The 72,089-nt window shown below is 36.8% G+C and overlaps 5 protein-coding genes across 5 annotated transcripts; 4 read left to right on the forward strand and 1 right to left on the reverse strand.

The window, feature by feature from the left end:
* The first annotated feature begins 12,029 nt into the window (after positions 1 to 12,029).
* On the forward strand, positions 12,030 to 21,161 carry LOC110683039. The gene is made up of 4 exons (XM_021859376.1): positions 12,030 to 12,200; positions 12,363 to 12,426; positions 19,623 to 19,979; positions 20,078 to 21,161. Exons 3-4 carry the CDS (start codon positions 19,623 to 19,625, stop codon positions 20,795 to 20,797), a joined length of 1,077 nt encoding a protein of 358 aa, XP_021715068.1. The 5' UTR covers positions 12,030 to 12,200; positions 12,363 to 12,426; the 3' UTR covers positions 20,798 to 21,161.
* A 440-nt stretch (positions 21,162 to 21,601) lies between these two features.
* Positions 21,602 to 27,281, reverse strand: LOC110683038 (U-box domain-containing protein 34-like). Its single transcript, XM_021859375.1, has 9 exons — positions 26,868 to 27,281; positions 25,674 to 25,795; positions 25,315 to 25,436; positions 25,020 to 25,141; positions 24,667 to 24,929; positions 24,437 to 24,538; positions 23,420 to 23,848; positions 22,414 to 23,163; positions 21,602 to 22,103 (listed from the first exon to the last, which is right to left on the reverse strand). Exons 1-9 carry the CDS (start codon positions 27,022 to 27,024, stop codon positions 21,909 to 21,911), a joined length of 2,262 nt encoding a protein of 753 aa, XP_021715067.1. The 5' UTR covers positions 27,025 to 27,281; the 3' UTR covers positions 21,602 to 21,908.
* A 15,784-nt stretch (positions 27,282 to 43,065) lies between these two features.
* On the forward strand, positions 43,066 to 45,107 carry LOC110683139 (BTB/POZ domain-containing protein At5g17580-like). The gene is made up of 3 exons (XM_021859488.1): positions 43,066 to 43,103; positions 43,205 to 43,274; positions 43,381 to 45,107. Exons 1-3 carry the CDS (start codon positions 43,066 to 43,068, stop codon positions 44,920 to 44,922), a joined length of 1,650 nt encoding a protein of 549 aa, XP_021715180.1. The 3' UTR covers positions 44,923 to 45,107.
* A 15,990-nt stretch (positions 45,108 to 61,097) lies between these two features.
* Positions 61,098 to 62,006, forward strand: LOC110683140. The gene is made up of 3 exons (XM_021859489.1): positions 61,098 to 61,167; positions 61,275 to 61,341; positions 61,418 to 62,006. The coding sequence occupies exons 1-3, from the start codon at positions 61,098 to 61,100 to the stop codon at positions 62,004 to 62,006; spliced, it is 726 nt and encodes a 241-aa protein (XP_021715181.1).
* Positions 62,007 to 62,015: 9 nt separating this feature from the next.
* On the forward strand, positions 62,016 to 63,134 carry LOC110682908. The gene is made up of 2 exons (XM_021859259.1): positions 62,016 to 62,252; positions 62,346 to 63,134. Exons 1-2 carry the CDS (start codon positions 62,016 to 62,018, stop codon positions 63,132 to 63,134), a joined length of 1,026 nt encoding a protein of 341 aa, XP_021714951.1.
* Positions 63,135 to 72,089: the final 8,955 nt, after the last annotated feature.

Genomic DNA, 72,089 nt, shown 5'->3' on the forward strand with positions numbered 1-72,089 from the left:
AAACGAAGACTTGGTCTCTTGGGGCTATTGCTGGAATAGCGGAGCCCATTGTAAGGGTTCCTGACCCCTTTGCCGAGACTCAGAGGTTGCTAATGCTTGTAAGGTTCCTGATACTTAAGCCTTTTTTATTGAGTTTGTTATTTTTTTTTATTTTTTTTATTTTTTAACTCATTTGCTTCGGTTGCCCTATTTTCGACCTTTGTAGGCTTTCCAAAACCACACTTTAGCTGTGGAGATGAATGAGGAGCTGCGGTTCAAACAGGAGGATGCTGAGCTGAGGGCAAACATTGCTGAAGCCAAGGCCAAGGCTCGGGATGAAGAGGCCAAAGAGCTCAGGGCTGCTGCGGATAAGGCCAAAGATCAGTTGGAGCATGAGTTACTTCATCTCATGGACCAAGGAGCTGAGGAGCTGAGGAGGTATGAGGATGAGGTAATTCCCTCGTTGAAGAGCCAGGTCCAGCAGCTGCAGGAGAGTCCACTACTAGAAATAGGCCAATTTCCGATGGACACATATTTCGGTCGGAAAAATCAGAAATTCCGACGAATTTTTATTCCGTAGGAAATCCGTTGGAATATATGGGCTTTCCGACGGAATAAAAATTTCCGACGGAAAAATATTCAGTCGGAATTTTCCGTCTTCTTATAACTTATAAAAAACAAGAAAAAAAAATGAACTTTCTTTAACAAACCCCGGCCCAACCCTAACCCTTTTCTCTCTCCTGCGCCCCTTTTTTTCCCTCATTTCTCTCTCCTACCCTTCTTTCCTCTCTTGCTCCCCTCCTCTCTTCTCTTTCTCTCTCCTGCGCCCCTCCTTCTTTCCTCTCTTCCTCTGTTTTCTTCTCCTTCTGTCCGCCTCTTCTTCTCCTTTTTCCTCTATTTTCTTTTCCTTCTTTCTTCTCTTATCTTCTCTTCTCCTCCCTCCTCTTTCCCCTTTTCTCTCTCTTCTCGATCTCCTTCTCTACTCCTCTCTGCCATCACCGTACCGACATCAACAACAACACCACCATTGCTTCTCTGCTCCTCTCTTCCATCACCGACATCAACATCAACAACAATTTTAGACATCAACATCAACAACAATTTTCGCCCTTTCTCTCTGTTCTCTTGCTGAAAACAAAGGTTTTCAAGTCGAATTCGACCATGAAAACTCTAGATCTAGAGTTTTCATGGTTGAATTTGGCCTCATAAACCCAATTTCGAGGTTTTGTGTGGTCGAATTAAGGTATATATCTTTTTTTTTTAATTTTGTTGTTTAATCGGATTTTTTTTTTAATATATATGGTCGAATTATTGAGTCAGGGTTTAATTTTTTTTCTTAATTTTTTTTAATTTTTGGGCTGTGATGGTTTGTTTCGGCAGCGGCGACGGCGGTTTTAGGTGGGCGGTGGGGTGGTTTGCTTAGGATGGGTGGTTCGGCCGAATTTGTTAGGGTTAGGGTTGTAGATCTGGGTTCGTTTGGGTGGGGTTCATTTGGGTGGTAGATCTAGATTGGGTGGGTTTGGGTTGGGTGGGGAATCTGGTGGTGGGTTAGGGTTCAGTGGTGGTCGTGGTGGGTTAGGGGGTGGCTAATGGGATTACGGTGGTGGGGTGGGTTGGGGTTACAGTGGTACGTTCTGGTGGGTGGGGGTGGTGGGTTAGGGGGTGGCGGTGGGGTGGGTTGGGGTGGTGAGCAGGGGTGTGGGCAGTGGTGGATCTGGGTGGGGTAAGGGTTAGGGGTGGGGCTGTTTTTTTTTTTAATTTTTTTTATTGACTTTTCCGACGGAAATTTCCATCAGAATATACCTCTTCCGATGGAAATTTTGGTCGGAAACCTCTCCAACTCCGACGAAAATTTCCATCGAAAAATTGCGACGGAATTTCAATTAAAGTCAAAAAAGGCGCCGACAGAAATAAATCCGTCGGAAACTAGCCTTCCGACGGAAATTCAGTCGGAAAAGGTCGAATTTCCCACAAAGGGTTTTGCGACAGACTGATTCCGACGGAATTCCGTCGAAAGACCATTTTCGACGGAATTTCCAATGTTTGTGACGGGTTTTTTCCGTTGGATTCAAGCTGTTTTCTTGTAGTGGTCTAGAGATGCAGGGAAAGGACTTTCGGCGAAAGTCTGTTATTGCCGAAGAGAAGTCATCTGCTGCCAGGGCTGTGTTGGAAAATGAGCTTCAGCAGCTGCGAGAGAGCTTGAAGCAGGAGAAATCCCTTAGGGCTACTATTGAGGATGAGTCCCTCAAGATGAAGGTTGAGCTGGAAGCAGCCCATAATCTGCTCAAGGTTCGAGTTTACACCGAGGTTGAATATGATGAGGGTTATGAGAACGGATTTAATGTAGCTCGGCGGCTAGCCTTCTACGCAGATCCAAGCATCAACTGGGATCAAGTGGAGACTTAGGCTTCGGATGACCAAGATGCTCATCTGGTGAACCCTAGCCAAGCTGAAATTGACTTTCTTAACCCGTCAAGCTAAAGTTAAAGCCCGGGAAAAAGAGGCAGCTGAGAAGAAGAAGAGGGAAGATGTCCTGAAGCTGGAAGTCGAGAAGGCCTTAGCTCATCCTACTTCATCCTCGGCACCTGTGACCTCAAGCGGCAAAGGCGACGCTTCTCAGTCTGATCCAGAGAATGCTGAAGCATAGGAACTCGGACAGTCGTCTACAGAGTCTTGCGGATCATCCCAGTATTGAATTTAAATATGCCGCATTTGTTTTTGCCTTTTGATCTTTTGCTTCAGCTTGCCTTGACGTACAAACACTTTATTTTCTTTTGAGTTTTAAGTAGTTGTACTTAGCTCGGCAGCTGTGTTTTTCAGTCTTGTGGACGGCTGCCGATTTAGAATGTGTATTCCTTGATTTTATGAACTTGAATTTCTGTAGCTCAGTGATCTGAGCATATCTTGTTTGCTTTTAATGCACTACTTTCCTTTCCAATTGCCTTTCTCACTTACTTTAGTCATGCTACTTGTGCTTTTATTTGTTTTGCAAAAATTTTCTAAGTGTTGATCTTCGGCTTGAGCCTATTTGATCCCATTTCGCTGGAAGAGTAGGACTGAGTTGTCTGTTGGAGTGCTCCTTGCCCCCCAATAAATCTGAAGTGTCATTCTTCGGATTTCTAAGGTGTTTGCTTGAGTTTGCTTGTACAGGCGAAGTCTTGCTTCGTGTTGTCTTGTACCGTACCACTTAGCAAAATTTTTGAAGGTTTTTTTTTTTTTAAGAAACTATGAGTTCGCTGCTCAAAAGTTATGGACTCCAAGAGCAGTATTCTCTCGATTGTAAAGATTTTTTTCGGGGGAATGACTATCCGAAGCACAATGCAGTGATTGGCTATGCCTCGAATATGACTTTTCTGAAGCACGATGCCGGTGCTTGGCTATGCTTCAGATTTGTCCACGGCCCCTTTGCCCCAAGGAACTGATTTATCCGAAGTACCATGCCCTTAGTTGGCTATAATTCGGTTGTGAAATTATTGTTCCTTGTTAGGCGGGTTTTAAGGCAATCCAAAGTACAATGTCACTGTCGGGCTATACTTGGGACAGTGCCGAAGGAAACCCTTTTGAAAGACATAAGTAATGAAACGTAGAAAATTGTAAAATTAATCAAAATCCTGGCTCAAAGGCCTTTCATTAATTTCCAGAGATTCACTTACGTAGATTGTTCTCCTCGTAGGGCTCATACATGGAATTTTTCAGTACATCGGCGTTCCATTGGTTCTTCATCTTGGTTCCATCCAGCTGGCGAAGTCGGTAAGTTCCGGGTTGAAGCTCATCGTGAATTTTATAGGGTCCCTCCCAAGTGACCGAGAGTTTCCCATGAACGCGGCCTTTTTGTACTGCTGCAACATTTTGAAGAACCAAGTCCCCAATTTTTATTATAGAACTTGCTGATTCTTCGATTATAAAACTTGCTGATTCTTTGCTTGTATCCCGCCATTCTGTCTTGAGCCGAATCTCTGACCTCGTCTAGGAAATCGAGGGATTATTTCAGAAGCTGTTCATTTTCTTCAGCTGAGAAGTGGCGCACCCGCAGACTTTCAGTGCCTATTTCCACTAGAAGTATGGCTTCAGATCCATATCCAGTAGCCTCTTTTTCAGTTTGTCCGAAGTGATCAGAGGGTACCAGGGAGTTCCTCTATCCACTTGAACTTTTGATCCTCCACCCTTCTCTTGAGTGCGTTGAGAATATGCTTGTTTGCTGCTTCGGCTTGGCCATTACTCTGCGGATGGCACACCGCAGAATAAGCGAGTTTGATGCCGAACTGATCAGTATACCGCCTCAGCGGTAGATTGTCAAATTGTCTCCCATGATAAAAAACAATAACCTTCGGGATTCCGAAGCGAGTAATAATATTCTGCCAGTTGAACTTCCTGACAGTTTGCTCAGCGATGTTCAAGGCTGCCTCGGCCTCTATCCATTTGCTGAAATAATCAATGCCGACTATTAGCCATCTTTTTTGGTATGGAGCATCGGGAAACGACCCCAAGATGTCTAGCCCCCATTGAGCGAATGGAAGGGGGTTAAAAATCGGCTAGAGATCTTGGGCTAGTCGATGAATAACTAGTGCGAATTTTTGGCATTTTTTGCATTTTCTGACCAGTTCCTTTGCGTCCAAGACGACCATGGTGGGCCAGTAGTATCCTGCCTATAATGCCTTGTGGGACAAAGTTCTTCCCCCGATGTAGTTCCCGCAGATACCAAGGTGAATCACCCGAAGGATATAATCAACATCTGTGGTCCCACACATTTCAACAGTGGGGCTAAGAATTTTTTTTAACAACTCTCCTCTAAAGATGATGAATCTTGAGCTGATTCTCTTCAGCTTGGAGACTAAGTTTCTGTCTTCGGGAATTTTTCCTGGAAACTTGTCACCTAGAATGGGGTCCATCCAGCTCGGTTCATGTGCGATGCAACAGATCTCAAGCGCTTCATCCACACTTCTTTCTTGTCGGCTCGTCGCACCTCCACATAAACAGATCGGTTCAGTTCAGTTAGAGTTGAACTTGCAAGTTTAGAGAGTGCATCGACTTGTGTGTTTTGACCCCTTGGGATCAGCTCGACTTCAAAAGTTCTCAGCTTTGCAATTATCGTTTTGATTTTTGCAAAGTAAGCAATCATTGAGGGCACTTTTGCCTCGTACTCACCTTGGATCTGATTTGCGACGAACTGAGAATCTGTCTTCAAACAGACATGTTTAGCTTCCAATGATATGCACAATTCTAGGCCGGCAATTGCTGCTTCATATTATGTTTCGTTGTCCAAAGCTTGGAATGCAAATTTGAGTGCATACTCAAAGGACTTGCCTTCAGGTGAGGTAAGTACTACCCCCGCCCTTGAACCATTTACGGTGGAGGATCTATCCGTAAAAATGGTCCAGGCCTTTTTCTCTTCGTCTAGTGTTTCCTGGTACGAACCTTTGGCCAGGAAGTCCGCTAGAGCTTGTACCTTGATGGTTGTCCTCGACTGATAGCTTATGCTGAACTCGGTGAGCTCGAAGGCCCACTTTGCCAGCCTACCGGATATTTCCACTTTGCCGGAACTTTTTTCAGGGGTTGATCAATTAAGACCACTATTTGATGACAATCAAAATAGGGCCTCAGCTTCCGAGCAGCTACCATTACTGGGTATGCAACTTTTTCGAGTAGGGGGTAGTGGGTCTTGGCATCCGTCAGAGTGTGGCTGATGAAGTAGATCGGCTTCTGAAACTTGTCTTCTTCCTTTAGCGGAACCGCGCTTATAGTGGCAGGGCTAACCGCCACGTACAAGTATAAGGTTTCTCCTTCGGCTGGTCGTGCCAGCGCCCGGAGTTGAGCCAGGTGCTCACGGAGCTGCTTGAAGGCCTCTTTTTGCTCGTCTTCCCAAGTGAGCTCTTATGTTTTGGGGATTTTTAGGGCCTTGAAGAAGGGTAGTCCCTTGTCCGAAGTTCTGGAGATGAACCTGGACAGGGCTGCCATTCTCCCGGTCAGTCGTTACATATCTCTCTTTGTTTTCGGCTCGAAAAGATCGAGCGCTGCTTGTACTTTGGCGGGATTGGCATCAATCCCTCTCTTGCTGACCATGAAGCCTAGGAACTTGCCTGACTTCACACCGAAGACACACATCTTCGGATTCAGCTTCATTTGGTGTTTTCTTAAGGTGGCGAATGTCTTGGCCATGTCCGCAACGTGGTCTTTATCCTCTTTACTTTTGACGATGGAATCGTCCACATATACCTCCATGTTGCGCCCTTTTTGCTCGGCGAAGACTTGATCCACCAGGCTTTAGTATGTTGCCCCGACATTTTTCAATCCGAAGGGCATCATTTTGTAATTGTACACCCCGGCGTTCGTAACGAATGCCGTTTTTGCTCGATCGTTGGGATGCATGAAGATCTGATGATAACCCGAGAATGCGTCCATGAAACTAAGCAGAGCATGGCCACTTGTCGAACCGACTAGTTGATCGATCCTCAGCAAGGGATAAAAGTTCATCAGATAGGCTCTATTTAGGTCCGAAGTCGACGCACATTCTCCAGGTACCATTTTCCTTTTGAACCATTACAACATTAGCCAGCCATTCCGAATACATGCAGGGTTTGATGAAGCCCGCATCTAGAAGTTTTTTGACTTCGGCTACGATGTCGCGGTTCTTAATGGCGGAATAATTCCCTTTCTTTTGCTTGACAAGTCGACAGGTGGGGTCGACATTAAGCTTGTGAGATATGAGGTTCGGATCAATCCCAGGCATGTATGCGGCAGAGAATGCAAACACATCTCGATTGTCCGGAAGGAGTTAGATAAGCTCGACTCGGATACTCGGATCAAGTTCGAGCCCGATGCTAATACATTTTTCTTAATCTCCTTGGTCAACTAAATTAATCCAGTCTGCGGGTCCAGTTCCATTGCTTTGGAACCAGACTCTTCGTTCTCCGGCCTACCGTCGATGTCAGCAGGCTTTCCAGACTTCGGCCGGCTATCTGAATCTGTTGCTTCGGTTGAGGAGCCAGTTTTTCCCTTCCCCTTTGATTTTTCTTTGGATGGGGTCCCTTGGGCCGAAGCACTTAAGCCCTTCTGCTTCTTGGTGCTTTGGTCCTTCTCTCTTTCTTTTTCCTCATCATCCTCGTCTTCATGATGATCCTTGGATGGTTTGAGATAGTTGCATTTGCGGGCAGCTTCTTGGCTCCCTTGAGTTCTTTCAGAGTGGCCTTCGTCCGACACGTATATCATCATCTAATGGTACGTGGAGACCACTCCTTAGACCTGATGGATCAGGGGTCTCCCCATGATCACATTGTAGACAGATGGAACGTCCATGACAAGAAGTTCGACCATGACATTTCTGGCTGCTCTGTATTTGCCGATGGTGATGGGAAGGGTGATCTTCTTGTCTGGATATGTTGCGAAACCATTGAATCCAGTAACTCGATAGGGTACTGGACTGAGGTCCTTAGTTTGAAGCTTCAGAAGATTGTTAGCATCCCAAAATAGGATGTTTGTCGCACTGCCACCGTCGACGAGGGTTCTCCAGACGTTGTGGTTTGCAATCCCCATGATGATCACCAACGGGTCGTCGTGGGGGTATGCCACCCCCCGACAGTCTTCGACTGTGAACATATGTTCGGAACCGAAGATTCGGGACCTCGGATGGAGGCATGATTAACTTGATGGGTGAGACCCCTCAAGTGGCGCTTTCGAGCGTTGCGAGAGCTCGTCCTCCGGAAATGACAAGGATGTCAGGATTCTCCTTGTCCTGCGACTTGTGTTTCTTTCGGCTAAAGTCTATCTGCTGCCGAGATTCTTGCTCGGCTTTCTTCTCCTCGAGATGGTCTGCGAGGTATTTTTTCAGATATCACTTTTGGACCAGATCCTCAATCCGATCCTTCAGCTGGATACATTCCGCGTATGAATACACCACGTAGCAAGTTGATTGACAAATCAGGGAGAGAATAGAGCCCCAAGCGTAACTCCTCTATTTAGTCCTCGGAATTTGATCAAGCCGTCCACCAATGCTAGATTAGTCGAGTGAAGGGGAAAACCGCGATCACCACCTTTATGGACAACCAACCACCACCACTAACACCACCACCACCGTGTGCACACATACCGGCGCCGAGGAGGGGAGAAAGTCGTGAGAGAGAGAGGGTTGGTTTCGTGTTTGCTAATTCGAGTTTCAATTAATAGTAAAACTGTTCTTATGAAAACTTAGGCATCTAGTCTATTTATAATCCTATTATAATTAGACTAGGTTAGGAAGCCCAAAGCCTTCCAAAACCTTCCTCATGGCCGACCACCTAGAGTGATGAAGCCCATCATTGGCCTCTTCCTCTTATCCTCAATCTAGGCCCTTTATGTGACCTTATAGGATTCGTTTAATTGGGCTTTGACCTATTTTACTAGCCCAAAGATCGTTAGTACCTCTAGCTATGATATAACGACGACCCAAAAGAAAGAACTTAATTATCTCCATAATTTGATCCATTATATATCTAGTAATTGCACTTAATGAAGACATAAATCCTTCAGGTGGCGCCCGCGACTTCTTCCACTTCTCGTCATTCTTCGTTATGTTATAGATTTTAGCACGAGGAAGAGAGAGAGGAGTGTAGAATTCGTATTTCCCTACGAATGGGGTTTAATCTTTCTTCGGCTTAGTAGTCGAGGAAGGTTATGAGGCTTTCGCCTTTTCTTTCCTCTGGCTCTGGCCTTTGGACTGTTGTCCTTTTGCCTTACCAGTCCCTATTTGAGATTGGGACTTGGTTTTGTTCCATTCCTTGACTCAGATGTACTTATCCGAAGCGTCGAGGGCTTCCTCCAAGGTCTGCGGGGTGTGCATGACCATGAAGTCAAGGAATTTTCCGGCTCGCAGCCCGTTCCGCAGCACGAAAACGGCCAGCCTTGGTCCAGACTTGTAATTCTGGAGGACTCGTTGCTAAAGCAGATCAGATAGTCTTGGAGGCTTTCGTCCTCCCCTTGCTGCAGGCCCATGAGCTCTGCAGTTGTTATCTCTTGGCGGTTTGCCATAGAGAATTTGCTCGATCTTGAACTTGTTGGAGAGGTCCTTCCAACCGGTTATTGAGCCTTCCTTCACCCCTTTGGTGATCCACGCTTACGCAACACCTTTGAGGGTAGTAGGGAAATATTTGCACCAAGTCGCTTCGGACCTGGGGTTTAGATACATGTGCCCCTCGTATGAGGTAGTCCTTCGGATCCGAAGTTCCATCATACGTGATGTGTGCCGGGATTTTTACTGTTGGCGCTCGTTCTTCCAATCCATTTTTGGAATGGGTAATTGGAAAGAACCATAATGGCCTCCCCTTTGGTCTCCGCCGTTGGGACCTCGCTTCCTCCCCTGTGAGAGGCGGAAGTGACTTTCGTCCTCGGCTGGGACTGTGAAGGGTAGGGTTGAGTTCCATCATGGTAGGTGAGGCGGTTGTGAATGCTCACCTTCCTTGAGCCGATACGTTCGTGAACTTTTCGGCGGGTAGTTTTAGTCGTGTGGAAGCGATGTTGCTGCTTCCAAAGCTTTGGTCTTCGATTTCCTTGAAGAAATGGCGGTTTCTTTTTCTCTCTCGCTCAGTCCTCCAAGTATCCTCTTCCCAATGCTCCTTAAGCTTTTTATGAGATGGAATTCGTCCTCCATCCTTTTGACTTATCCTCCTTCTCTGGTTTCTCGGTTGCTCGATTGTATAAGTGCGCACCAAGGAGATAGGAGGTGGGAACTGTTGGTTTGCTTGGGCTTTCATGAAGTCCATGAAAACCGTTAGGGCATTAGCCACTTCTTCCGAAGTGGGACTCGTCTGGGTTGTCCTCCTCGGGTGAGATTGAGATTGCTGACTAGGAGTAAGACTCCTAGCCTTAGAATGGCTTGGCCAGCGTGAACTTGATGGTTCGTCAGTGTTATGAGGTGTTTTCTCCGGCGTGGCTCTCTTAGATGAGGCTTAAGGAGGTGAACCTTCTTCCTCCGAAGATGAAGATGAAAAAGGACCCTTCTTCGAGGAAGAAGGATTAGTTTTCTTCGCGTTTTTAGTCATGTTGCTAAGATGATTGATTTTTTTCTTGTTTTGATTGTCTTCCCCACAGGCGGCGTCAAATTGTTTCGGGTGAAAACAATGGGTCCTTCGGATGGACCTTTCTTGTGGGCTGAAGACTGGACTCGGCCCAAGTAATGATTGGGACGAGGATTTCCTGCACAGCAAACTCACGTAAACTGGCCTCGGGGGTTGTGCCGAGGAAGGCCCCTCCAATGCCGAAGTCAGTATAGTGTTTAGAGAGAGAAAGCTATGCAAGAGAATTGATTGCTTGAGACTTAATGTGAATGAATTGAGAGAGAGAGAGAGAAGTGAAGGCTTTTAAACCTTACTCAAATAGATTTAACGGGCCTCTTTGCCTTGTGGGCTTGCCACGTTGACTGGGCCTGCTTTGACTTACTTGGCATATATTTGGAGAGTTGAACCTTATTTGGGCTTTGATGTAGTTATTTGGTGACCGACCCAATTGGTAAATTGGATCCAAACAATAGTAAACAACAAATAACTTTCATTTATAAATAACTTTTATTTATAATAACTTTTTGTGAAAAAGATTTTATGCCAATGTTAAATGCACATGGTTATGCAATTCTTCAAAAATTTCCATTAACATCTAATTTCATTTTAGAGGTGCTAGTTTGGTAATGAAGGTTTGGGAACAAAAACACAAGTTTATTGGTGGACTTCCATAGACAATTTGACATGGTAATGATCATATATGATTTTCTTGCAATGTTACATATAAATCCATAATCATTCATGCAGTTTATGACTTCTTACCAAATGTATCGTCAAAACTTTGAGAATGAAATGAGTCACATGGGATTTGATGATTTTATTTCTCCAAACCAATAGCTAATATAACCTAATCTAACGTTAAATTGTACTCAATTTGACTCGATATGTAACCTAATCTAAGACCCTAGATTTGATCTACAACCCAAAGATAACTCGATATGTAATAGACTCGAATTATAAATGGCCCATCAGCTATCAACTAACCTAGCACTAATTCAACTCGAGAAATAATTGATGACTTGTCGTGGCTACTAATTGACCCAATTTCACCCAATTTGTTACAAGCTTTCAAGTTACAACTTGACTGTGTTACAAAACATGAACTAGATTTGATCTGACTTGTTTTTGATCCAACTGAATATGACCTAACCCAAATTGCCAAACTTAATTAATATAACTAGAAAAATAACCAACTTGACCAATGACCCAACGCATAAGACCAAATTGTCTCGTTTTAACCCAATTGTGGGCCAACTTGATAGTTGATACCAAGCAAGGATCCGATTTAATGCCACCTTTTTTTTCTTTTTTTTTTCCTTTTTCTTTTTGGGGATTTTCTATTTGGTACAATTGTATTTTAGACTTTTCATTTGGTACCCAATTTCATTTTGGATTCCATATGGTACCACTATATTTTTAATTTATTCTATACTGTAACATTCTATCAAACTTGTTTTGATTTTTCGATTTTGGTGCCATAAAAATTGATTGGTTTAGGTTTTAAGGGGATGTTTAAGCCCTTAAGTTTCAAATTTTAGGTCGAAATTAGCCAAAAACACTTAAAAATGCCTTGGTTAACGTGTAAGAAACATGTCTCAATTTGCATATTTTGATTTTTTTCACGCAAAAAAAATGTCCAATCAAAGTTTTGGATGTCATTATAACCTTTAAGGATCAAATTTTGAAGTCGAAATTGGGGAAAAAAAAAACCCACAAATGCCCTAAACAAATGTTTTATTTAACGGGATGTTATAGTGGTTAATAATTCGAAATTACAATCATACAATGGTATCATGTGGAATATAAAAATAAAAATTGGTACCAAATGGAAAATCTTTTTTTGTTTGAGAAAATTTATACCACTTCCAAAAATAGAACTCGAATTAAAAGTTTTTTTTGGTGCAAAACAAGAAGCTAGGCCTCGAGAAGAACTTGAATTAAAAGTGATTGAATAAATTAAAATACTCGTATAAAATAAAGAAAATTAAGTTAGAAAATAAACCACCTACGAACTTTTTTTTTTTTTTTTTTTTTTTTTTTTTTTTTTTTTTCTGAATAAATAAACCAGCTACGAACTAACAGAGTCAAAGTAGGCAAATCCCAAATTCAGAAATTCTCCATTTTACGTCTTTCTACGACCCAACTGCAAATTCGACTTTGCAAAATCGCTACAAAATTTGAATTTATCAACTATAGGTTAGATGATCTGATTTTTTCTGATTTCTGTTTCTTCAATTTCAATTTTTTGTTTGATTTTTTTTCCCTTTTTCCTGTAATTGTCCTTATATTTTTTTCGAAAATTTCCGGCAACCTCTGTTTCTGACAGCATTAAATCATCCTCTCTCTCTGTATTATTAGGTAAAAATGGTTCCTCCCCAGGAAAAAATTGCATGAAAAAAGGCCAAGAATTGCGCATTTTCAGGTCAGTTTTAAAATTCAATTGTTAATTAAATTAGAATTCTATTTTATTTTTATTATATTCATTTTTTTTAAATTCGCATGAAATTATTGTGTGATGGGTTGTGGAAATGATCAATGTTTTGTGATCATAATTAGAAGTATTACCCTGTTGGAGGTTTATTGAATTTACTTGGTAATTGGTGTAATTATTCAAGAAATTGTTCTGTTATCATAACTATGCTTTAGATTTTTAGTGAATTAGTGGGTGGATAATGTGGTAAAATAAGCTTGAACTTGGCTTCGACGAAATCGAAATTCAAGGGAAGTGTCTTAGTCTTAGCAATTTGGGTTAATATTAAGAATGTCTTACATAAACTTATTTTTATTTTATAAAATTGATAGGCTCTTTGTATTTGATGCTTTGTTGTTACTAGGAGAAAGTTATAAGATATGTGGTCATTCATTACGGTTGGTTGGTTGTGAATCCCTTGTTCCTTTCGATTTGATGCTTTATTGTTTACTAGTGCAAAATTAAAAGATATACGAAGTACTTAGTATTTCATTAAGGTTGGTTAGTTGCGAAATCCCCGGTTCTTTGAATTAGTATGTCATTAAGGTTAGTTAGTTACGAAGTACTTAGTATGTCATTAAGGTTGGTTCGGTTATTGCCTTCTATGTGAAGGTGCTATGGTGAGTTATTGTCATGTTTGGTTGGGTGCTTGGGTATGTGGTGCATTGGTGCAGCACTACGTAAAGTTATATTCTAAGGTTTGCTTTATTGTCTTGGGATTTTAATCTTGTTTAGCAAATTATTGCTGCTAAAAAGGACTTTACACTTGACTTGATTGATAGCTCTTTACGTGAGGCTTTTCTCAGTTTTTCTGTTTTCCCTTTCTGTTTTTTGTGTTTCCTCTGTGTTTCGTAACTTAGTTGGAAAGCAAGTGTTTCGCACTGAGGTGTGTGTACTTCTGTCTCCAATATCAGATGTAAGTTCAGAAAGGATTGCTATAATTTGGGTTTCTTATGAACTATGAAGGCACTGATTTAACCTAAAAAGAATGGCAGTTAAAGAAAACTATATGGAGTAGGATGTTGGAAGCAAGTTGTTAGTTCTCAATCAAACTTCATAGTCTTGATATTTTTTTATATTTTTTTTTAATATTCAACGGTCGCAAAGTCATTCCTAGTTTTTGATGACATGGCTTTAGATTGTTGAGATTTTCGTTTTTTAGTTGAGGACAAAATTAGTTGAAATTGAGTGTATTTGTTATATCAAGCTCACCATCTTAGTTTTGGTTTCTTCAAATATTGCCTTAGGTGGTGTTCTCTTCACCGAAATTCACTTATATAATCTTAGTGGCCTTGAACTTATCTTATTAGAACTTATTAGTCCTTGTTATTTGAACTTACTAATCCTTATTAGAACATATTTTAGGGGCCGTTTGGTTGAGGGTATTCATCAAAGGGAATGGGAATCAACTGCCCTCATTCCCTTTGTTGTTGTTTGTTAGGACTTTTTTCCCATTCCCTTTACCCTCTCCATTCCCCCAAATCCTTCCAAATTGATTCCCCACCCCCCCTAGGTATTTCCATTCCCATTCCTTAGCCACCACCACACCACCATACCACTACTGCCTTACCTACCCAAACCGCCGGAAAACACAGCCACCGCACCGTCACTGCTTCCCGCACCTTCACCGGCACTCCCCCGCCCCTTGCCGGCCCTCCCCGCCCCCCGCACATCTCTCCCCTCCCCCGAAAAACCTCCCTCAGCCTCGAAAAACCCTAGAAACCATTCTCTTTTCCTACCCTCGGGGTGGGGGAAGGGCGGCCGACGGGTTTTAAGGCAAGTGAGAATGGTTTCTAGGGTTTTTCGGGGGCTGAGGGAGGTTTTTCGAGGGAGGGGAAAGCTGTGCGGGGGGCAGGGAGGGCAGGGGAAGGCCGGCGAAGGGAGGCGAATGGTGAGGGAGGTGCTGCGAGTGGTTTGGTGGCTGGAAAAAGTGGAAAGTGAAGGTTTTAGGTGGTTGTATGGTGGTGGGACTGGTGGGATTGTTTTCCTTTGTTTTTTAAACAAACAACATAGAAAATTTAAGGTATTTTCGTTCCATTCCTTTTCTTTCCCTTTGTTCATTCCATTGCGATTACCACGTGTGAACCAAACGGCCCCTTAGTTTATATCATATTATTCTCTTATTGGACCTTATTAAACCTTATTTATTTATTTATTTATTTATTTTTTGATAGCATTATTAGACCTTATTGGACTTTATAATAATTTATAAAGGTCTTACATGACCTTATTGGAACATATTAGCCTTTACCTTATCTTATCTTACTTGTATCAACCTTATACTTCCTCTTCCCCCCCTAATATTGCAACAAGGGAGGTATGTACAAATTTTAAGATGAAGAGAGAGAGAGAGAGAGAACAAAGACATAGACCCATGTGATGAGGAAAGAGATAGAGAGAAAGTGTGTTAAAGTGTTGCAATATTTGCGGAACATCCTAAAATAGTAAATGTTGCAATATTAGGGAAATGGAGGAAGTATTATCTTGTCTAAAGTTGTTAGCCCTTATTTTATGCTGAAGTTATTAGCACTTATTTTATCTGAACTTAAGACACTTGAAATAAGTGAAATCAAGGTGAGGTGAACATAATCTTAATCCCTCTATTTTCTTTGTTCCCACAATTGAAATTTTCTTATAAGTGTTCAGAGTATCTTCTTATTGATTAGTAAAAAATTGGCACGTATGTGCTGCAAAACATTCTTGCCAAGTTTGCTTTTTTGAGAATTTGCGTAGAAGATTTAACCTGTAATGCTTGTCTGCTGAAGTAGTTTATAAGTTCTATTGCTAAATAAATGGTTAAGCTGTAATGCATGGAGTGATCAAATAGTCAATGCCTAAGCTACTAAATTTATGCTTTTATTGTTGGGGTATGATACTAAAAAGTACGGAATTCTCGAATCTTAATAGAAGTCTGATAAACCTCTGCGTGAATTCTTATTAGCAATACGCGTAATGATGGAGAGAAGAATCCTAAGTGTGATTTCTTTACTTGATCCACACTATATCAGATCACTTCAATTTTGTTAGATTGAATAATTGATAGAAAAGAAACATTCTCCTCACCCTCACTCAAACAGGTGACTGTGGCATGGTTTTAGGGATAGGGTTTTCTTTTGGTTATAATGATTTACGCAGTTTTTTTAAGCCTAGCCCAACTGTCCATTATAGATGTGCGACTGTAATGGTCCCAAACCCATTAGTCTATCTTGATTTGACCAAATACCCTGTGTGTGACCTTGTAGAGGCTCAATTATATTTAGAAGTAAGCCCAAAATCTTAATTGGTTTTAGCTGAAAATTGTAATCACCCAAAAAAACCAAGTAAATGATCTCCGTTACTTAACCTTAAATTTATTATATGAGTAGTTCATGCATGATTGTAAGACATCTCCAACTTTTATAGCAGGTGTGTTATATATATAGTGTCATCATGCACTGAGGTGGATCTTCTACTCCCGGCTTAAGTCTTTGGTATCATGCTTTAGAATTTTACAGACTTTTGACTAATTTCCTGCGAGGAATTAAGTAGCTAGGTTTAAGCAGTGGCTTCATCTTTTGTTTCTAGATAGCAGTCTTGGAATCAAGTATTGATAAGAAGCATCTATTCCAAAAAAAAAAAAAAAAAAAAAAAAAAAAAAAAAAACAGATAAAAAAAAGAACAAAAAAAAATTAAAGTGCATGGATGCTCCTTAGTTGAAATTATGTATTTATTGAGTTTCATTAGGTAAGACTCCCGCTGTTCCAAAATAAATGCAGTATTTGCTTTATTCGTCTGTTCGAAAATAAATGTGTTATTTCTAATTTGGGTAACTTCAACCATTTTTAATTTATTTATTTATTATTATTATTATTATTATTATTATTATTATTATTATTATTATTATTATTATTATTTCTCCCTCTTCCCATAATCCCAACTCAAAATATTGTATTATTTCTTTCTCAAAGTCCTCACTTGAATTATTATATAAAATAAATGACTCTATCACATTCTCTCTTTCACAATCATCATTGTCTTTTTATTAAAATAATTAAGCTCCACTTATACAATACATAACTCTCAGTGATGCATTTATTTTGGAACGGATATAGTATATCACTTTTCCCATCCCTATATTTGTTGGGGAATATGATTGAACAAGGGTCACAAAGATGATGGAATATGAACAACTATTGAAACCTTGGAGGCGTGAACGAAATCACTTTCCCAAAAGTGATATTTCGACCCTATAGTAACCTGGGTATCACGAAATTACTTAGAAGATACAACGAAGAACAATTGCAATTATGTGTAGTATAAAAGCAATTAAATGTAAACAAGTGTTTGTCTTATTTTGTGATGATAAAATATTATAATTATGAGCATGCAAAAATAGACAAATGAAGGAGATTACCCACTGATATCATACGCCACCTTCCTTCATATATTAGTGTATATATATCAAGAGCAAGAAAATGTTTGACACCAACCGTCATAATAATCAACACATATCCAAAATTGTAATGTTTGACTATAATTGTCATAATCAATACTTATCCAAGATTGTGTCCGATCGGGCTAGGCACCGTTTGACAATAACCGTCATTTATACTCAAGTCAAATTGTATCGTGCCCGATCGTAAGTATTTAACCTTTATTCTTGCTCTAGTCCTTTGTCTTTCTTAATTAGTCACACCTCAACCAATGCTTATTAAGAAAAATAAACATGAAATTAATCTCTAAAACTCTAAATTAATATACACCCCTGAATCCTCCCCCATTTAGAGTATTTAAACAGATTTATTGCACTAAACATCATCATCACAAAAAACAATCTTATGCATACATGAAAGTGTATAAAGACTTGAACTTTCACTTAGTATAATATACATTCCAAGAATCAATATCCAATTGGTATCGTTAACATTTGAACAAATAGCAATACGTATTAGAAACTTGAAGATATTACACACACAAGATTAAATAACTTGAATACATTATATACTTGATGTGTTTTGGCCATGTGTCCATATCTATTCATAAGTACATGAAAACTATGCCCAAATAACTTCTTGAAGCGACCAAACCTTTTACCTGTATAGGTAGATCCTTCATAAACATGCTCCTGTGACAAAGCACAATGTCAAAAGATCTATTAAGATAAACAATTTCTTTTCATCATAGAAAAACCGGACTTTACCTAGGATGAATACCAAGTTCCCAATCATCCAATAAGGAAATTAATCTTATTGAACTTAAGACCCAACGTCTTATTGGGCGCGAGTTAAGATTTCCTTATTCGTGATTATCATAGGGCTCCAATCCCAAATTGATTGCCATCCTCTTATTTACATCTCTTGCCAATGCTTTGTGAAGCAATCGACAAGATTGAAATTCGTTCGAACATAGTCAATAGTGATTACACTATCCTTGATAAGTTCTTGGATGTAACTATGCCTTACACCAATGTGCCTTGACTTACACTTGGTATATGCCTTAGCCAAGCCAAAGTTGCATTGTTATCACAATTGGTGATATTGGTTTTGGTAACAAAGGTATCTCAAATGTGAGATCCTTCAACCATTCAGCTTCTTTACCAGCCGAATGCAAAGCAATGAACTCCGATGTCATTGTGGAATCCGCAATGCAAGTTTGCTTCTTAGATGCCCATGAGATAGCATCTCCCCCATATAGGAAAACCCAACCACTTTTGGAGGAATGATCTTTGTTAGAGATCCAACTTGCATCCGAAAATCCTTCCACAACTAAGGGATATCCATTATAAGACAAACCATATTCTATGTTTTCTTCGAGTACTTTAACAAACGTCGAATTGCTTGCCAATGTAGCATACTTGGATTACTAGTATACCTACTTAGTTGACCAACTGCATAAGCATTATTCGGTCTAGTACTTGTCATGGCATACATGAAACAACCTATCACTCTTGCGTATTCAGTTGTGAAACTGCATTACCTTCATTTGGTAATAATTTTACGCTAGGATCCATAGGTGTTGAGTAAAGAGAAGTTGAATTATCATTAACATTGAACTTCTTGTGCACTTTCTCAATGTAATGAGATTGTGACAAAATCAACTTTCCTTTTTCTCTCTTTATTCTTGATGACATCCGCTTCTCCCATACCTTTCATAGAAAACTGAGAACTAAGGAAAGATTTTGTCATCTCAACTTGTGACAAATCCGTTCCAAAGATCAACATGTTATCTATGTATAGACAAATTATGACACCTTGACCGTTGTCATAAAATTTGTTATATATACACTTGTCTGAATTGTTTAACTTGAATCCATTAGACAACACAACCTCATCAAACTTTTGATGTCATTGCTTAGGTGCTTGCTTAAGCCCATACAAAGATTTAATCAACTTGCAAACTTTTCCTTTTTGGCCATCCACAACAAACCCTTTCGGTTGTCGCATGTAAACCTCTTCCTCTAGATCTATCAAGATTATGGGTAGCCGCAAGAGCTATCAACAACCTTATAGTTGAGATTTTAGCCACAGGTGCATATGTATCGAAATAATCCTCAATCTACAATATTGTTATTCATGTATTGTTGGTTAAAAAATGGGAATTTTTGTTCAATATGTAAAGTAGCTTGATTTGTTGTTTTAGGGCTTGTTTAGTAGGTGGTAATAAATGGGAAGAAAATGCTTTTGTATGTAAATTTGTAAGGAAAGTCCTATGTCGATGCCCATGTTAATGGTACTTACCCCAAAATATTTTAAATAGTAATGAAGATTTATGAAGAAGCATGTTTGGGATGAGGTTGCATTACCATAAATATTGACCTGATACTTTCTTGCATACTCACACACAAAGCCATTTCATTAATGCCATTATTGCCACCTACCAAACGGGTCATACGCCTATAAGGGTAATACTTCATTAGAATGGTGTGTTTTTAAGGAGGGCATGAATGGATTCCACCAAATATCTAGATTTTATTATTCATGTTTGCTTAGTGTTTTTACTTCATAATTGCATTCTTGTAGTATATCAGAGCTTTCCTTACTTCTATGGTTGCTTTAGTGACTTTTCTCATCCGACTTTTAAAGCTAGTAACTTATAACCATAAAAAAAAATTATGTGGACTTCATTAGAAAGGACATATTAAATGTGTTTTGTTTCTTATCTAAATTTAGATGGCACCAAAGAAGAAAAGAGACAATGAAGTTGGGGGAAAAGATTTGAGTCGGGCTAATTGGTCCAAAGAAAATTTACACCTATTTTGTGATTTGTGTATCAAATATGCTGAAAGAGGAAAGGGAAAACATGGTGCTATGATGTGTCGAAGAATGCCATGGAAAACACTCGAAGTAGAGTTTCGAAAAAGGACAAATTTAGCCTACGATAGGAACAAACTTAAAAACAAGTGGGATTGGATGAGAAGTAGATGGAGCCTTTGGAAAGCATTGAAAGGAGAAGAAATGGGTTTAGACTGGGATCATGAAAAAGGAACTATAACTGCTAGTGAGGATTGGTGGAAGAAAAAGATTGAGGTTAGTTCCTTTACCATTACTTGTTTAATTTAATCACTTCAATTTTTGAGAATTAGTGAAATAAGTTGAATTTTGATTCCATTAACCTTTCTTTAAAGGAAAATATGCATTTCAGAGCATTTAAAGATGAAGGGATTGAACCCGAACTTGAAAACAAGATGGAACAACTCTTTGGAGTTTCAGTTGATCAAGGAATGTATAGTCATACTCCGGTCATCGACTGTTCCCAAGGTGTTCAATGTGAAAAGGAAGCAGTTCCTATTACTTCACCCCCAAGTTTGAATGTCGGTGATGCACCATACAACTGTGATGATGAAATAAGTGAGAATAATGCTTTTAACTGCAGCCTAGATGATATGGAACAACAAGAACCTCATAATGACCATACCCCAATTCCTTCTCCAACTCCCCTTCAATGTAGAGGACAGGGAAGCGGAAGCGGTAGCAAAAGAGCTTTTGAGAATGGTGCTTCAGAAAGTCATAAGAGCTGTAGGACTGAACTTGCCACAGCAGTAGGTGCTAGAATGCTGATGGAGAAGCTTGATTCTATGGGGAAAGCTGCTACTGATAGGAATATTAAAGTTATGGAGTTAATGAGTCTTGAAGCACGTAAGTTGGTTGATTCTTCTCATACACTCGTTGAATCTCTAGCAAAGATAGTGTCTATGCCCGGCTTAGTCCCTGGTAGCCCTGAATTCTGCTTTGCATGCACCTTGATTGAGGATCCTCAAAAGAGGACAATTCTTCATGGCATACCGGATGACTACTCAAGACTTCAATGGATAAAGTTCTTGTACGAGGAGCATAGGAATAAATAAAAATCCAACCAAATTTATTTGACTTAATAGTTAGTTCTTTTCTTATACTTCATATAGTTAGTATAGTCAATTGTGAAACTGATTCATGAAGATTGAAGTCATAGATTCATTGTTTGCCGCTCACTTAAGCTGTGGTAATTTTGCTTACAATTAGCTTGTCCAAATTATAGATTGTAAATCAGATCTAGAAGATGACTACCAGTAGTGTTAATACAAGGACATTTTTTATTGTTGCTGAGTATATAGTATAGTTTGGTTGTCAAATGCAACCTTATGGATTTGCATTGTAAATTGTTCTCTTAAGATTCTGATATAGGTTAATTTCATGCATACTTTATTGTGTTTAATCATGTTTGAAGAGCAATGAAGTCCTTTGTAGGCACCGAGATGACAATGAATTTTCGAACTTGATCGTTTAAGCATTCAGTTATACATCTTATTTATTTGTCATTTTACACTAGAATAATTATAAGTAGTTATATTAGCTATGTTTTATCAAACTTAGTTTATAAATTATAAACTGATCAAATTGGTTAACTATACAACTAATGCAATCATGCCTTCTACTAGAAAGTTGAAAGGAAAGCACCATTTTTTTTTTTTTTTGTTATTTTTTTTTTCTTATATTCAACACCGTTTAAACGCAACTATTAGTGGTCAGGTAAACATAAACTCTACTTACAGTCTATGATAGTCTGAATTCTTAAACTGTTTGTAAGATAAAATAATGCAACTGTTGAAGTTAGACATAACTAGTTACTCTCTACAAATGCTTTCTTTTCATTGTGCAAGGACTTAGCGTCATGAAATAAAATCGAAGCATAAGTCAAGTGATTGCTTCAAACTCGTTCAATACTTGTAAATGTACAAAGTATACACTCATTAAAACTTCTGTAAGAAGAGCAGCTGGACATGGAGATTTTTCTCCGAATTATGTGATTCAACTACTATTGCGGTTCAACCAGCTACTCATATATACATTAAGGTATGTGTATAAATGAGGATGAAAGTAAAAAAAAAAAAAAAAAGTTGATGGTAGAAAAGGAAACCCAAAGAATAAAATTCAAATCTGTGTGAAGCTATACAGTGTTTGATGGGTTCACCTTCTTCATCAGGGATGTGTAGAAGCTAAACGAGATTTCCACTCTTGTATGGCGGTAAGCAAGGTCATGTTGGGAGTAAGATTAAAATGAGTCATTTTTTGCTTAGTCACAGGAGAAATGTCATGCCTTTCGAGCCATGCTTCTATTGCTCTACGCTCATATGTAAATCCATCTGCTGCAACATGTGGATCATCCATAATTTCCTGCAACATGACATAGAAGGCTCAATGATGATCTAATACGGAGTATATAGCTGTTTTGTTAGAGTGCTTGAGCTTGAAAATGTTGCTCTATTAGCTATCAGCTCGTTGCTCCTGTCAATGGATGCTGTTGAGAATTCAGAAGACTACTGTCTCAGACCATTTTATAGTTAGGGGTATCTGAGAAGGGACGCCCCACTTAAGTGTGCTTACAGTCAGAGTTTTCTAACAAAGTTCTGCTAAGTATCTAGCATTAATCAAAGCTTTTATATCAACCAGAAAATAAAAAGGAAATTCGGAAAATAAATCTTACATGAAGAATAGGGCAGAAGTAGTGACTGGGTGCAAAAATACTGTTTCGTTCAACTTTCATACTAGCATCGGCAACATCAGCAAGTTTCCTCAGAACCGGAAGGACAACTGTTTCAAGATCTGGTCTATCTCTGCATCTGAGCTTACAACACTCTAATGCAAGCTTAGTCAATTCCTCTACCTCTGCAAGTGGCCAGTCCTTGATGGAATCATCTAGTATGTATGGCAAAGAACCACTAGCAATCGCATTCTCCATGACCAATAAAAGCCCATTTGGACTTCGAGCTGTTAATAACTGGAGAAGTATTATCCCAAAAGAGTACAGGTCTGATTTTGGTCTGACAGTACCAGTTCTTTGATATTCTGGATCGATATAGTATAGGGTTCCGGCAAGCAAGGAGTTACCAAACATTGTAACTGAATCTGGAATGTTATCAGATACAAGTTTGGCTAACCCAACATCACTGATTTTAGTCACATAGTTTCTTCCTAACAAGATATTCCCTGGTTTAAGATCACGGTGCACAATAGGTTCAGGTTTTCTGCGGTGTAAGAATGCAAGACCACAAGCAATTTCAAAGGCTATACGGAATCTAGCAAACCAAGGAAGAGGTGCTCTTCCTTTTTGGCGGAAAATAAGCTCTTCTAAGCTTCCGTTTTCCATGTACTCATACACAAGACAACCCATTTCAGAACATACTCCAAGTAGTAACACAATGTTTGGATGGCATAGTTGGCTCAAAATTCTGATCTGCAGAAGATTATTCAGAACACCATGAGACTTTGCAGAGGTAACCGGTATATATAAAGGAGTTTATGCAAAAACATTCGAAAATTTAAAGGTGATGTAAAACTGAAGTTAAGTTTCTGAGAAGATATGAAAATAGGTAAGGGCAATCCATGAAGGTGGAAATTTTGACCTTTTACAAACCCAAAAGAAGTTTATATAAGGTGTTTATTTTCTCTCATCTTCTCTAATATGGTGCACAACAAAAGTGAAGACGTACCTCTCTGAGAAACTCTTCCTTCTTGTCAGTTGCATCATGCTCAAGCACCTTTATTGCAACCGGTGTGTGATCAAGCGTACCTCTGTAAACTTTACCATATCCACCTTCACCAATAATTTTCTTCTCCGAAAAGTCTTCTGTAGCCACTCTAATCTCATCTGGTGTGTACCTTCTAATTCTCCTTTCATTTGAAATGAGTGCATCAACGATTTTTTGTCTTTCTTTGAACTCTTTCAAAGCATTGAGTTCTGCTATCTGCCGTTCATAAGATTCTTTGGCTAGCAAGTTTTTAGCTGCTTGGGCATCTTTTTCAGCTCGCAAGAGCTTCATTTTTTCTTGCTCAGCAATTTTCTTCATAGTTTCTTCTCGTTCTGTAGCAGCATTTATCTTCTCTGCTTCCACAACACATTCTGAGGAGAGAATTCGTACCTGCAAATTTTAGCACATAATCAATTTCCCCTGATGAGTGCGGTACTAAGACTTACAGCTTTTTAACACGGCTTAGTCTCCGTATAAATTTAGAAGTGCAAAGTTAAATATCAGAGGCCAAATAAAAGGTTGCTCATCCAGCCCAGCGGATCCATTGTTTATGCGGCAGTGCGATGGAGCTGAAAAACGTAAGCCCCTTTTTTTGCGCAACGCAATAAAGAAGTCTAACAGTTTCTCTCGGCATCTGTCTTTTCTTTTTTATTTTTAGTCATTGACCTTATATCTAAAAGAAGGGGGGTCTGCGCCTCCTTCTCATGATGCAACTCACTGTCTGGTTGGGCTTGCACCCTAGGCACCCATTTCTCTTGTGCTTTCTTCTTTCTCTCAACTGGTTTACTCACACCACAGTCATGACCAGCCAGTGGTCGCTGTCGCTTGATTTTCATACTAGATTCCGTAACTGTAAATATAAGACTAGCCTAAGTTCACTCTCCTAGCCTTTAACCAACGATAGGCCGTAAGGAAGAGGATCGGAGGACTTACGATGGAAGAAGTATGTAACTGCTGTGTCAAAAATCAGACTCCTACCTTCTTTTGAGCATGGACTAGATCTTCACAAGCTCGATTATACAAAGCCAGGGTAGTCTGTAACTCTAATCGCAGTTGTTCTACATCATTATGCAAGTCAAACTGCAACAAATTGACAGTAAAAATATACAGTATGAGAGCAGTTCAGAAGAATCTTGAGAACAAAAGGCTGCAGAAGAAAGACACTAACAAGTAACAACTATCCCGAGAAGAATCACACAAAAACACACCTGCTCATAAGACACAAGAGTATCAGAAGTGGACATCTGTCCGACTGAGGAAGCATCCGTATAGGCAGAAGTCGTGGAGCTATGACTAGTATTGCTTCGAGCATTGATATCATTACTGTAAGACCCTTGACGTACATCTGTTAAAGAGATCGATTGACTAAATTCTGATTGTGAGAATCCTGTACTAGGCTCAACTGAAGAGGAAGAGTGTAGAGGTGTCTGCCCTGTCGTCACCACTATAGGTAATTTATTGCCACCAGTTTCTGTTGACACAGTCTGATTTCAGTTAAAATTACTGCTGGAGAATAACAGTCACCCTAGCATTTTCGTAATAAAAAGAAGTAAACATATACCGTTTGTGGTCATTGAACTAGCGACTTTAGTCTTCACTCTTCGTTTGGATACAACAAATATATCACAGGTATCAGGTGCATTTTTTAGCACAAGTTGTGGTATTCCATGGCCTTTTATTCTCCTGACAATCAAAATGTTCGAAATTGTTATCTTAAAGAACATACAGAAAGGAGCATTTTAATGCACAATGTAACTCAGATGTTGATGACAGCAAAATTGCATCGAAATGCTGTAACTCTGGACCTGAGTGTTATATGAGCTAAGATCACTAATTGATTCTGAAGCCATGTTTACCTCCAAAAGCGATTCAATGATTCAGATCCCAGAACTAAGCTTCTGACATTCGCCTCCATTATATAGTTGACAAGTCCAGCAGCAATATTGTCATACTCTATCAGCAAAGTCTCAAACTGCATCTGAAAGATATGAGTTTAACATTGTTATGCTAATGGATATGTCACAACTTAACATGTACTACATAATGGATTGTTTATTACTCCGTATATACTTCCTCCGTTTTGAATTAATACAGACATTGTCCTGTTGTTCAGGACATGCTTAGATCGAAGATAATGCATAATATTAATTAAGCGGGTTACAGGAGACAAAATAAAGAGTAGAGTGATAGAAGGAGACTAGGAAACACGTACTACCTCGCCTGGTTTATAGAGTCTTCTGTATTGTAGGAAAACTGCTTGAGATTTTTCTCTAACATCCTCCATGTATTTTGCCACAACTTTTGTGTCTAACTCTGTGATTGGGATACTATTTCCGGCTGAATATGAAGTAAAATAATCAGCAAGAAATTAAGAAATACTTCTAATTTTTGTTCAAGTGCAAGTGTTAGAATCTGGGACTCCAAATGCATTTTATAAGAATCCAATCAATCCATAGCTTTTCTAAAATTAGAATCTGGGACTCCAAATGCATTTTATAAGAATCCAATCAATCCATAGCTTTTCTAGAATTTTTGAGTACTCTGTCTGTCCCTTTTTATTTGCGACATATTTCTTTTGAGCCTTTTGGTTTTTTATTTGCCACATTTTCATATGAGTTATCATCTTTATTTTTTCTCTAAAACTTGAACTTACATTCACCCACTTGGCCACTTATTTCACTTGATGTGGGGGCTTAGTGGGGGCTTTTCTGTAATTTCACTTGATGTAGCATATAAATTGGGACATAGAGTTTTTTTAATAATACAAAAAAAGTTCGAAAATGTCAATTACAACAATGCCCCCTACAACATATCCATGTGAAATGCGTCATTGTATGTGATGCGGGAGAAAGAAAAATCTCACACAAAAAAAAAAAAAAAAAAAAAAAAAAAAAAAAAAAAATCATATCATCTAAAGAGGAAAAAAGCATTATTTTGGAAAAAAAAAAACAGAGGAAATGCTCTATAGTCTTCAACCAACTCTTCATACATATGAAAAGCTATGAGTAGAAATATAATTTATGTAAGAATTATAATGAAAATGTGTTGATCGCAAATATACAAATTACAATATTTAGTTTTACATATCAAAAGCCAAGTTTGAGAATTGCAACAAATGATAAGAAATAGTCAATAATAAAGGTTTTGACAATATAATATTTTGGTTTTGTATAGAAATTCTCAAATGATCTACAAAATTTGATGCACAGCTAAAAAAAAATTTGGTTAAATTTTGGTACAAAAATTAGTTTGGATCACGTTGACGTAAACCCATCAACCACATAAATCCAAAAAAAAAAAAAAAAAAATCTTCTAATTGATAATAAGTAATAAATAATGGTAGATTAAGATTAATTAAATTAATAAATACGTTCATTTCATATTTTGATGAGAGGGAGAGAGGCATTACATGGAGTTGGGATGTGGGTGATGGTAGGCATGACATGAACTAGAACAAAGTGATCAGCTTGAGACAAGAGATTTTCGACCGCCCATTTAACAGCGCGTTTGCTTCCATTGCCTCCACCGTGACCACCGATGTCTACAGCCACCGCGATGGTGGTCATGGGCGCTAGCTAGTTTATCTCTTTGCCTATAGAAGGATGGCTGCTATATACGGTGGCCGATTTTCTTCAGCCTTAAGGTGACCCTTGTAAGAGTTCACTCTTTTAATTACAAAATATGCAGTTTTGTTTAGAGACGAAATGAGGGATGAGAGGGGCACGTAATAATGCAATAGGGGTCGTTTGACTTTTATCAAATGGACATATATGATATTATATCACAAATATAAAGATTTGGGATTTTGGCTCTAGGATGTAAAGCCTTTATACATGGTCTTATTGGTCTTATGATTCGTTTCCTTTTATATATTAGTGCTTGAAAAACAGTTTTAATTAGGGAAGAAAGACTTGCAATAATTTATGTTAACCGATTTCAAAAATATAGAGAATCGCCTCTTAAGTTTAATAAATTGTATCAGTTTCACATAAAATGTAGTTGACTTCTAAAAATCTCACTTTAAAAGAATTTTAAGGGAATGGGGAAGAGGAAATGATCTTTTGATTTTCTAAGTGACCTAAAATTTGGGGGTCTTCAAAAAAAAAAAAAAAAAAAAAAAAAACCGGTCTGGACCTAATTAAACTGGATGACCCACCTCGGATTGAACTAATTATTTCGGCCTGGTCTTCAAGTCGAGAAATTTAAAAAAAAAAAAAAAAGGTCTTCGGTCTGATCCGGTCCAGAACTCCTTAAAAATCGGTCTTGGACCGAACATGTTTTATTATTTTTAATTTTGAATAAAAGCTATATAATGCTTAATTTATACCTTTAATATGATAGAAATATTATTATTTTATGTTAAACTTTCAAAATTGATAATAACTAATCATTTTTGTTATGTTAATGTTTTTCACTTTTTCATAATGCTATAAACATTGAAAATATTTGGTATTGAACAAGTGTGGGTAAATTAATGTCCTGCACAGATTTCCTCCTATGTACTATCAGACTCTTTGTCTCTTGATTAATATATTAGCTCGACTTTAAGCTAAAAAAAATAAAAAATAAATAAAAAAGGATTTTTTCACTAGGATAAGGCAGCATAATTCAATTAATAATAATAACTATATACTAAAGGGCGAAATCAAGAATGACACATGTCATTTTCTAGTTGAAAAATCTTCCCGCCTTTTTCGCTTCCTTTTTTTTTTTTTAATGCCAAATCTTCATATTTTTTTTTTGGTGATTATATATGAAATATATTCTCCTTCAAAAAAAAGTATATTCTATATTTTATTCAACAAAAAATATTTTAACATATTTTTCATATATTTTATATTAGGTATTTCTATAAAAATACAAATATATACTACGTAAGGTAATATATTAGAATATACTATCATTCAACTTTGTATATTTTCTTTGAAAGTTTTTTTTGCTCCAAATGGGGTTGACACTTAGCTTAGATAGTATATAGTTATTGATTTATTTATAATAATAATAACACTGTTATTCAATAACTATAAATAAAAATTGATCATTAACCATCACCATGAAAAAAGGAAAAAACGTTAATTAAATTTGTACTTGTATAAAACATTGTGCCAATCAAAGTATTCCAACAAAATAGGGACGGATGGGGTATATAAGTACATTGCACAGGTAGTAATTAACATAACTTAAATAAAAACCTATAATCATTAAATTTCTTACATTTTTTAAAACGTTTAACAATTATAAATAACTTTTGACATCAAAATACATATAGTATTCAAGGTTTTTTTTTTCCTTATTTTTCTTATTTTGTTTCAATTGAAAACATGGGTTTTTTTTTGGGGGGAGGGGGGGGGGGGGAAATTATTGTTAAATTAACACTGTAATTCTGATGAAAAAAAACATTGTACTTCATCTGTTTTTCATTTATTGCATCGTGGGTGATTTCACGCTTGCCAACGCATTACTTTGGCTATTTATATCTTTAATTATACTTTTGTAAAAATTATAAAAAGTTGATATTTGAAAATTATATTTCGAGACGAATTGAATATAATTAGATCCCACATGACTATATTTTTCCTTACGGATAAATCACAAAAGATGGTCAAAGAAGATTATGTGAATAGTGTAAAAGTCCTTATGGTGCAATAAAAGATAAACAGAGGAAGTATATAATTAATAATTAGGTTAAGTAAAAAAGCGCATTGCACGAGACTTAAGCTAGTATTCAATACGAGGAGATACCTTTTGTATCTAATTTAGTGCATCATACATCCCGCAATATTTGCAGAAGTATGATGTTAAGATAATTGTATTTGCCACAAATTAACACATATATTATGAGAAAGTAGTTTAGCAAATAACATCAACTTTAATGGAATTAACTTATATAGTTAAATGATTTTTTTTACTATTTAGTTATACTCTCAGTCTTACCTTGGATAATATGCAGTTTGCTAACAAGTAAAAAGATAGTACTCCCATTAGATAGTTTATTGGCATTATTAAACCTTCTTATGGTATTATTAAGCCTTCCAATGACACACATATATTGTTCTAAATTTCTAATAGTACAATTAAATATGTAAATAATACATACTACTCTATGGTCTAATAATGTCAACAATTTTTCAATGGTACTAAATATCTTCATTGTATCACAAAAAAAATACCATTAGAACCCCAATGACCTCTTTCGATCTCTCTCTTCTGCCAATTATTTCTTCAAAATATCGTGTAAAAAGACAACACTAACCGATATGTATGATGCTCACACAAATTGAGTATGTTACCAGAATTGCTCTAGATATAATTAACATGCATTGTGTTTTGCATAAAAAATAACATGTAAGTATGTAACAATAGTTAGTGTAAGACAACGATCGAGATAAAAATTATTCACCTAGTTAATTTCTTTGTTTTTTTGACGGGTAGTTAATTTCAATAAACTACTCTATCAAATTATCATTAATCGACAATTGATTTCGAGATGAAACATTAATAAATCTTGTAATTACGTAGTCCAACTTTTCTAGTTATAATTTTGCCATTAAATTAAATATGCATGCCTAAAGCATAAGACATTTTGAAACCATCTCACTTTTGAAAATTTCATGTAAATACTTAATAGCTAGTTAAATTTTTTGGCTTTATGTGAGATTATTACGCCGCATTGTATTGAGGTGGAAAATAAAATTATTATTTTTTATGCAAGAAAATAAAATTATTATTATTACTTAAATTTGTCCTACCATACTTATTTTAAGTGCCTTGTGTCACAAAAAATATATTAAGTACCTAATAATGTTATTATATTAAGTCATTTTTGTTTATTCCCCCTGAAAAGTGCTAGTATTGATTCAACATTAAACTTCCAAACATATAGAAAACTTTAGAAAATAAATATTAGGTAGGTCCAAGATTTTATTTAATTATAGGTTGATGCAATGGACCAAGAATATACGTATACTATAAGTATTATTTAATAGTTTAATACTCATAATTAATTGCGATTTTATTTAGGCAGCAGGCTTCATAGAATCCCGAATCGAGCATGAAGAATGCGGGGAATATGCTGTGGAGATTATCCTCGAAAGCTACCATCATTTTTAACTCATTTTTGGGTCTAATAATCATTTAGTTTGATTTTATTTATTTATTTATTGTGCTTATTGCTTACGGCATATGAGATTGACATTTACAATGCCTTTACCTTTTCGGCTGAAGGTTTTAATAGAGTATATAAATCAATTACGAGTTTCAATCATCAGCTTAAACTTTTTGGCTGAGATAGTCATTTAACATGGTATCAGAGCTAACGTGATACAAAGGTCGAGGGTTTGAATCCCATCCACCCCTCCTTTTAAGGTGGAATATTAAGCACTGGGTATCCTATGCTACATCCACACTTCACTTTTCAGACCACTTTATCTCAAATAAGGTAAAGAGAACATAGCCTGAGTCTACACTTTAGAATTTAATATTTATCACAGATTATTTTTATTTGAGGTTCTATATATAGTAGTTTTACCTTCTTAATCACATCCCTTTGATTGTTCTGTTCACCTCTATATGTTACTTATTTGAACTTGTTGATCATGACTTCTCAAAACTACTATAAATTTATTGGAATTAAAATTGAATTTATTATAATTGCAAATAAAGGTTGTTATATACACCCAGATAAGCTAAAATTGAATAGAATTTTTTGTTACAAAAATTGAACTTATTTACCGTAAACTTAACATACATATTTAAAGACTTATTATCGCATATTGAACTAAACTTCTCTAAACTCACTTTTCCCTAAGTATGAAAACAAACCTAAGACCAATTATCAAAATTCTTATTATTTTTGTTTGTAGTGTGCTTTTGACTACAAGTAAAGAATATTTTTAGGCCTTTACTCCCCCAACTAAATCTACACTTCAAGAAACTTTGTATAAGAATAATTTTTGCTAATAGAAAAGACTCAAAGGAGAAATAATTTTGGATTAATATGATGGCAATGATTAATAGTAGTATATGGGTAATGTCAACTACATAGAATCGTTGCACTACCAACCATAAAAAAATACAAAGTATTACAAGATATTGAATATTTATATGGTTTGACCAAGTCAATTAGGTTTACTACTTCCATTAATCTGAATGCATGTCTCCATTCTGTCAGACAGATACTATTGGTGAAGCAAGAAGATTACAAAATTTCAAAGATTATAACTTGTAACTGGCTAACTAGCAATATAGCTGGAAAAATATCCTTGAAAAAGAACTATCTTCCACATTCATGAATGTGATCATGATGCAGTCACAATTCACAAAATAATGTTTTTTTTATTCTGAAAGGAAACAAATTTAATTTATGGTCTTTTTCTCACAAAGATAGACCAAGTTTTGGCACAAATATTGATAATTTTTAGTATATATAATAGTTAAATTAGATTCATTTAAATCTTTGTACATGTTTAGCATAAAATATTTTGCAATGGTCGTACAATACATTAAAGTAATTGGTAATGTCCAACATAACGTATGGTCATAGACGTTTAATAATTAAGATGTTTTTAATAGGTAATGTCTTATTTGTATTTAGGTAAATTCCTTAAACACAAACAAGATTAAATGAACTTGGTCTATCTTTGTGCCAAAACTTGGTCTATCGTATTATATAAAAAATGAACTTGGTCTTCATCTTTCTATTTTGGTAAATTCCTTGTACATAAATAAGGTTTAAATTTCAATCTAAAGTATTGCTCTTATGTGAACTAATTTGTATTGCTTAGATTTGATATGAATACACTTATTGTTAGAATATGTTATATTTTGCCTTAAATAATATATTTTGAATATATATTCTATTTTATATTGTATCTTTGTATTTATAGCTAGTATATATTTAGGCTCCTTTTTGTAAGCTTTTAGTATCAATCTTTGTGTAGCTGATCTCCTAATTCTTAGCGGTCAGTAGTTACACTCACGCATATGATTAGCAAAATATTTGCCTAACTAATTGCTTGTATTTTGTTATGATAATAGACGGCAAGGTTTCATGAAAAGACTCGAAAAGTAAATTCCTTCACTTATACGCATATGTTATGATAATAAGATAATTGATTAGAATATATTTTGAATATATTTTATTATAGTGTATATATCATATTTGTTAAGCTACAAATATATACACCAAATAATACAAGAGTATAATAAGATAATTAATTAGCTTACAATTATGGAAACTACCTAGCTGATAGTAAGGAGATAAATACAAACTTAACAAATACGATATATATATATATATATATATATATATATATATATATATATATATATATATATATATATATATATATATATATATATATATATATATATATATATATATATATATATATATATATATATATATATATACTATAATAGAATATATTCAAAATATAGTCTAACAGACACCCTTCTTGGTCCTTACCATACAAAGATTTGACTAATCCAAGTTATAATAAGAAAGTAATTTAACATAAAGTAACAAAATTAGAGCGTGAATAAATTTGTAAATCCAAAATGACATACGGTCGTAAGCAATAATTAATAGAGATGTGCATCTCAGGTAATGTTCTATTATTATTTAGGTGAATACCTTATACAAAAACAGGATTTAAAATTTCATCTTCATATTTTTTAGATCAATTTTATCCATAAATGAAGAACCTTGAAGAACGTTAAAGTAGAATGAAGAACAATTTTTTGATTTTAGTTCACATAAGAGCAGTACTTTAGATTGTACATAAATAAGGTTTAAAATACAAATTAGTTTGGTAAATTCCTTGTACATAAATAAGGTTTAAATTTCAATCTTCGTTTTTTGGGATCAAACAAGGGAATACAAAAAAAAAATAATTTCTCTAAAAGTGAATGTTGTAGGTAGTTAATCTAATATTGAAGTATATGCATACAGAAATCAAACCACAATAGTAGATATATATTAGTTAACATTTATACCAAACCTAGTTAACATGAAGTGTGGTTTGTCCAGTGAAGACCACAATCATATGTACTATCAATTAAAAAGATAACAATATATAAATGAATTATAAATCATTAATTGGTAATGTCCAAAAAAAACGTAAGGTCATAGGTATTTAGTAATTAAAATGTTTCTAATAGTAATGTCCTATCCTTATTTGGGTAAATCCTCTTACACAAACAAGATTTATAATTCGATTTCTGTTTTTTTGGAATCAAACAAGGTTTCGAAGAAATAATGATACGATTTCTTTTTCAGATTTTCATTTCAAACCCAGATTATCGAAAAACTTAAAAAAATTTATTTCGATTATATAAAATTGTCGTTTTTGCAACCGTTAACTGATATTGTACAATCAAAACCTATTATTCAGGGATTTAACTCGCTGCCCAAATTCTCTAGGACCCCAAATTTTGGATATCTTAAAATTTCGCAAATGATTTATAAATCAGGTCATATTTTTAATCGCTTTCGATGCGCGAGTGAATTTAATGGACATAGATCATAAGTTGGTGTTTAATCTCATCAATGGATGAACAAACTTGAAGAACATTGATGGACTATGAAGAACATTGATGAACAATTTTTTGATTTGATTTTTTTAATTTAATCTTATTTTTTGATTTAATTAAAAACAGATTTTAAAAAAATAATTTTGAATTTCGAAAAATAAAAACTGATTTTTGGAAAATCAGTAATTAATTTTTGGAAAATCAAAAAAGAATTAAAAATGGAAAAAAATTAAAAATAAGAATTGACCAAGGATTAAAAATAAAGCAAAAATTAACCAATCATAATTAAGTATACTCATGGTCATAATGAAGATGATCATAGTAGAAATTTTCGATTGTCTTTAATATTATTGCGTATTGCTATCTATAATAAAGTTTCCGACTCAATTTGCTTCTCGATGTAAGTTTTGGATCAATGTTAAAACTCGCAATACTTTTTTTTTACGGGAAGAATAGTAAATGTCTTCAAGTTGATGGACCCCACTTGGATGGACGAAAGTTTGATCGGAATCCGTTATGCGGTGGTAAACATAAAACTTTTGGAAAGCAAAAGATGGTAAAAATTTTATATAAAAAAAACCCTAGAAGATGGTAAAATCAAAGGTGGTAAAATTAAAATAGTAGTTATAAACTTATAATTAAATCCAAGGACGTATACGGCAAAATATAGTTGTGAATGTAGCTGTAGTTGTTGTAATGACTGTTAGTTGCACAACTGTTAGCTGTTAACAAACTATTAGTTGTGAAGATAGATAATTAAAGTATAAGTGTTCGGTATAGTAGCGGTTGACTAAATGTTACATTTTAAAATCAATAATTTTTCCCTAATAGATTAAATTTTCAACAGCTACTGCTAATCTTTAAAAGCTAATATTTCAAACTTTCGATAAAAGCTACCTCCACCACTAAACAATACTCCAACCACTAAAAGCTACTATCCCTTGTGTAGAATTATCTTAGTTTGTGTTTTAAATCATAGTTAATTGGGCTTAATCAATTGGCTGTGGTGCAGTGGTGATTGAGATTACACTTAGTAGGGAGAACCGCGTGTTCGATCCCTTGCAACAACAATTCGAATTCGAATTCTAACCACCTAGAACTGAGCCCCGAATTCAAATTAGCCCAAAAGGTGAACCAGATGGAAAAAAAATAGTTAATTGGGTTATTCATACCAGGCTAGTGTTTTGGAATTTGACCCACATTTAGTGGATAGATAGATCCAAGTCAGTGTTGCAGCCGAACTTAGCCCCATTGTCCAATATTGAGGTTGGGCCTGAAATGGCCCCACTAACAAGGTGTTTGTTTGGTTATATTTTGACATTTTTGTATAGAATGTATACTTCATTCATCATCCTTTAATCTGTGAAATATGGAATCTGATGAACTATATAGATCATCATAAAATGTTCAGGTATTATAGGAACAAGTATTAGTAGGTTATTGACTTATTGGTACATTGGAGAGTAAGGAGAGGGCATTTTTGAGTTATTGATTGGTTATGCTTCTCCTTCATCGAGATGGTACTAGAATAAGTTAGCCTGAAGCATACATTGACCTATCCCCCCCCCCAGAAAAAAGGATGGCACAAACCAAGAGAGAGAGTCTACTTCACAAGTCCAACATGAGGTTCTATCTCAAACCATATGGCGATAAGAGGAGTAGCCCCTTAGCCTTATAAAGTGATAAACTCTCTTCAACAACCAATGTAAGGTAATCCTAGTAAGTAATAAGCTTTCTTTGTCCACTTTTTCTTTGGTTTGGGCACCATTTGACACGAAAATACTAGATGATACAGTTAAAGCTTAGTCAAGCCTTTGGCACTCCACAATGTCATCTTTACTTAAGTCCGATATTCCTCTCATAGATGACAAATTGACAGAACATTACCAAAAACAAGGCATTTCCACCAAGACCAGCATTGACTTCCTAATTTGTAACAATTGTATACTATATGATGCATGCTTTAAGCCCAAACTAAAACTAATAGGAAGGAAAATAAAAGGTCACTCAAACAACCATCGATGGCGGTCAATCTCAAAAACCCAAGAGACGGCGTCACGACGGCCGGCCACCATCAAAGCACCACCGGGAGAAGAAACATACAAATTAAAAGATGGAAAATAAAATAAGGGAAAAGAGTAAATTTTTTGTAACAAATTTGGTGTATAAAAGTTGCGTAAGCTGGCTTGGTCACACCACCCAAAACTATAGGAAAGTTTTGCGGAAATTTTTTTAAAAAAACGGTAGCAAGAAGTTACTTGAGACTGACTAAGCAGCATATTACCAAATATCTCGCTAATTTTCAAATTTTTAATTTTTCAACCTAGCATATCATTCAACTACTTGCTTCTTTCTACTTTAATTCCTTAAACTGGTTAATTAGGTAACAAAATACAGTTCAGCCTTCAATCAACAAGGTAAGATTTTGATGATTTATTTTTCTATTTTCAGTCCAAAAAATAATTCATTTTTTGTTTTATATTTGCCAAACTTCTGTTTTTATGGTGTATAGAGGAGCTTTAAAGAGTAATAATATACACGGGTCGATACCAGTCTTGAAACTGTAACCAACTAAGATAATTGTTGATAAGTATTAGGTGACTCGTACTTCGTTGCTTTGTCCGCCCGATCGGGCGGACATTGCCCGGTCTGACCGGGCGGAAGAAGAAGAGGTGCCTGGCAAATTCGTTGAAGAAGCTGCTCTCGCGCCCGACCGGGCGAGCCTTCGCCCGATCGGGCGGACATTGCCCGGTCTGACCGGGCGGTGGGGGTTAGATACGTTGAAGCATTCGTATGGAGTTTTCTTCTCGCGCCCGATCGGGCAGACCTTGCTCGGTCTGACCGGGCGGAGAAGGAAAAATACGGAACGCGGATTTTACGATTTAAAGTTATCTTTTATGTTATCTTTTTGCCCAAGTATCTTTTATGTTAGGGATTAATATAAAAACTCCCAAAATATCAGTATTAGGGTAAGAGAGAGAGAGTGAGAGCCGTTCTTGAGAAATACAAGAATCATCTTTGTAATCTTTGCAGTTTATAGTGAAATCATTCGATCTCGGTGCCCGTGGACGTAGCTATCACATCGATAGTGAACCACGTAAATTCTTGGTGTTGTTCTTATTGTTTGCATTGAATTTCTTTATTGTTTTCTTGTTTGTTTACGACCTTTGCTTCCGCTGTCGCACAACAATTGGTATCAAGAGCTCAGGTTCAATCCTTGGAGAGTTTCTTGAAGATAACAATGGCAGGAGATTCAACAATAAGAATTGAGAAGTTTACCGGGAAAAATAGTTTCGGGCTATGGCAAATTAAGATGAAGGCTCTGTTAAAACAACAGCAGATATGGCGTCCGTTGGCTCCAAAGAGTACTACTTCGGAGTCAGGAGACGGACCGACTGACTCGCAGTTAGAAGTTATGGAAGAGAAGGCACACTCTACCATATTACTTAGTCTTGATGATCAAATCATCACGGAGGTTGCTGATCAGGAAACGGCGGCTGGATTGTGGCTGAAGCTGGAGTCATTGTATATGACTAAGTCGTTGACCAACAAATTATTACTGAAACAGCGGTTGTTTAGCCTCCGGATGCAGTCAGGTACTTCCTTACGGGAACATCTAGAAAAACTTAACTCTATTTTGCTTGATTTACGTAATTTAGATGTTAAAATTGATGATGAGGATGCTGCGTTGATTTTACTTGTATCTCTACCGTCTAGCTTTGAGAATTTTGTAGAGTCTTTTGTTGTTGGTAAGGATTCTATAACCTTAGAAGAAGTGAAGGCAGCACTTCATACTAGGGAACTCAGAATGAAAGCTACGAGTGATAATGGGGATAATGGTAGTGGGTTATTTGTTAAGTCCGGAAAGTCTAAAAAGAATAAGGGGTTTAACAAGGGGAACAATGCTGGGTCGGGTGCTGGAAACGGCAAGGATGGATCTAGTAAAACTACTACTAAAACATGTTATTACTGTAAAGAACCGGGTCACTTTAGGAATAATTGTCCGGTGAGGAAAAACAAGTCCCAGGCTGCTGTAGTTGAAGAGAAACCGAATGAGAGCTATAATTCAGAGGAAGATTTAGCATTAGTCAGTTCTGCTAGGTCTGATGATTTATCTGATAACTGGGTTCTAGATTCGGGGTGTTCGTTCCATATGTGTCCACGTCGAGATTGGTTTGATACATATGAACCTCGCAATGGGGGTATGGTTATAGTCGGTAACAATGCTCCATGTAAGGTCACAGGTATTGGTTCCATGAGGTTGAGGACTGTTGATGGGCGGAGGTTAACTTTGACTAATGTACGGCATGTTCCTGCTTTAGGAAAGAATCTGATTTCATTGGGTACCCTGGATGACTTGGGGTACAATGGTGTGTTTTCAGATGGGGAGTTGTGTATTTTCAGAGGTTCTGAGTTGGTACTTAAGGGTATCAAAAGGAACACCCTCTATGTTTTTGAGGGTGTTACACTGCCTAGTTCTGCGGTTTGCGCATCTGTATCTCACCAGGAGATGACTAAGATTTGGCACATGAGGCTTGGTCATATGGGGGAGAAGGGGATGCAGCTATTGTCCAAGAGGGGTCTTCTATCCGGGGTCAAGGTTGCCAACCTTGAATTTTGTGAGCATTGTGTGTTTGGTAAGAAACACAGGTCAAAGTTCAGCAAGGGTGCTCACATTACTGATGCAGTGCTCGATTACATCCATTCAGATTGCTGGGGTCCATCTAGAGTTGAAGGTATGGGAGGTTACCACTATTTTGTGTCATTTGTTGATGACAAGTCCCGATACACATGGCTTAGGTTGCTTAAGTCAAAGGATGAGGCCTTCAAAGTTTTCAAGCAATGGAAAGCTTTGGTGGAAAATCGACAAGGAAGGAAGATCAAGAAGCTACGAACGGACAATGGGCTAGAGTTTTGCAAAGACGAGTTTAATCAGTTCTGTGCAGATGAGGGTATAGGTCGGCATCATACTGTCAGGAAGACACCACAGCAGAACGGTGTAGCAGAACGGGTTAATCAGACACTGCTAGAGAGAGTTCGATGCATGCTCTCTAATGCAGGGCTTGGGAGGAGGTACTGGAGTGAAGCTGTGTTAACAGCTTGTTATGTCATTAATAGGGGTCCTCATTCTGGAATTGATTCCAAAATTCCGTTTGAGATCTGGAGTGGTAAGTTGCCTAATTTTTCGAATTTGAAGATTTTTGGTTGTGTTGCTTATTATCATGTTATTGAGGGTAAGCTGGATCCACGAGCCAAGAAGGGGTGTTTTGTTGGGTACGGGGATGGTGTGAAGGGGTTTAGAATTTTTTCACCTTCGGAGGGTCGGGTCATTCTTAGTAGGGATGTTACTTTCGATGAAAACACCATGTATTCAATTAAAAATGCAGAGATTTCAGATTTGAGAAGGGAAGGAGACAATTTATTACAGACAGATGGGGTACTTGAGGTACATCAGTCTACCATTGCTGATTTACCTCGGGTACAATATATTGATGATGATGCTGATGTTCCAGTGCCGGGTACTCCTGAACCTGAGATTACTCCTACTCATTCTAACTCTGGGGATGAGGTGGAGCAATCTAATCAGGGGTCATCTAGTCAACCTGACACCATTCTTGAGATGCCTAAACGAGTTATCAAGAAGCCTGTTAGATTGATTGAAGAGATGGAGGGAAGAAATTGCTGTGTTGATGCGATGACAGGTTATGCATTGAGTGTAGCTGATGATGTAGAGTCATTTGAACCTGCCACATATAAACAAGCAATTAGTTGTAGTGAGTCTGCGCAATGGCTTGCCGCAATGGGTGAAGAGATGCAGTCTCTTTACAAGAACAGAGTGTGGGAACTGGTAAAGGTACCGGAAGGGAGGAAGCTTGTGGGTTGTAAATGGATTTACAAGAAGAAAGAAGGGTTGTCGGAAACTGAGCAAATACGTTTTAAGGCTAGGCTAGTTGCTAAGGGGTTCAGTCAGGTAGAAGGGGTTGATTTTGTTGAGATATTCTCACCTGTGGTTCGACATACTTCTATCCGTGTGTTATTGTCAATTGTAGCACATTTTGATCTTGAGCTGGAGCAGTTGGATGTTAAAACGGCTTTCCTTCATGGCGATTTGGAGGAGGAGATTCTGATGAAGCAGCCCGAAGGATTCGAAGTTCCTGGAAAGGAACACTATGCCTGCAGATTGCTAAAGTCATTGTATGGACTTAAGCAATCCCCCCGACAGTGGTACAAAAGGTTTGATTCTTTTATGGTTTCACAAGGTTTTGACAGGAATTCATATGATTGCTGTGTGTATCATAGTAAGCTGGATAATGGTTCCATGATTTATCTTTTGTTATATGTTGATGACATGTTGGTTGCCACAAAGAATAAATCTGATATTGCTAGATTAAAGGAGATGCTTAACTCGGAGTTTGACATGAAAGACTTGGGTGCAGCTAGGAAGATTTTGGGTATGGAGATCTACAGGGATCGGGCTAGAGGTAAGCTTTTCTTGACTCAGAAAAGCTACATTGAAAAGATTTTGTCTCGTTTTGGGATGGAAAAATCGAAGCCTATAAGTACGCCAACTACTGTTAGTTGTAAGTTGTCTTTGTCTATGTCACCTCAATCAGAGGAGGAGTTGTCTTATATGTCTAGAGTTCCATATGCAAACGCGGTTGGTTGTTTGATGTATGCTATGGTCTGTACTAGGCCGGATATTGCGCATGCTGTTAGTGTTGTAAGCAGGTTTATGGCTCGACCTGGGAGGGAACACTGGCAAGGGGTGAAAAGGATTTTTCGCTACCTGAGAGGGACAACTGATATTGGTCTTGTGTACGGGAATGGTAGGGAATGCTTGGTCACTGGGTACAGTGATTCTGATTATGCAGCTGATGTGGATACCAGGAGGTCTGTGACTGGTTATGTGTTCACTTTGGGTGGTTCTGTGGTTAGTTGGAAGTCTACATTGCAGTCATCAGTTACGTTGTCAACTACTGAAGCTGAGTATATGGCTCTAACTTCTGCAGCTAAGGAGTCTATTTGGCTCAAAGGCCTAGTAGGTGAACTGGGTATTGCACAGGATTTTGCTACAGTGTATTGTGATAGTCTAAGTGCGATTTGCTTAGCTAAAGATCAAGTACACCATGATCGGACGAAGCACATTGATGTCAGGTATCATTTCTTGCGTACTGACAAGAGGATTAAGGTGAAGAAGATTGGGACTGCTGACAACCCGGCTGATTTCTTCACTAAGCCTGTTCCGTTTAGCAAGTTTAAACATTGCTTAGACTTGCTAAATATTGATTACTACGTGATGTAGTAGGCCCTGAGGGGCGAAGTTGGGGAGCTCCTGGTGTAGGTGTGTTGGCCTTAAGGTGGAGCTTGCCCGGGGCTTGTGATGCAGGTGGAGCATTATGAGTTGTTATACTTGGAGACGAGTATGTGATGGGTCTTGGTTGAAGACTTATCGGGATGTATGGCTTATGCATGAGTCTTGCATCGGGTTTGGCTTGAGATGTTTTTTTCACTATGTCTTGATGGGGTCGTTTGCTGACTACGAGTTCTCGTCAAGGTGGAGATTGTTGATAAGTATTAGGTGACTCGTACTTCGTTGCTTTGTCCGCCCGATCGGGCGGACATTGCCCGGTCTGACCGGGCGGAAGAAGAAGAGGTGCCTGGCAAATTCGTTGAAGAAGCTGCTCTCGCGCCCGACCGGGCGAGCCTTCGCCCGATCGGGCGGACATTGCCCGGTCTGACCGGGCGGTGGGGGTTAGATACGTTGAAGCATTCGTATGGAGTTTTCTTCTCGCGCCCGATCGGGCAGACCTTGCCCGGTCTGACCGGGCGGAGAAGGAAAAATACGGAACGCGGATTTTACGATTTAAAGTTATCTTTTATGTTATCTTTTTGCCCAAGTATCTTTTATGTTAGGGATTAATATAAAAACTCCCAAAATATCAGTATTAGGGTAAGAGAGAGAGAGTGAGAGCCGTTCTTGAGAAATACAAGAATCATCTTTGTAATCTTTGCAGTTTATAGTGAAATCATTCGATCTCGGTGCCCGTGGACGTAGCTATCACATCGATAGTGAACCACGTAAATTCTTGGTGTTGTTCTTATTGTTTGCATTGAATTTCTTTATTGTTTTCTTGTTTGTTTTCGACCTTTGCTTCCGCTGTCGCACAACAATAATTGACATCCACGAGTTTGGTTTTTATTATGGCTGCAATTACCCTGTCATACTATATAGTTTACTTTCCTCCTTGATGATCAGGCTGTTTAAGTTCGGACTAGTGGTGCATGGCTTGTATTTTCTATGTGTTCGTCTTCTTCGGTTATTATCTGCTGTTGGGTATTGGCTCTGATTGTACATAGACGCACTCGTCTTACTATGAGAGATGAATGATTATATGTGTCTTACAACTATGAAGTAGTTAATTAATGATTACTGCAAGTAGTTCCATTATACTACTACTTGATTGCACACACTAGTTTATTTTGGTTGTTTATGTTACAACTTGTGATCTCGAAATAACCATTTGAAATGAAGTATTGAAGTTCAGCATAAGCATGCTTCTCTGTACGAAAATCAGGAGCTTGTTTTATAGATTTGTTTAAGGTTTTGACAAAGTGTATCATTGATGTGAAAAGGATATTGAGTGATCGACGTAGATTGATTGGTTAGACAGACCGAAAATATTAATTTACTACTTGTGACAGTGTATATACCTTCATTATTACAGGCAGCCTATAATTGATTCTGACAAAACTCGAGTTCATAGTACTAACTGAACTACTGAAGCAGTTGTTCTTGAATCGTAGCACATTTTGTTGCGACATAGCTTAATTACTCTTTCTTAATACTAGTAGAAACGAAGATAAGCATGTGTAAATGCTGTGCTCACTGCTCAGCATTAACACGACCTTGATTTATTTTCATCTAGATAGTTTTGGTCAATTCATATCTTTTGAAAACTACAATTTATTGCAGACACTAATTGTTTTTTTTCCGGTTTAACAGGTACTAATTTGGGACTTCTTTAACCAATTGATAACTCAAATTGCAGCACCAAAGGGTACATTGCTACAATATGGTTCCGGCAAGAACTAAAGACTTATCATCATCTTGGTAATATACTTACTTTCCTTTCACTTCCGAACCCACGCCATATATCTACCATAAGATTAAATTATAACCAATTTTCTCTTAAACTCATGCTCTTTTTTCAGGTGTTTGAAACACACAAATCCACCAAATAGTCACAGTTCAGTATGTGATGCCCCCATAAAATTAGACCAAGTAAGTATTCTTTTAGCAAAATCTTCCAAATTTTTTTCCTTCTTTACTGAAATTTTAAATTTACTCATTTGATTCATCACTTTTTGATCTATTGTGGACTATCTAGGGACTCTTGGCTAATAGATCAGCTACAATAGCCTCCTTACTAAGAAAAAACCCTTCGGAAAACCTCTCTGCCTTCATTAAGGAAATACCATTAGAACGCGAAGCCATAGAACTCATAGCAAGATTTTGCCAAGGATTGGATGTCAAGATGACAAGCGAAAACATAATTCCTCTCATCTGCCTTTCTCACTACCTCGAGATGACTGAAACTCACAGCCCGAATAACTTGCTCCACAATGCCATCATATTCTTAGAAGATAAAATCCTTCCTAGTTGGGGCCAGACTATAAAATCTCTTCGAGCATCAGGGTCTGCATTCCAGCAGGCTGCAGACAATGGGCTTTTGAAACTCTGTATTGAGGCTCTCACGGACCGTGCATTATCTGACCCTGCTCTCCTGGGACAACCCATCATGGTTGAGCGCGACAACAGTAGCAGCAAACACTTGTATTATAGAAATGCAACAAGGAGGAAGCTCTTTGCTGGTGCAGATTATTCAGATACATCATCTGAAGATCTAACCTCATTGCCGGTGAAAATGTATGAGCCAATCATCAAGGGGATGATACAAGGCCAGGTCCGACAAGAGAACATCATAGGATCCCTATACCAGTACTTCAAGAAACATGAAGCTGATGTCGAAACCATTGAAGCCATAGAGAGACTGTTGCCTGCTAGTACTTTTACCTTTAATAACAAATACCCTCTGTACCCTTACACCCTCCTGTTTGAGATGTATACCTCTGCAGTCTTCCATGGCGCGAGTGCAGAATGCATAGCTTCCTTAGAAAATCGAATTGGTAAGGAGCTATACCGCGCCACAGCTGAGGATCTCCTTAAACTAGACCTCGATGTTGAGAGCCTAAGGCAGATACTGAAGGCATACTACGCCAATTTCACTGAGGCTAACCCTGCAGGACTAGTTGCAGTGGCGGAACTCATGGAAAACTACTTAGTACAGGTAGCAAAAGAGAGGGAAATAGATGTCAGGAGCTTCACAGAACTGGCACAGATGGCAAGTTCGACATCCAATGTAGGGGATTACCGTTGCTCGGATGGGATATACAGGGCAGTGGATCTTTACTTGGATATGCACAAAGAGTTAATTGAATCAGAAAAGGAGGAAATATGCAGGGTTTTGGATTTTCAGAAGATGTCATCAGAGGCTTGTCAGCACGCGGCCTTAAATCAAAAGTTGCCGTTGAGGGTGGTGGTGCAAGTATTGTTTGTGTCGCAGTTGCAACTAAAAGATAACATCAGCAAAGCTGTTGTGGAGTATCCTAGTATTAGCAGTGTAAAACACGGACGACAACGAGGAAGCGAAGAGATTATAGTGGGGGATGATCAAGAGTTGGATGATGAAAAGGAAGAGATTCAAGGATGTCATGAAAAGAATTGTTGTGGGAAGAAGAATAAGAGGAAGGTGAGTTTGTGGAAGGGAATGAAGAGGAAGTTTGGGTGTATGGGAAGTAATGATTATGAAACTTTGCATGATTGTAGCTGCCAAACCACAAAGAAGAAGAACAAAAAGGAGCACTCTTGAAATATTTTGTTTAGTTTAATTACATAGATTAACCGAATTTTTAGGCCTTTTTCAATGAGTTTAATGAATGTTTGAATTAATTTGGATAATGCCTTTTTCATGAAATGATTTTGTGAGTAGTAGCTTTATTGAACTTTATCAGTTTCTTTTTTTGTTTGTCTCACTTATTTATAATACTAGGTTAGATCCCGTGTCATGCACGATACGTTATTTTAATTACTTTTGACAAATTAATTTATTTATAGCATAAAATATAAAAAAAATTTAATATTTTGAACAAAATTGAAGTAACATGAAATATTTGATCAAGATCATATTCTTAAAAAATATTCCATCAAAAATAAATATTCTAGAAAAAGATTATATATTCCCTTATTATTCCGTAATTAATTGAGTATCAACATAAAAATGGTAAATATTATTGCTCATTTATATAGTTGACAAAAAAACAAACTTTTTTTTTTCAAATAACTTCCTTAAATAATATTTAGTAATTAATTATTAAAAAAAAAATATACTAAGAACACATCAGAAATTGACATGTGTCATTGCTGGTGTGTCTTTTAGTATATAGTTATTGATTTCATGTGTAGATTTTTTATTTTTAATTTTTTTAAACGAGTAGTATTTGATTCATATAAGAAAAAACATATTCATAGGATCTTGTTAGATTTGTATCTCTTTATGGTTTCAAAATCTATACTTTTTCTTAACTTTTCTTCTAATATGTAATCAAAAATTTTAGGGCTTTTCCATTTGGTACCATTGTTGTTTTAGTTTTCCATTTGGTACCAATTTTTAGTTTTATTCTAAATGATACCACTATACTTTCAATTTATTCTCTATTGTAGCATTCCATCTGTAGACATCTAAAAATGTCTCCCCAAAACCAAACGCGATGATGAACAACCTTTCACCGCCATTATTGGTCGGGTCGAGTATTTAATCTCGGGAGTGCTTAAACCTATATTCAATCCAACACAGTCAACAAATCAGTCAACATTTTCAATCCAAGTATTTATTCAAACACAGTCCAATCTTCATTTCTGCCCAAACCTTTTTAATCCATTTCATTTATTTATTAATTAATTAAGCCCGATTAATAAATATTAAAAACCCTAAACCTAATTAAGCCCGGAACACTAAAACAACGCCTAAATTATTCCGTACTTAATGTGAAACAAAAAGATAAAAATGAATTTAGACGGAATTCCAGAAAAGGAATCTGCCGTGTCTTGGCAAAAATGCCGCGCCACGACAGGTTTTACAACGCCATGGAAGTCTGTGCCGTGTCACGGGTGTCACGGCAATCTGCGCCGTGACACGGAAAAATCTAGGTTAATTTTCTTCGCGGCGCTTCATTTATAAGGTTCCGGACCTCACCCCTCTCATTTCCTCTATAGATACGAGGTTGATTTTTCAGCTTCGGGGCACCAACACACATTCTAATCTCTCTCTCTCTCTCTCTCTCTCTCTCTCTCTCTCTCTCTCTCTCTTTCTCTCTCTCTCTCATTCTCTCTCTCATATATAAGCCTTAAACCCATTTTCCTAATTATACCATTCCTCCCTTAAGCACCCCTCGGAGTCCATACAACACCCCAAATTCCAAACTTAAACCAAGGCGTGAAAGGTATAACCGATTGAGGGTTTGGACCAAATCAACTCTATTTTCCTTCAATCTTATTTCCATATTATTATTGATTTTCCTTGAATTTACTAACCTGTTTATTGTTTTATAGTTGCAAGCAAAAGCAATCAAAGTAAGGAATAATTTTTCTTTTGTTCCTATTATATTTCTAACGATTTTGTTATGTTTTTCATATACTAATCGTTGTTTTTATGGTTAAATTGCTTCCAAGGTTAATTATGTTAATTCTATTGTTTTATTATTGTATTGATCACCAAATTGCATATGTTAAAGGGAGTACGTAATTGAATATAACGCCTAATAAGATAATTTGGACGCCCGGTTTAGGATCCTTTTTAACCTTGTTGTTTAATCGAAGTGATCACGATATTTAGAATTATATGTTGCATTAACATTCAACTAATTTAGCCTGATTTAGTTTGTAGCAAATTGAATATTTTTTTGCATGCCTATGAGATCGCAGGAATCACTTTTCACAATAAGAATTGAGTAGAGGCCAATACGGGCGAATGTGACTCCATAACTCACTTCGTACCATCATCTCGATCCACCTTTTGTGGTTCCGAACCATATGGAGTTACTAATCTCATGGATTATGAATGGGGTGTAACCTTTACGGGTCAATCGTTGTTGCCTTTCTTTGTCCCTTTATCGTGGTTGGCTTAAATGATCTGTGAACGGTTTACAAGTTCCTTAAAACTTGTTGGCGGCTCCCTACTTTCCTTGTCCCTAATCGTATAATGTCAATTCCCACTTCCTATTATTGCCAAGCATATTCACAACATGCTTAAGTAGACGCGCTTCGATTGACGCCTACAATTTGGCGACTCCACTGGGGAGGATTCTTGGTTATTTATCGATTTGAGTGATCGGTATTTAAATGAGATGAGTGGATGAGACTTGAAAGATTCTTGAATCGTATTTTGTGATTAATTTGGCATTGTTGCATATGCTTGGTGTTTTAACATTGTATTTAGCTCCGCCCCGTAGGAAAAATTGAATAACCTGATCGCGATCGAAAAACAAAGGCATTGTTTAATTTTTACCAGTACCGTGCAATGGCAGGTTTGCCGTGACACGGTATAGAATACAGTGACACGGTAATCTGTACCGTGGCACGGTACTTCTAAAAATTCAACAGTGGTTCTGCTTTTTCTCGTTGTTAGCTTCCTTCAATTTTTCTGAAAACCGTTGTGTTCTACATACGTTTTAACCCCGGAGGATTTAAGCTCTATCAACCCGAAAATATTCATGACAATAAGGGTTCATCCGAGTTATTAAATCCACCCAAACTATGGAGTCAAGTTCGATTTTATCACAAACTTGCGGAGCCGCCCGTTGGCATACACCCTTAAGGGAGGCTGCCTTGTTAACGCGTCCAAACTCTAAACCATGGTACCCTTTTGACACCCAAGTAAACTTGACCACAGTGGAACATATAACTTGACCTTAGGTTGTGAACTTCATTGCATCATTGTGACTACGTGCCCTATGTAGGCATATTTGATTGTTTTAATCCTAACCTTAACGATCGTTCTTTGTCTATGATGTTAGTTTACTTGTTTGATTTACGACTAACGAATGCCTAGGGACCTTACTCACTTAGTAATTAGCGCAAACTCTAAAATTGACAAAAAAAATGGTGAAAACGCACAAAAGAACCTAGAACTAATCACCGTGCCTCGGCAGTACTGCCGCGCCGTGTCACGGCAGCTCGTACCGCACCCGGTACAATTTGTCGTGTCATGACAGTAGAACCATGCCACGGTACACAGGTTTGACTCCAGTCAGTCCATATTTTGGTCTTTCGCGCTATTTTGGTCCACGCGTCAGTCGTTTTAATACTATTTACATGTCTAGCCATGTGATCATACCACGAGTCTTATAACATCAGTTAATCACTCACGAGTCAAGTATAGTCCACACACTTTATTTTTTCGACTCGAGTATTGCACCATGTCGTTTATGATCATATACTAGGTTCATGCATGTATTTTCTTTTTTCGTCACAATAAAAAATGAGTGAAGTTGTTCTCACCTGTTTTCAAAATCCTGTCCTTCACTTTTTGTTTCCTATTTTGACTAGTGAGTCAAACCATTAAGTGAGTTTTTTTTATTTCACAATACTTGGTCAAGGAGTAAGGGTCGATTAGTATGACTTGGGTCACAACCGCAACCGCCTCTTAAACCTAGGGGTGTTCGCGGTGCGGTTTGGAACCTAAGCCGCACCAAACCGCAGAATTGCGGTTTGTATTTTTTCAAACTGCACCAAATCGATCCGCAAAATGTGGTTTGGTGCGGTGCGGTTTGCGATTTAACCATCTTTATTTTAAAATTATAATTATTTTTTTTAAAACGAAACTTTAATTTTATTTTGAGATTATTAATTTATAATATAAATATTAAACTCTTTTTTTAACCTTTAATTAGCTAATAGTCAAAGATTAGCTCATATATTTTAGTTCTTTTATATTTTTTTAATAAAAATATATTATAAAATCGCAAACTGCATCAAAGTACGGTTTGTGGTGCAGTTTGGTCTAATTTTTTTGCAAACCGCGGTTAGATCATTTTTAAAAAGCGCACCGCAAAATTGCAGTTTGGTTAACGGTTTGGTGCGGTCTAAACCGCACTCTGTACAACCCTACTTAAACCTAAAAGGTGTCCAAAGAAAGTTCTGTCATCTCCACATCACTTATCACCTTCAAATTACTTTCAATTCATTCCAATGGCCACAAAAGAAGATGTTGAGAACATTCAAAAGTCCATCGAGGCACTTTCTGCCATGATGCAAACCCTTAATACTAAGGTCGCTACCATGGAACAAACCAATGTCACTATTGCTACAGTTAACAAGCTGAAAGAAAAAGTAAGCAAAATTTCTGAAGATTTCACCTACGTGGAACAACCTTCCATTGCTTTGGTTGTGAAGGACAAGCTCCCTGAAAAGTTCTCCACTACTGACATACCAAAGTTCAAGCCTACTGACAATCCAATGTTCCATTTGAAGGCTTTCTCTTTAACCATGGCTCTCAAAGGGCTAGATAGGGCACTCTTCCCAATGGTGTTCCCTATCTCTTTAGAGCATGCTTGCCAACAATGGTTCTATTCTCTAGATTCCAAGTATACTACAACTTGGGAAGATGTCATTGAAAGTTTCATGAATCCTTACAAGTGTAAAATTCAAGTCAAGACTTCCGAACATAAGCTTTCTATCCTTAAGCAGAAAGAAAATGAAGGGTTCACTGCCTATTTGAGTAGGTGGAGAGAAACAGCTGTGCAAATGGTGGAGCCACCAAAGGAAAAGGAGATGGTTCGTCTCTTTATCCCAAATCTGACCCACAAGTACAGGCAAAATCTCAAATTCTTGCCATTGAACACTTTTGAAGCTGTATACGATATTGGCATCAATATTGAGGATGAACTAATAATGATTGCTGGTAGTAATAATAATAATAATAACACTTTGGAAAACAAGAAGAACGACCTTCCTTCTTCTTCGTCTTCTAAGCTCGAAAATACTACCAACAATGTGAGCCAGGTTGATCTCAATGAAGTTTTAGCTCTTGATGCTCCATTACCCAAGAAAAGGAGAATTTACACTCCTTTAGGAATGACTTATAATGTTGACTTTGATCGCCTTTATGGTCAAGGCTTGATTACACTTATTGGGCCATTTCCAGAGCCGAAACCTGAAGAAAGAAGTGCCAAATGGAACCTTAATGCTCAGTGCAAGTTCCACCAAGGAAGAGGTCACTCTATTGAACAGTGCTGGAATTTGAAAGATGCCATTCAAAATTTGGCTGATGCAAACAAACTTCCTGTCCCTCCAGGCGGCAAGAAGTAATGAAGACAAGGAGAACGACGAATCCTTCGTGCAAGATATCATGATGTTTTTCTATTTTTCTCATTACTTCCCTTTCCCCCCATTCAAGTCTAGTATATGTTTTCCATTCTGAATTTGTTTGTGTTTCATATGTTTCGTTCACCTTTCCATTAATAAAATGAGCATATTTCCTTTTACATCTCGATCATGTCATTTTTATTTGAATGTGTTTCATGTCATTATTTGCATTAAAATATAAAAAAAAAATCAATTTCCGAACTAAACACAAGGTACACCAATGATTTGAGGCACCTTTGCAACCCATTATTCTCCTTTTACCATCCAAACACATATCCCACTTTTCATTAACCACTTTGAGCCTCGTCTAATGTTTGGCTTCATTTTTTCAACCCACATTCACCTAACCTCGGGATGGGAAGGTGTGTGATTTATGTAATTTTCAAAAACAAGGTAAAAAATTTAAAATAAAATAAAATAAAATAATTAAAAAATTAAAAAAAGAAAAAGAAGAAGAAGAAGAAGAAAAACAAAGCAATAATAAAACAACGTCTAAGGGCAAGTGTTCCAATGTCTTTGATATGAACACGTCTCGAATTGCGTCTCTCATCGCTCGAGTGCTTTGTACCGTGCCTGAGAAACATGAATGCTAAGTGAGTGATGGACCGCATGATCCGAGATTGCTCACATTGATTAAATATAATGCAAAGCAAAATGTGTGGAAAAAAAAAAAAAACTTGCAAAGTCCAAATTTCAAATACACAATTACACATCTTGGGGGCTTCTCTCGGGTCTAGAGCCTTTTACCTTTTTCTTCTTCAAATCATTAGTTTAACCACGTTACAACCCTCAATAGACCTCTTTGAGGCGTACATACACTTGTGTAAAGTTCGACTAGAGTTACGTTTGGCTTGATTCCTAACGGATACGTAGACAATCTCACATCGAGGTGCGGCCACATTCACATTCATATTCATATTCATACATGATCGAGCCAAAACATTTCCAATGCTTATCCCTACCCATATAAAGCTAGACTTGGGGTCTTGAACCCAAATCACTTAGCTTACGTAGCCTAAAGAGTCTCTATCTTTGACTCTTCCCACATCTCTTCCTATCGCCATAGCCTTTGCAGCCAAACCTCTAGAATCACTTTCACACACTTCATTCATACGTACATTGCCATATCATCCTTCCCCTTAGGAATCGTTAATCATGAAATCTTGTTCCCATACCGCGCATGCTTCACGATAACATCTAGCTAACATCATCATGGTTATATATCATTGTACACTTGCTTAGCTCCATGACCTAAGAAATACTCAGCAATCACCACTGTATACGTGCTTAGCTTCCAGACCTAAGCACCATCCAAGATTGTACATGATGCTTAGCTCCTTGACCTAAGTAACATACACCGACAATAAACTACGATGATACTATGCTTAGCTTCCTGACCTAAGTGCGTTCATTAATCGTGTCACATGATGTAATTTTCCTTAGTCTTTTGGTCTAAGAACATTCATCATGCATACATTATTCTCAAGATGAGCGATTCAAAACTTTTCTAAAGACAAGAATAAAACCCATGCGATTCACCTCGCCTCGCTCGATGAGAAGTTCAAGATTTCTTGCCATTTTTCATGATTTGTTCTTTTGGGGAAGTTCAAAACTTTTCTAAAAAATTTTCTTTAGGGGAAGTTCAAAAACTTTCCTAAAAGTTTTTCTTTTAGGGAAGTTCAAAAGCTTTTTCGAAATTATTGGAGGGTAGTTCAAAACTTTTTCCAAACCTTCATTTTTCACGTCTTTCTTTTTCGGGAGAAAGTCGGTACCCTCCACTTATGACAAAAAATGACGGAAATTTTTTGCTTTTGCATTTTCAGTTGCTTGTGTCTTCACAGACACTCAAATTATACACATACACACAACCACAAGTCATACACATGTCATGTCGTGTCAAGTCAAGTTTGGTCTCGAGTCAATCACTGTCTATGCGAGTCCTTTGGCAAATACTATTTTGCAGGTCTCAGGTACAACCTCTGTTCGGTGATAATCGAACAAATCATCATCTACAACCCATGTTCGGGGACAATCGAACCATCAACACCTACAACCCACGTTCGGGGACAATCGAACCATTATCATTTACAGCCCACGTTCGGGGACAATCGAACCATTATCATTTATCAAACACTCAGTGATCATCCCGAGGCGCGGACGATTCACGTTGCAAGTTTCTCGAGGCGTAGAGACTTGTAATTTTTTATCATCAGGCACGCTTTCCCGAGGGCCAGAAAATGGTCAATTGTTGCATACTTCTCGAGGCGTAGAGGTCTGCAATTGTGTCCCGAGGCGCGGACACCTAGTGTTATTCTCGGGGTATGGAATTTCCCTAGTGAGTTACTCAAGGCATTGGAGCTCACGATAGGATTCCCAAGGCACGGATACTATCATTCATCATTCTTCCCGAGACGCGGAAGATCATCATTCAATAGGCTGCTCGAGGCGTAGGAGTCAACGACATATTTTTCGAGGCGCGCAAACTTGTCACCTTTCATTCAGTGGATTACTCAAGGCGCAGTGGTTCACGGTAGAATTCCCGAGGCGCGGAAGACTATCGTCTGATAGATTTCTCGAAGTGAAGAAAGCTACCAAACATATTTGCTACCAACACAATGGTGTCAGATACACATTCTATCCCTTTACTTTTTTATCTGTGGAACTAACGCTTTTCTGCAGTTAACGGCGTATACGGAGTGGTTTAGGATCGCAGATTGTCTTAAATTATTCTCCGTCCCAATCGACTACTTTGACTATCGTTTTCAAAACTTACGTTTCTACAAACTCAGTCAAAGTAGGGGCTTCTGTAGACATCTAAAAATGTCTCCTCAAAACCAAACCCGATGATGAACATTATTTGTCGGGTCGGGTATTTAATCTTGGGAGTGCTTAAAACCTATATTCAATCCAACATAGTCAACAAATCAGTCAACATTTTCAGTCCAAGTATTTATTCGAACACAGTCCAATCTTCATTTCAGCCCAAACCTTTTTAATCCATTTCTTTTATTTATTAACTAAGTCCGATTAATAAATATTAAAAACCCTAAACCTAATTAAGCCCAAAACACTAAAACGGCGCCTAAATTATTCCATACTTAATGTAAAACAAAAAGATAAAAATGAATTTAGATATAATTCCAGAAAAGGAATCTGCCATGTCATGGCAGAAATGCCTCCCCACGACAGGTTTTGCCGAGCCACAGCAATTGTGCCGTGTCACGGCAATTTGCGCCATGACGCGGCAATTTCTAGGTTAATTTTCTTCGCGACACTTCATTTCTAGGGTTCCGGACCTCACCCCTTTCATTTCCTCTATAAATACGAGGTTGATTTCTCAGTTTCGGGGCACCAACACACATTCTAATCTTCCTTTCTCATATACTAAGCCTTAAACCTATTTTCCTAATTACACCATTCCTCTCTTAAGCACTCCCCGGAGTCCATACAACACCCGAAGTTCTAAACTTAAACCAAGGTGTGAAAGGTATAACCGATTGAGGGTTTGGACCAAATCAACTCTATTTTCCTTTAATCTTATTTCCATATCATTATTGATTTTCTTTGAAGTTACTAACGCATTTACTGTTTTAGAGTTGCAAGCAAAAGCAATCTAAGTAAGAAATTATGTTCCTTTTGGTCATGTTATTTTCTAACGATTTTTGTTTGTTTTTCATATACTAATCGTTGTTTTTATGGTTAAATTGCTTCCAATGTTAATTATGTTAATTCTATTGTTTTATTATTGTATTGATCACCATATTGCATGTTAAAGGGAATATGTAATTGAATATAACGCCTAATAAGATAATTTGGACGACTGGTTTAGGATCTTTTTTAATCGTGTTGTTTAATAGAAGTGATAACGATATTTAGAATTATATGTTGAATTCAACTAACTTAGCCTAATTTAGTTTGGAGCAAATTATATCTTTGTTTCTTTGCCTTTGAGATCGCTGGAATCACTTTTCACAATAAAAATCAAGTAGTAGAGGCAAATACGGGCGAATGTGATTCCATAACTCACTTCGTACCATCATCCCCGATCCTCCTTTCATGGTTCCGAACCATATGGAGTTACTAATCTCATGGATTATGAATGGGGTGTAACCTGCACGGGTCAATCGTTGTTGCCTTTTGTTGTCCCTTATCGTGGTTGCCTTAAATGATCCGTGAATAGTTTACAAGTTCCTTAAAATCTTGTTGGCGGCTCCCTACTTTCCTTGTCCCTAATCGTATAATGTCAATTCCCACTTCCTATGATTGCCAAGCATATTCACAACATGCTTAAGTAGGCGCGCTTCGATTGACGCCTACACCATCAAAAATAATATGTAATCTTTGATTTGAGTATAAAAAAAAATAGATCGGTTAAGGTTTTAATCGAATGTTTTAGCCCTTAGCGGCCTTAAGGTTCAAGTTTAAGGTTGAAATTAGTAAAAAAAAAAGCTTAAAAATTTCTCGATTTATGTGTAAAAAAAATCTCGATTTGTATATTTTTATTTTTTTCGCGCAAAAAAAATGTTCAGTAAAAGTTTTTGGGGTCATTATAACCTTAAAGGATCAAAAATTGCAGTCAAAGTTAGAAAATAAGGCCACAATCGCACAAAATTAATGTTTTATTTAACGGGATGCTATAGTAAAGAATAAATCAAAATTACAATTGTACCATGTGAAATAAAAATAAAAATTAGGTACCAAATGGAAAAACCAAAAAGTCAAAAACCATTTACCAGTTTACCAAACACGACCGATGTCTAGCATTCCTTGAATATAGTATATGAAGGGAAAAACTACCTTTAAACATTTCGATTTCTAGTGATTTTACTTGCTTTACATATCATATTTAAAGTAATGATTGTTGGGGATAATTAACCATGGTCACAAAGATAAAATGGAAATGAACTATATAAACCTTCGAGGCGTGAACGGGATCACTTTCTCAAAAGTATAATTTTGACCCTATACTACAACCGAGTATCACGAAAATCACTTAGGTGATACAATGAAGAACAATTACAATTACTTTTAGGATAATTGCAAAGTGTAACCAAGTGTTTGTAATTGTGATGATAAGAAATCCCTAACCTCTAAAAGCCCTAACTTACAAATAAGAAGTGCCACAAAAGGACAATGCTATCCACAAAAGCCCTAACTTACCCCCATAATTACACTTCACTTTGCTTATCTACAGTGGCTGCCCTCTTTTGCCCTCAAAACTATGCACTTGTTGTTTGCTAGCCACATTGTTGTTCTCCTTTTGTGCTGGCACTTTTATCTTTCTTTTGGAATGGTTTTTGGTTAAGGATTTGTTAATTTTTTTGTTTATGCTTTGGTTATAAATTATTATTAAGGATTTTCTTGGTTAATTATGTTTGTCAATTTTTAGGGCGGGCTAATTTGGTGGGAATGTTTGTTAATTCCCTTCGGTAGTTGATTATAGTTTCTTGTGTGCTTAATTCAACATGCTTTTTGTTATTTATTATGTATTCCTCAACATGTTTATTTTTTTTTTGAAGCCAGGCTAATTCAGTACCGCATTTGCGTTAGCTATTTTGTTAACTTGTTTGCCAATTTTACTAGTCGCCTAATTATGGTTAATTATTTTTGCCAATTTATTTATCAAACTACTTATGTGTTGAGGGATGTTTAAGATTTTTTTATCTGAGCCAAGCTAATTAAGTATATTTTAGTAATTGAGATGTGCAGCTTTTCGTGTAGGTTATGTAGAATGCTGTATTGAGAGTCAGGATATTGCTTAACTTTTTTTTATCAAGCACTCTATTACCCAGCGGTACATGGATTTGTATAATGGGTATGCTTCTTAATCCACCTTATAAAACACTGCTTAGGCTTAGGGAAATGGGAATGGTTTTTTTTCCCTGTTATGATCCTCTTTTAGCTTCGGATTAGATGATTTAAACAGCTAGCTTACAAAGATAATGGTGCATGCTGTTTCTTGAAGAGTGTTTTGATGCACTCTATTATCCACTGTGTTTAAGTCGTATGTCCTCTGTGTCATTATGTGTTTTTTTATTAGAAGGTGTTCTGATACTCTTTATTATCCATTGCTTTTACATGTCTAATGTACTTTCTTAGCATAAATACAGAGGGGTTGAGTTCTACTTTTCCCATATGCAAGCTTCAAACAACTGGGTTTAATGGAAATTATAGTTGAGGTAATTTAATTGTGGTGAGATGACTTCTATGGTAGCTTTGCTTCTATGTTAACTAACACCATAACACTACCACAATATCATGGCATTTATTAACTTATTTGGATAACTTGCTATAAACAACTATACTTAGGACAACTTACTGATATACACTCCCAATTTTTCTTAGACTTTTGAGTTTGAAACTTTGTGATCAGGACAATTTCTAAACATTACACCGACAACAACTTATTTGTTTAATTCCTGTTCAATTTAGTCATCACTATCAATTACACATGACTTAGTAAGAAATATATGCTAGCTACTGTTAATACAATAGATCTTATAGTTCTAACAAAGGATCTATGGAGATTGTATAGGCATGCTACATTACTGAAGCTTAATTGTGGTTGCATGTTCTGTGCCCTTTTGTTACGTTATTGCAAATTGCCTGCATAGAAGTTGCTTAGGGTTTTATGGCTTAAGATTACTGTTGTTGTTGAATCAATGAAACAATTGCTTAACAAGGAAGTTATTCACACACATTGGTTTGCATTTTTTGGCAGGTTGATTAGGTTTCGATGGGTGTAACCGCTAATTTTGTTGTAAGTTGTTTGCTGTCATGTTCTGTTACAAACTTATTTTGTATTAAAGGATGTTTAATAATGTTTGTTAATGTGTGTGGTATATGCTACATGGATTTGGAGCCTTGGTGTTTGGTGCATTGTGGGAGTTTGGTGCATGTGGTGTATTTATTAGTATGGTGCATATGGTGTGTTTATTAATAGCTATATATATAAGGTAGCCACTTTAAATGCTTATATGAGGTAGTATTCTTAGCACAACTATTGTTTATGGAACTAGATTACCTATTCTTGCATAGTACCATATTTGATCTAGAAATTGATTATGTTGGTAAGTTGTTTAATACCAAGAACGAAATATCTGTTTGACAGTGTACTCAGAACCTATGCTGTATTTCCAATGCTTTCTTATTCCTTGCATACCTAGCGTAGGTTAATAACTACCCTTTCACCAGTTTACAAGTTGCATGAGTTGCTGAGTTTTTATGATGGCCTTGCAAACAGGTGAATAGCACTAAAACTCGAAAAGTTTTAATTTCTTACAGCTGTCTTTTACAACAAGTGATTAAGTGCTTGCAATTCCCCTATCAGCTTTACTACTTGGTGGATGTAGGTGAAAATGCGGTGAACCTTGTACTGGAAACAGATAGTGGTTTGCTACCCTATATTTTTTAAGGCGGCGCAGCTGATAAGGTTCAACAGTCACGTGAATGGGCTACTGAAGCTGTAGTTCGTTCTTTACGGATGGAATACGATGTTCAGATTGATGATTTGACTACTGAGAGGATCAGCAAACTTGAGAAGCGTGAATTTCTATATCAGATGAAGCGTGTTGAGCTGGAAACCATGGAAAGAGACTTGAACAAGTCTCCACTGAAGTTGCCTGCTGTGCCTAATTAGAAGCATCGTAAGAAATATGTGCGCATTGATTTCATGGATGTCTTGCACACTTTCACTTTAGAAACTAATGCACGGGTTTCTGAAGTGGATGCTTTCAAAATTTACACAGCAAAATTTGTGTCTTGGCTAACCATCTACATTCCTTCAAGTGCTGTTAGGATGGAATGCATTTTCAACATTATCAGGCCTGACTACAAGGCTGCCAAACAAGACGCGGCTAGGAGAGCTTTTAATTACTTGAGTTCTCTGTATAACCTTGACATAGTGGACCTGAATCATGGCAATGAGGTTTATGCTGGTATTAAGTGTTCGTTGGCTAGATAGAGCTACTTAGCAGTTAAGGAACGAGTTCTGGGGATTCGGGGAGCTTTGCATTTGCCTCTGTACTTACGTGAAGAATGTTATGTTACGCCAAAGACTGGCATGAATATGATTCCCACGCCTGCTCTTCCTCCACATGCACCTTGCAAGCCTAAAGCTCGTCCTTCCTTTGGTGACCGAGTTGGTGGACAGCCATTTGTAGTTACCGCTGAACTTAACAGCTTATTTAAGCGTAGGAAGTTTGATTAGGTTGTAACAACTATTTAACATAGGACGCCTATTTTATTATTATGGTGTTTTCCAAAATATTCTTATCTTAGGCGTAAGACCTTAGCACGTTAGCATTTTATACCCTACCTGGTTTAGTTGTTGCAGCTAAGTCCTAATGTGTTAGTTAAGATTAGATAGAACTGCTTATTTGGTTATTCAAACTATGATGTATTGCATCCTTTTGCAGTTTATCAATGAAAATTAGTTGGTTTTCATATTCTCTTGTTTGCTAGGTTTGTTTACTTCTACATTATCTTTGTTTTTTACTGCATTGATCTTTTATATTCAGCAAAGTTTAGTTCTTTTTTTAATGACTCAATGTTATCTTGTACTAAATGGTGAATTTTTTTTATCCAGTCAGCTGTATTTGTAAATACTACAGAGAATTTAGCCTTTGTGCAATGATTTATGTTTACAGGGTGTGATAGTTGGGACTGCACATTAACATCAGCAAATTCAAGCCTAAACAAACTTATGTGGCCGACTATTGCATCTTTTTTTACAATCTGATACTGCTATCATGAGTAAATCACGTGCCTCTCTTTCCCATTTTGCTTAAGTCAGCAAGTGAACAGACACATGCTCTTGACATGTTGTTGCATTTGGCTAACAAGTGTTTTTCTTTGTAATTTAATGCATTGCTGTCAGACCGGTGTCTGCTTAATAAGAAAACTCCTCCGAAAACCCGAATGAGCAAACATTTACGGACAATTGAATCTATGTCTCAGCCACCTATCTCAATAAGGTATTTGCATACATTTCCTTGATTTTTCAGGAACACAACCCTTACCCCATTGATTTGCAGTGTTTGCTTGCCTACATATATAATCCCTTTTCATATTGCAGTGAATTAAGCAACATTAGTGCACAAATATCTCATCAGCAGGATTCTGGTACCATTGGTGCCAATGTTTTAAACACAGAGAACGCAACCAATCAGGTAGCAAAGAAGGATAAAACTATAGACCACAGTAAGCACAATTTAATACATGTCATGGTGTTTCTTGTCTAATTATCCTATGCTAATTCACATGAAATTTAGTTTTAGAGCAAGTAGGAGCAATTAATGATGTGATTGATATAAACACTGCTTAGACGTCAGACCACTGCCTGCTCTATAATAACCTTACTACAAAAACTCGAGTTAGCAAGCGTTTAGAAGCAATTGCAACTATGTCTACAGCGCCGGTTTCAATTAGGTATTTGTATGCCATATGCTTGTTACAAATAAACATCGCTTGTTTAATATGTTTATTTCAGCTTACTTTTTCCTATGATGATTTGCTTCCATTATCTAGAGAAGTAGGTGAAATCAATGCACAGAGTAGTGGAACACAGACGATGATGAAAAGCAGGGCTAGGAAAAAAAGTAAGCATGTAATGTACATCTTCTGTTAGTTGTACATGCAACTGCACATATTCTCATTATGTTTGGTTATTTGTTTTACCTATCATTGAAATAGCTAAATCAGATACACACAGCTCACCAAGGCAGGTTGTGAAGAAAACTAGAGTTAAGAAAATATTTGCTGTGTGTATGAGAATGCTTTGTTAACTTCCTAATATTTAATAGTTCAATGCCAGAAACTCCAGCAGCTGTAGTTGGGTTACGATTACCTACCAGCCCTTTGAAATTGAAACAACCCATAGTCTGTGCAAAATGCAATGCCAAGAAATTTGAGCATGAGTCATTACACTTTTGTTGTGGAGATGGAAATACTATTCTGGCCACAGATGACTTCCCACCTGAACTATACCGACTTTTTACATCTAACAATAAAGATGCACAATATTTTAGACAACATTCGATTGTATAACAACTTATTTGCATTTAGCTCACTAGGTGGAAACTTTGATGCCAAAACACATACAGGAATTTATGTATTCAAATTGCATGGACAAATATATCATTACTTGCCAGATTTAATAACTGGTGATGAAGGCCCTAAATACTTATAACTTTATTTTTATGATGCTCACTGTGAGGCAGCAAACAGAATTGGGGCTTTCCTAGAGATTAGACAAGATATTATTGATATTCTTATGAGAATTAGTCTATAAAATCCCTATGCTCGCTTCTTTAGGCCTTTAAAAGAACTAGACATTAATGAGGATACACATATTATTATTAATAAAAAAAATGTTCCAGGTCAACACGTGTGCAATGCTCCTACAAGTAATGAAGTAGTTGTAATATAGCCTGAAAGCATTTTGTCAAGCGAGACCCATGGTCCATACATAACCGTTATAGGGAAGTCACAAACTTATCATAGAATTTATCATAACTATGGATGCTATGATTCGCTCCAGTATCCTCTTTTATTCCCTCGGGGTGATTGTGGCTGGGCTCAAGGTCTTAATAAAATCATATCGGAGCTCATCAACAACCAATCATGGAACCTAACCCTGTTCTATCTTCTACTGTACACACTGAGGAAGACCTCCTGCAAGAAGAAGCTAAGTGTAAGTTCAGAAAAAAGGCAATATATCTTCCTTTCATGCACTTATATTAAATAATGTACTTCATGCCTTTTTACAGTTTTAATGTTGTAATATAATTCTGCTTACAGGTTCAGTAGATTCAGATGGAACTTTAGTAAGACATGTTTCGCCACGTGAATACTATGCTTACAAGCTGTAGTGCCAACCAAACAACATGCTTCTGTGTGCAGGAAGATGTTTCCAGCAGTACATAGTTGATATATATGTGAAGATTGAAAACACTCGGCTTAACTACTTGCAATCAGCAAACAATTAGAGCTGATTTGTATCAAGGGATTTTAGATACTGTTGAAAGCGGTGAAACAAGTGCTATAAATGTTGGTCGCCGGGTCATTTTACCACCAACTTTCATTGGTGGTCCACGTGACATGAAATGGCGGTATTTGAAAGCCATGTCTTTGGTTCAGCGCTTTGGAAAACCAGATCTATTTGTGACTATGACTTGTGATGCAAATTGTCCAGAGATCAAAATTGAGCTAGCTACTAGTGAAGCTGCTCAAAATTGCCTAGACATAGTCGCCATAGTTTTCCACTCAAAATTGATTTGTCTCAAAGAACAAATCATGAAGAAACATGTTTTTGGGAAAGTAGCTGCTATGATATATGTAGTTGAGTTCCAAAAAAGAGGCCTTCCTCATGCTTATTTCCTTATCATACTAAAAGAAGATTTCAAGATAAAAACCCCTACAGATTTTGATCAGTTTGTATGTGCAAAGTTGCCACCTCAAAGCTCTTCACATCTCCAGAAAATAATTGTTGGTCATATGATGCATGGGTCATGTGGTCGCTTGAACCGTTAATGTTCATGCATGGTTCAAAAGAATGATGGATTTGTGTCATGTAAATATGGGTATCCCAAAAAATTCCTACAAGAAACAACAAATCATGATGATGGTTATCCTATGTACAGAAGAAAGAACACTGGAGAAATTGTTCGGATCCGTGGTGCAGCCCTTGATAATAGCTGGGTTATTCCATACAATCGTTACCTTTCAGCTTTATTTGACTGTCATTTAAATGTGGATGTCTGTTCAACTATTCATTCTGTAAAATACTTATACAAATATGTGTATAAAGGACGTGACAAAGGATCTTTAATGTTGTTGAGAGGAAAATACTTGTGTAGATGAGATTGATAGATTTCAATTTGTCGGTGGGTTTCGCCATTTGAAGCAGCTTGGAGGATCTTTCGCTTTGATTTGTTTGAGATGCACCCTCCTGTGCAACCTTTGCAAGTGCACCTAGAAAACATGCACACAGTCCAGATAAGGCCTTATGAACAGCTATATTCTGTTATATTGAATGGATGGAGGTCTAGGACTCAACTAACAAAATTCTTTAAAGCTAATGCAGCTTCTCCTAAAGGTACAGGATACCTTTATAGTGAATTCATTAAGCATAATAGATGGGGTAGCAGTGCTAAGGCTTGGTTTGAAAGGAAAACAAAGAAAATTGTGATTGGTCGTCTTGCATTTGTAGCACCAGCAAAAGGAGAACGTTTTTTCTTGCGCTTGCTTCTTATAAATGTGCAAAGTCCTAAGTCATTCAATGATCTTAGGACTGTGGATGGAGTGCTTTGTGCTCGCTTCCAAGAAGCATCTATCAAAAGACGGCTCTTTAAGGAAGATGATGCAGTTGTTTCATTTTTAGCTGAGGTAGCAGAGGTTCATATGCTTGTAGCTCTACGTCGCCTGTTTGCTATTACGTTAGTATTTTGCCAACCTAACAACCCGAAAACTCTTTGGTTACGGTTCTTTACATATTTGTCTGAGGACTACAGGCACAGGTACCCAGAAATTGAAGAGCAAGTTAGGCAGCAGCACTTGGAATCTTTAGGGAAATTCTTGGCAGATTTCCGGCTCAAACACTTGCATGAAGACTTATCCCCTAAGCTGACCAGAACTAAGGACAACATTGATGCCTTATAAGAATCCATTCCCCAAGAATGTGTTGACTGTAGAGAAAAACTAAATTCAGCTTAGCAAATAGCGTTCGATAGAATTATTTCTCAAGTCCGCGCAGAGAAACCTGGTTGTTTTTTTATTGATGGCCCGGGAGGGACTGGGAAAACACTTTTGTATAATACTCTATATGCTGAGGTACGTCTTGCGGGGAAGATTGTACTTCCAACAGCAACATCAGGAATAGCAGCTTCAAACATACCATCTGGCAGGACAGCACATTCACAGTTCAAGATTCCACCTGAATTACATGCATCCCTTGCTTGTGATGTACCTAAACAAGGTAGCTTAGCTGCTTTAATAAAAGAAACAACACTTATAATTTGGGATGAGGCTTCAATGGCGCGAAGGGAAAACATTGGATCAGTTGAACTCTTACTTCGTGATCTCTGTGATCCAAATCTGCCATTCGGCGGGAAAGTCATAATATTTGGGGGAGATTTCAGGCAAGTTCTGCCAATTGTTCCGTTGAAATCTCAACGAGAAGCTGTTGCAGCAAGCCTGGTTAGTTCACATGTTTGACCTTAGTTAGAAAAACTGCATCTAACTAAAAACATCAGAGCCAAAGAAGACCAGCCCTATGCATCTTTTTTACTGAGTTTAGGTAATGGCCAACTGTAGTCCACTAAAAATGCTCTTGTGGAATTCCCTAATCACATTGTAAGCTACTTTGAACTAGATGAAGACCCAATCAATCCATCTTGCTGCTGCTGCATTCCCTCAACTAGGGAATGCACATTTTTCCCCAGATATTTTCACAGACAGAGCTATTCTCACACCGATGAATGATGTTCTTGACTCGATAAACAATATGTTGATTGAAAAGTTTCCAGGAACTCCTGTAGTTTACAAGAGCTTTGACACAATTCTTGATGATAATTGTGCCATCTACCCAACTGAGTTCCTAAACAAGCTTGCACCGGGTGGAATGAGTCCGCATGGATTCATTCTCAGAGAAAATAGTCCTGTAATCCTCCTAAGAAACATAGCTCTAGTTGATGGGCTATGCAATGGCACATGACTCATTTGCAAGAGTTTTTTCCCTAATGTTATTGTCTGTACAATAGCAATTGGTATGTGCAATAGCAATTGGTATGTGCAATACCAAGGAGAATATGTTTTCATCCACCGTTGTAACCTTTGTCCTCCATCATCAACAAAGTATCCATTCTAATTCGAACGCATACAGTTCCCTATCAAACATAGTTTTGTAATGACCATAAACAAGTCTCAAGGCCAAACATTCAACCAAGTCCTTGTATACCTGCCACAACCATGCTTTTCACATGGGCAATTATATGTTGCTTTGTTAAGAGTTAAAAAATCTGAAAAAGTAACTGTTATTGCACCTCACCCTTCTGAAGATCATGTAACAGCAGTTCTTAAGAACATTGTCGCATATGATGTGCTGCGATTGTCTGGTATAATGTAACTTGGTCTGTCACAGGTACTATGCCTTATGATTTAATAGTTTTTCTGTAACTTTACATTGTTATCCACTAATGTACATTTCTACCATCTTCCATGTATAGGTGGATCAAATGCTTTCATCTTGGCACTATTTTGATTAAAGCACCATAGGTTTCAAAGGCGGTTTCAAAGGCAATGAAAGATTTGTTACCTACTCTTGCTTGTTAATATTAAATGTAACTGTTCTATTGTCATGAAAAATTGGAGTTATGTACTGCAATGTCTTATACACACATGCATTCAAATGTAATTCCTATTATGTTAGCTTTAATTGGTCTTGGTTGTTAAACAAGAAAATGCATTATTGTTCCTTCTAAAAACTATTACCAATAAGTAGATATATAATTCTACCACAATGAACTTAATTCAATTACAAATAACATCTTTATAAGAAGAAAGAAAAAAAAACAGACAAACCAAATTTTGTCTCTATTAATCATTTTCTTACTTTTGTGCAATTAATTATGCTAATCAGAACACATGCATTATGTTACTATTCTTTTGGAACAAAATTAAACACAGTGCCTTGCACATGGAAAAGATTTTGAAGAGTAAAGAAAAAGGAAATTCTTAAATTACCTCGGTTACTGCACTATGATATTATTGCTATAATCCGCAAATCCGTCACATAAAATCTTTTGTAAGATCTCTAAGAAGTCAACTTTTGTCACTTCTTATTTAGCTTGTCAAATTGGTTTTGCACCTGCATGACCATTTAAAACTATTGCTGCTATCAACCACAAAACACATTTAGTTTCATTGATATGCACTGTATATAGCCTATTACCTATTAGATAATAACAAACATCATTACTGACAACAACTCCTTATTACCTGCTGGAAAATAAATAGCATCATAACATCCTTAAACCTACTGGATTTTACAAAGAAGTTGTTGTTTAACCTCAAAACCTTTTCTGCCTATTTAATCTACTAACGTTTGAAAAATAACATTTACTCCACTTTTACTCTCCCTGAGGCAAAAATTATTATGTAACACTTCCACTCACCACACTAGTTATTAATCCATATCATCCATTACTACAAATCCATTTTAAAAAATACATCGAGTATAATCACAAATTTATAGCTGGACAATCAATTTAAAATAGAGTATCTGCAACAACATTATTTGAGAACAAACAGAACTGCAACTATGAGCAAAGCAAAATATCAGCAACAGAAACACAATACAGTGGCATCTATACATGAGTTATACAAACCAAATCACATATGGAAAAAGTGTTTTCCATTTCATTTCAAAAGTTTAAAGGATACTTCCATTACACCACAGTTAACAACAAAACTAACAATACTTAAACAAGCTAACTATATCAGTAACCTAATAATTAACAACACCTCTTTAACTAAATTATTAACCAAACACAAAACAAAATACTTTTCCTAATCATATCATAATTCCATAATCTTAATCATATTCCTCATCCAGATAATATGATCCCCATTAAGCTTTTCACCATTCACATCATCCCCACCACCAATAACCACCTCCAATCACCATTTCGCCTTTTACTTTCTGACCTTCAGACCTCATTCTCTTCCCTATTTTTAGCAGCCATATGATTTGATCCTTAGCAACTTCAGCTACCACTGCATTTTCAACCACTTCAGTTCTGACCAACTCAGGCTTACCTAACTCAGCATCAATCACACCATGATCAGAATCCTCTTCAAGCCTCTTTCTACCCCTTTTTCCTTATTCAATACTCCTAATTTCATAAATCTCAGCTACAACTTCATCCAATTGTCTTTCTATCTTGACAATCTTCTTTTCAACTTCATAACAAATGGCTCTTGCATCTAATAATTGGCCTTGTAAATTAGCCTCCCTGAGCTCAAGATGCTGAAGCCAAGCCTACATGTAATACTCTGTATTTTTAAGAAGTATTTTCTAATTAATTATTATTTTCTAAAAAGGGTATTTTAGTAAATTAGTTTCTATTTGAATTTTGGAGCCAAAATGATATTTGAATTTTGGCGCCAAAAACATTTTCAAAACTCGACTTATTATTTTGGATTTTGGATAAGATTTATTATCCATTTATTTTAATAAAAACCGAATTATATATATATATATATATCGGATATTTTAATCAACGAAAAAATTATATTTCCTATTTATAAATTAAAGGGCCGAAATTCCTAAATTAATTAGTAAGATTTTCGGATTTTCTAAGTGTAGAAAATCTGATTTTTCTTAGTTAATTAAGTTAGTTTTAAGTTAATAATTTCTACAAAATATATTACTCCCTCCGTCCCATAATACATGAGACGTTGGACTTTTTTCACTATTCATGTAATAGGTTTGACCATAATTTTTTACTGACATAATAAAAATATATTTTATCATCAAATATGTTTTTAGATAGATTTTAATATAAAGTTTCATAATATAATTTTTAAAATAATTTTCATTAATATTTAAATATATAAAAATAAAGTCAAACTAGTGCATTGGCATGTGTGCAATGTTTGACTGTGTCATGTATTATGGGACAAAGGGAGTATTTACACGATCATTTTTAATCCTTAAAATCTAGCAAATATTTCCCTAAAACTAGTAGTGGAGGTCCGAAAATATGAGCATGGATATGCTCAATATTTTCGGCCACCCTATGTTAATTTTGGGTTAATTATTCTGTTAGTTTTGTATCTTAATTATCTTCCTTAAATACCTTATTTCCTTAATTCTTTTTTTTCCATCTCACAAAGATATGATCATGGAATTTATTTCCTTAAATCTTTCTTGATTATTCTTCAAGCAAGCTTACTTGCTATCTTCCATTTCATGATGAAACTACTTACCTTATTTCACTATTTCCTAATCACCATAAACTAAACCTTCCTTAATTCTTAAACTCTCTTTTCCAAGTAATGCCTTAAACCAAAATTACCATAATTCTTCTACAAAATCTTGCCTTATTATTTCATTCATGAGCCTATAAATACCCCCTCATACCTCTCATATTCTTCACACCCAAAATCCAATTCTCTTCTTCTCTCTTAATTTTCTTTTCCCTAAACCTTTTCATTCTTTTCTTCTACTCTTTTCATAAATAATCCGCCCGTATACCTTTGAAGTCAATTTTCGGGCACTTTTGGTCATATTTGGGTTTTTTCTATTTCACAGAAAATTGTTTCTCTCAAAAATTCCTTGAGGTTAGGCTCAAGAATCACCCAATTCGAAGTTATATTGAAGGAGTTAGGGCCTGTGAAAGTTCTGCCTATTCTTTCCAACGCAAATTCAATTCTCTTTAATCCTATTCCTTTATTTTCTTCATGGTTAGTTTTCTAAAATATAAATTCTTATTTAAAAGTTATAATTTTATATTAAAGTATAATTTTTTAAAAGAGTTTTATAGTCCATGCACATTAGATTTGGGTTTATGTCTAAGGATGTTGTGATAACCTTATGGTTATGTTAATTGCAAGGTGTATTCTTGATTGAACTTTGAAAGTGCGGAGTGTTGATTGAGATTCGAAATCAAAGTATGTTTAGGTGGCTAGATACCTTTGAAAGTGATTGGTTTGAATAGCATGTTTTATATATATGATTTTATTGGTGATTGAATTAAATTGATTTGAATTATGATTTATGAAATAAAGTATGTTCGGAGGTATTGATTTTAATATATGTTTTAATAAATATATTTGAAGGATTGATTTTAATATCATGTTTTGCATGGTTTGAATTAATTAAATAAAGAAATCGATTTGAAAAGCTTGTTGAATTAAATAAAAAGGTTTTGATCTTGAAAGGAAGAGCTATTGATTTTTGAAAAGTTATTAATATGAGATTTAATTCCCAAGTATTATTAAAAGGTTGATTTTGAAAGTATGTTGAATTAAATGAAAAAAGAGTTTTGAATTATTTTATTATAAAAGTTGATTTTATTCAACGGAGGAATTTTATGAGGATTTATTAAATTATTTATTAAAGCTTTACAAGCATATTATATTAATTCCACTATGCAGATTTGTTGATAAGACTATGGACTTTGTATGACCTAGTCTTTCCTCGAGGATAGACTTTCTACATAAAGATACTAACTTAGGGGGGGTGCACACTTAGGAGAGGAATTCATTTTAATAATCATTATTATTTGAGTTATTGAATTATTGGAATTATTTTGAGAAGTTTGAGAATTGGTTTTGTATTTTGAGTTTGGAATTATTAGAATTGGTTTTAAAAGCATGTTTGCTAATAAATTGAGTTTACATTATCTTGCACTTATCGTACTTAGCATATTTTGCTAATCCGTATTTCCTATTTGTTTTAGTTCGCCCTGTTTACCTTAATGGTAAGCAGTGTTGACTATTTTCAGGTGGAGTCATGAATGAGCATATGGGAGTCCCAGGATTTGCTTCACATAGTTTAGGGAATGTTGGTTTTGTTTTACTTTTGAGTACTCATAACAATGTTACTATTTTTAAAGTATTAATAAAAGAAGAGTTGAGTTTTCCCCGCTGCAAATTTGTTATTAAGTATTTTGGGTAGCCTTGTGTAATCACGCAGCGGTAATATGGCTAACTCTATCTCTACGGTATAATTATTCATATTATACTAGTATTTTCGTAGAGGGATATTTGGGGGTGTTACATTGCACATTGCGTTTCTTAGTAGAACAAGATTGCTTAGAAAATGAAGCACCAACATTTTCAGCCATATTAAGATCTAAAACTAAGATAGGAAGAAAAATGATTAAACTTTTGAGATTGCAAAAAAAAAAAAAAAATCCATCTAGCTTACTTAAAAAGACAAAGGTGTAATGTGCATCAGTTAATACCTAATTCATAGGCATTGTACATTAGGTAACACTTGCTACACAAGTAAAACACTTTATGTACTTAAAAGGAATCTATACTACATGTTTATCTTTTTAAATTTGCAAAAATATATAAGCTTGTGTGCACTTATGCTTGACTTTTGAATTCTATTTTAAAACAGTAAACACTGTCAACATATTCAGGCCTAATTCATTTTCTAATCTCTATCCATCCAACATAACAACTAAAACATTGCGTCAATTATATAGTAAAACAATAGCACCTAACAAGTTTAAGATAATTATTACCACATAACATTTCTAAGCAACGTACTTTGCACACTACAAATAATATCCCTATCATAAGTTAAACTAATCTAACACTACATAAACTGATTTAAATATTACCTTAGGCATAACATTAACCTTTATTCTTCTCAGATTAAATGGGATGACTTCAATGACCTTACTGCAACTCTGAAGTCCAAACCAATGCATATCAAACTCCATTCAGCTCAAGCACCGAGCAAGGCAGGGGTGCTGAGATGGGTGGTCCAATCTATTTCCCGGCCTGAATGCCTGTTCTACCAATCTATGGCTACTAATCAGAACATATTGTTCACAATAAGCTTCTCTTATCATTTTGGATGTGTTCTTGTTTAATGCCTTCTTGATTTCTGCCTAATTAATACAAGAAGACTATTCTCAAACCATTTGCTAAGCATTGTCTATTATTAATTAAAAAACTACATCTTCCTTTTGTCACTGTTGTTTCCACCAAACAACTTAATGATCCAATGCTTGCATTTATTTCTATAAAGGCCTCCAAACAATGCCTCTTTTGCTTGTTTACTCTAATGCATGAGTTCAGCAAGTGTCTGTATTATACACTCTACGCTTTCTTATTCAGTATGTGATTAGCTATTTCTTGTGTGCTTCTCTAATTCTACATTTTTCCAAATCCTACCTTTCAAAAAACGCACGTCTATAATGCTTCTTAGCCAACCCATGGAGTTAGCAACCTATGATTCAGGCTGTGTAAAAAAAAAAACCCCTGAATAAATTACAGCCCACCATTGTATTCTATTCTTTATAGAGCCATCATATTCACTACTTTTGGCCATTAATTACAGCTCATTTTAGATTGAGCCTACCTACCCCCTACCCCTAAGTTGCAATGCATTGTTTTTGCAAGCCATTTTACTATATTCCTACTATCCATTCCAAATTGCTATTAATTATATATTTTCTTGTACATTTGTGCTTGAAAATCTGATTAGATAAGATACTGATGATCTACCTTCATCCTTTTTTTTTGGCCTTCAAAATGCAAACCAAGAATAAAACAACACAATATATATAAATATACACTAACAAAATAGACAATACTTCCAAACTGATTTCATAACAAACACACTTCATTCCTTTCACAAAAACAAAACAATCAAGCCAATTACCCTAACATTTAACATTAAAAACAACTCAAAATTAATTAGCTTGACAACTACTAACGATTTGCTTATGAAAGCTTAAACAGATAGTTTAGCTAAGCCAACAAGACCATATAGCCTTACTAAAATACCTTACATAACTAATTATAAACAAAACTAGCACAATCCAAGATCAATGCTCCATACATAGCAAAAATTATCTAAATAACACGATCAAAGTTGCGCGGGGTTCTCTTATATGCATCTAAATCAAGTGATGACTCTGACCTACCATCATCATCATAACCCATATCCTCATCCCCGCCATCAAAGCCAGAGCTTTGCCCGGCATCATTATCTTCAAACTCATCATCATCTTCAAACTCATCTTCACCCTCCTTCTCATAACCCTTCATCATCATCATCTTCAACGTCTTCGTCGTCCTCATCATCAGCATTTCCCCCTCCTACTTCCTCATCATCATCACCATGACCCTCATTTGCATTCTCATCATCCTCGGCTTCCTCATCCACTTCCTCCATCTCAGCATCAACCCCACCAACTACATTCTCCTCACCACCATTGTTTTGGGTAAAAATACCCTAGCCACGTGGCCCAATCAGAAGGTGACATGTGTCACCCTAGGAGAGGTTCTAAATGAACTAGTCCCCAGTTGACATGTGGCACTAGAAGTTAGCAAGGGAACAACGACAACTTTCAAAGCCCAATTCCCGAGACAGCCCATTACTCCTAGGTTTCCGTAACCTAGGATAGTGGCATGAATCCCATGACCCTATAAAAGGGATATGTATCCCACCTAGGGAAGGGGGGATCAACACATTCATAGTCACAAAAAACCAGAGCAGTCAATGGTTGTAGGTAATTAATTCTCACCACCGAGAATATACCTGACCTCGGAATCCGAGAGGATCCCACCTTTCTTTCTACACTTTTTACATCTTCCGAACACGTCCTAACTTGATCGTCGAAGGCAGAACTCCACCCAACCAAAGTCTCCGTTGTTTTGTAGGTATAGGCACCCGGAATCCAGTCTTGGTGTTGTAACTCTCTCGAGGGACACAGAAGACCCTGAAACATTTGGCGTCGTCTATGAGGAGAGTACTTCTAAGATGGCTTCACATGAGTCTGTACCGCCTGCTAATGAGAAACAGCCTACGGCAGAAGTTCAGGTTTGTTCAGACCAAGACAGTGATGAAGACTTTGATGTCAGCAC

This window comes from Chenopodium quinoa, unplaced genomic scaffold (genome assembly GCF_001683475.1).
Source record: "Chenopodium quinoa cultivar QQ74 unplaced genomic scaffold, ASM168347v1, whole genome shotgun sequence".
NCBI lineage: Eukaryota > Viridiplantae > Streptophyta > Magnoliopsida > Caryophyllales > Amaranthaceae > Chenopodium > Chenopodium quinoa.

Coding starts and splice junctions, on each gene's coding strand:
- LOC110683039 (XM_021859376.1), top strand. CDS start 19,623: ATGGCACCAAAGAAGAAAAGAGACAATGAAGTTGGGGGAAAAGATTTG. Junction 19,980..20,077: donor GGTGGAAGAAAAAGATTGAG/GTTAGTTCCTTT, acceptor CTTTCTTTAAAG/GAAAATATGCATTTCAGAGC.
- LOC110683038 (XM_021859375.1), bottom strand. CDS start 27,024: ATGACCACCATCGCGGTGGCTGTAGACATCGGTGGTCACGGTGGAGGC. Junction 25,437..25,673: donor GACTCTATAAACCAGGCGAG/GTAGTACGTGTT, acceptor CATATCTTTCAG/ATGCAGTTTGAGACTTTGCT. Junction 24,539..24,666: donor CTCTTGTGTCTTATGAGCAG/GTGTGTTTTTGT, acceptor AATTTGTTGCAG/TTTGACTTGCATAATGATGT.
- LOC110683139 (XM_021859488.1), top strand. CDS start 43,066: ATGGTTCCGGCAAGAACTAAAGACTTATCATCATCTTG. Junction 43,104..43,204: donor AAAGACTTATCATCATCTTG/GTAATATACTTA, acceptor CTCTTTTTTCAG/GTGTTTGAAACACACAAATC. Junction 43,275..43,380: donor CCCCCATAAAATTAGACCAA/GTAAGTATTCTT, acceptor TGGACTATCTAG/GGACTCTTGGCTAATAGATC.
- LOC110683140 (XM_021859489.1), top strand. CDS start 61,098: ATGGAACCTAACCCTGTTCTATCTTCTACTGTACACACTGAGGAAGAC. Junction 61,168..61,274: donor CCTGCAAGAAGAAGCTAAGT/GTAAGTTCAGAA, acceptor TTCTGCTTACAG/GTTCAGTAGATTCAGATGGA. Junction 61,342..61,417: donor GAATACTATGCTTACAAGCT/GTAGTGCCAACC, acceptor ATATATGTGAAG/ATTGAAAACACTCGGCTTAA.
- LOC110682908 (XM_021859259.1), top strand. CDS start 62,016: ATGGTTCAAAAGAATGATGGATTTGTGTCATGTAAATATGGGTATCCC. Junction 62,253..62,345: donor TCTGTTCAACTATTCATTCT/GTAAAATACTTA, acceptor TGAGATTGATAG/ATTTCAATTTGTCGGTGGGT.